A 72,089-nucleotide genomic window follows, 5' to 3' on the forward strand; every position below is an offset into this window, starting at 1 on the left:
AGATTCGGAGTCCAATGAGCTGTGCATTTCAGCCATGAGTTTTTTGTATTCTTTTTTATCTTGGCTTGAGCTAGCATTGCACTAGTTGTCGACTTTGCTTGGAGAAATTTTGCTGTGGTTTGATCCGGAGCTGCGGACTTACATAATCTTGGATTCTTGTTGAAAAATTATCCAAATATTTTGAATCATATTTTTCATCATTAAATTTGTCCCACCGTTTAGTCCTGTAATTGCGAACTAATAATGGAATTCTAGTATGTTGGTCTTGCTCATAAGAATAACTCCATGAGACAATCCAGGAAATGCATAGTTTTGAGAAAAAATGGATTGTCCTGTAAATGTGTTTTTGATCTGGTTCAGGATGAAATTTGTCAAAGAATTTGGGCCATAAGTTTTGAATTTTTTCTGGTAGTATCTCAAAGGATGATGGTCCATACCAATTCCATCACTCTTGGAACCAGTTTGGAAATTTGAATTGGGTGCCATATTTGAAATAGCCACGAATGTCTCATGTGTTCGTTGTTCATTAAAAAGGCATTGTACCATGCCATTTGGTAATCCCAATATGTAAAATATGGGTAATGGTCTATTTTGGTGGTAAATTTGGCTGGGAATTTCTTTGGAGAATTTGGGTTTTCACTCCAATCTCTTGGTCGAAGAATTTTTAATATTTGGGTGTTGAATGGGTAATAAAATTTGGATCTTTTGGATCTGTGTAATGTTTGAACAATACAGATCCAGTTTGGACCAGTATATTTTCATAATATTGTTGGGGTTTTTGAGAATCCAATGGTTTGAAATGTCATCCATTGAAAAGTTCTTTTGCCAGTATATGTGGAGGTTTTTCTGAAAATTCTTCCTCCATAACAAGAATTTTTTCAAAATATTTGTTTGGAAAATATTGTGAAGATTTTTGTGTAGCAGTTTGTGAAGACACCGCTATCGCTTTTGGAAAAACATCTTGGAGAGAAGTCTCTTTTAAAACATTTTTAAGAGATTTTGGTTTGTGTAAAACAATCTCTTTATTTTTTGAAACCTTTGCTGCTTTAGCAGCAATTTCTTTGAGAGGAGTTTCATCTTTCATTTGCGAAAAGGCCAATGCTACTTCTAGAGATTGAGATAGGGACTCAATCCATTTTTTGATTTGAGGACCAATCTCATTTGGATCTTGTGCATCTTGAATTATTGTATTTTTGGAGGATTTTGACAATGATGATGATTTCTCATCTTCTTCATGGCAAATTTCATACCATGTCTTAATTGGTTTTGAGGTGATTTGGGTTTTGGATGATTTTTCTATTTTCCCTTTTCCTTTGTCTCGGAGTTTGGGGGCATTTTTGAAGAAACTCTCTGGTGAGAAAATCAGGCAAAGAATTAGTTTCTCCTTTGATGTATTCAATATCAAAATTAAATATGCTCAAAATTGTCTGCCATCTTGCAAAAATCTGTTTTGAGGCAATGTTTTGAACATCTTTTTGTAAAACTTCTTTTGCTGATTTGCAATCGATTCGAAAAAGGAATTTTTGATTTAATAAATCACTTTGGAATTTTGTAATGCATAAAACAATTGATAAAATTTCTTTTTTAATAGTACTATAATTTTGCTGAGTAAGATTCCAGTGTCTGGAAGTAAACTGGACTACTTGCTCTCTTCCTCCTTTAACTTGTTTTAGAATCCCACCATACCCTATTTCAGAAGCATCTGTTTCAACTATCTTGGGGGCATTTGGATCAGCAAAATATAAATAAGGAAGCTTAGTGATTTGTTTTTTGATTTGGGTGATAATATTGGTATGGTTTTTTGTCCAAGGTTGTGGATTCTTTTTGAATCTATCATTCGTATCGTACCATTTAGGATATGGAGGTTGCATGGGTTTTAGATAAGAGGGAGATACCAAATGTGCATCATATAAGTTCTGGTACAGCTCTTTATATGTCATTGGGATTGGTGTAAATTGGGGTCTTTCTTCATTTGACCTTGGATTGGATTCCTGCCTTGAAGAACCTTGATGGTTAGTGGTTACTGCTCTTGCTTGTCCCACCGTGATTGGTTTAGAATAGCTCTTGTTAAACACGCTTGCATTGTTTATCTCATGCTTTTTCTTCATTGGGGTTGACCTCTTGGCACTTTCTCCCGCTTCTATCTTACCGCATCTTATGGCATTCTCTCTCATTTCTCCAGACACCACTATGTCTGAAAAGCTTTTAGTGGCACTGCCCAACATGTGATTGAGAAATGGAGCTTTCAAAGTATTGATAAAAAGCATAGTTATCTCTTTCTCTAAAAGTGGTGGTTGAACTTGCGCAGCCACTTCCCTCCATCTCTGAGCATATTGTCGGAAGCTCTCATTAGGCTTCTTTTCCATGTTTTGCAATACAATTCGATCGGGTGCTATATCCATCACATGTCTATACTGCTTCATAAAGGCCTGCGCCAAATCTTTCCATGAATGAATGTTGGCCCGACTTAATTGGTTGTACCATCTAGCCGCTGACCCGATCAAACTGTCCTGGAAGCAATGAATCAGCAATGCGTCATTGTTGATGTATCCCGTCATCCTCCTACAAAACATAGTAATATGGGCTTCGGGGCAACTGGTCCCATTGTACTTCTCAAAATCTGGCATTTTAAATTTGGGAGGGAACACCAAATCAGGTACCAGACTCAAATCTTTAGCGTCTATTCCTCGATGGTAATCGGCATTTTCCATGGCTTGAAACTTCTCCTCTAACCATTTGCATCGGTCTTCTAATTGTTTTGGCAGATCTACTCTATTCTTCTCTATTTCTGCTGCGTCGTCGAGGTCCGGAACCACGGGATTAATAGGATTATCCCCGGGATTAGAACCCGAACCTGTTGGGAAGTTCATCGATGCTGGGGTACCAACTTGGTATTGGGATCTAATGGTGACAGGTACCCTCTGTGGGTACACCCCTGGTTGCGTCTAGACATTAGTTGGGGTGAAACCTGGAGGGTAGGCAGGGTCTTCGTGATCATCCCCAGAATTTACCGCGGGGCTCTTCCCTTTATCGTGCCCTCCAGCCGTTAACTGTTTTAATTGATTCAATAATTCTCTTTGGGATGCTTCCATATCTTGCTGCAGTTTGGCTAGTTTTTCTTGCATCTGAGCTTGCATCTGTTCTTGCAATTGCTCTAATTTCTCTAGTCTTTGATCCATTTCTTTGGTTCTCCGGCAAGTACCGTAATGATATCTAATTGGCAGATTTTTGTTGATTTCCAGGGTAACTGAAATAATTTTACCTAATTAGGGTCACTTTGTGAAAATTTAATGCATATAATGCAATGCAATGAAAATGCATGAAATGAATGCAAAAAAAGAAACGCTGATTCTTGGTTCAATTCTTATTAGAAAATCTTTACTAGAAAACAAATCTCTTTTCATAAAGCGGATATATATACGACCTTGCCCTTATATTCCAAGATAACAATCCTTTTCTTCATTCGCGTGTTTGAGATAAATCTCACGAACTCTTCAAAAGGACGTCTTTTCTATCTCTATTTTGCTTGATCCGGGCCATGACTCATCGCTCGCTTATCCTTGTGATGCTCATGGCTTCTCTTTAAGAAAGTTCAACGGCTCTCGAATAATCTTCGTCATCTTGAATCCTCGGGCAATGGAGCAATGGTTGTGTTGTCCTCTATTGAACTATCATCTTTCTCTTGTTGTATTTTCTCGAAACATATTCGGACAACCGTATTATTATCCACTTTATCAAAAGACCCATTTTCTTATGACAAGCTCTCTATTTAGCAACTGAACATGAATCAACACCTCTTTTTAATGATGAAAATGCAATGTAGACAAAAATGCCATGCAGTCAAAACAAAATAATAAGTCAGTACCAAAATTAAAATCTGATACAAGCAAGGAATAATAGAGCACCTATTTGGATATCTACCAGGGGTTCGAAGTAGTTCTATTTAGGGTGGGTTCCTAGGGTTCACTACATGTGGCTTGGTTTTAAAGTAAGGGTACCCGAACCAGCAGATTCCTCGATCTTCACCCATTATAGGCTCATATAGATCGAGTTCAGTTCAGGGGAATACATTTCCCTATGGCTGCACGGAGATGAAAATCTCACGAATACATAGGTACGGATGTATCCCGAAAGCGATCCACTATCCTGCACGGAGGTGAAAACCTCACGAAGAAGTAGCTTCTCACTCCCACTTAAGAGGGTGTGACCAAAGGTCATGCAATGCAATGCAAAAGATACTAAAATTTAAACAAACAGAGCAGTTATAAACCACAATGATGAAAATTATACTGAAGAATGAAATGCCATGAAAGGATCGTAAATTTAAACTAAATTTTCAATTTTCGACAAAAAGACAAAAAGTAATCAACTCGTGGCTCGACTCACTTATTTTGAAAAAGTCCCCAGTGGAGTCGCCAAGCTGTTGACACCTTTTTTTTTAGTGAAAAAAAAGAGGTCGACTTGGGTTTTGAAAAATAAAAAACGGGAGTCGTCACCAATCCTTTTTTTGATAAGGTGTGATCGGATCACCTTGAAAAGTGGTTGTTTAATAAACAATTTAATTTTATTAAAACAACGATTTTTGGTCCACGAAATTCAAAAAAATGGGTTCGGGAGTCGGTTACGCACAAGGAAGGATTAGCACCCTCGATACGCCCAAAATTGGTACCTAGTTGATTACTTAATGACTTAGTGTTTAAAAACTGAAAACTTTAAAGAAATTTAAAGTACGATCCTTAAAAAAAACTCGAATAGCATAGATTAAAATTCAAGAGGATATTTGACAATTTGGTTAAACGAGAAATCGAAACCCAGCACCTTAGGGCACGTTCCTCGAATTTCCAAATGCAAAACATTGCCTTATTTTGAAATTTTTAGAAGGATATTAAGCCATTTGGTTTAACGAGGAAAATCAACACCCAGCACCTTAGGGCATGTTTTCTCGAATTTCCCAAACGCAAAACATTGCCTTATTCTTAAAAGTTTTAAAAGGATATTAAGCCATTTGTTTGGACGAGAAAAATCAACACCCAGCACCTTAGGGCATGTTTTCTCGAATTTCCCAAACGCGAAATATTGCCTTATTTTAAAACATTTTCCTTTTTTGAAATATGGCATTTATATGCATAATGGAATAATAAATGTGATACTGAGCATAAAATAATATGTGTAAAGAATGAAATAAATAAATAAATGAACATTAAGTAAAACAAAAATAACAAAGAAAGAAAATTGATCCAAATTATAAAATATATATATAAAAATATTTATGCACATATAAGGAAAACATTTATATATAATTATAAAAAAATGAAAACACATATATATATACATATGTTTTAAAGCTATCTAATATAAAAGCTTGTATAGGTATATACATATATGTATGTATACGTGTATAAAAAGGATAAAAGAAGATATATTAGTATATATGTATTCGTAAGAGACATATATATAGACCTATATGTATATATATATAAATTATAAAGTATAAAATATATATAAATGGGTACAAGTGTAAAAAAAAAGTGTATATATATAACAAAAGCTAAAAATTTTAAAAGATATGGACGAGTAAACAATAATAAAAATAGTAATAGCAAAGATAACAAATATAATAATAATAGTTAGTTTAATAATAATAAGAGTCTTAAAAAATTTAGATTAAACAATAAACAAAACATAGGACGAAATCGAGAGCAAAATGAAATTACAGGGTAAAAACTACAATAAAACAAACAAGAAAGACCAAAATGGAAATGCGCGTAAATGTCAGGGACCAAACGAGTAATAAAACCCTTATCAGGACACGTGTACGTTGCTCAGTGCGCCAGGGGGTCGGGGACGAAATCGAAAAACACACGAAAGTTCAGGGCTGAATTAAAAGACAATAATATTGAACAAAAGGAGTTAATCTAAAAGAAAATAAACGCAGAAGGACCAAAATCGCAAATAGACCCTCAGGTATGGAAACACGCGGACCTTCATCGGGTCGAGTCGGGTCGGCTTGATCCATGTCAAAACGACGCCGTTTTGGGACTATTGAAGCCAGTCCTAAACGACGCCGTTTAAGGTGACTATTTAAGTTTATTTTTTTTATTTCATCATTCTTTTCTGTTTAAAACAAAAAAAAACTTCAAAACCTCTCCCTAGCCCTCTCCTTTCCGGCCAAGGGGCCCGACCGCAAGCCACCGCGCCATTCGGCGCCAGCGCCACCGTAGGCGATGGTCAGAAGGCGAAAGGTTAGTTTTTTTTAACCCCGTCGCAAAGGCCTTTCGTAGATCGGGCCCTCCTATCCCCAAAGCCAAGAGAAAAACCCCCCAAAAGCCGCCATCCCCGTCCATTTTCGGTTACCCGAAGGACTCCGGCGACAACTCAAACGCGGCGTTCAGGTAAGTTTCGTTTTATTACTTTAAACCTATTAACTGTGAATGAAAAGAAAGAGCAAAAAACCGGATCTAATTGAAGAAAAAAGACTAAAAATATCACCTTTAAACTGATTTTTTTTCTTTTCTATTTCTTCAATATTGTTTCAAAAAATCGGAACCCTTTACATGTTTTTAGTTTCGGCTTTTATAGCCGATTTACATGAAATCCCTAGTCTATGCCTATGCCTATCTCGCTTGTCTTGATTTGTTTGCAGGGATCAATGCACGTGGATGGAGGTGACGATGGCAGTTGGCGGTGGTTGCTGGCAGAGCAGGTGAGCAGAAGACCAAAGGTCAGAAGACCTTAGGAGCGGCGCCTAGGGCTCCTCTGTTTTCTGCTAGGGTTTTTTTGTTTTGGGTTTTTGGGCTAAGGCTAGGGTATTGGGCCTATTCGGGTTTGGCATGTGGGCCGATTCTGCTGGGTTAAGTCTGTTTTAGGTAAGTGGTTGGGTATCTTGGTAATGGGTTATTGGGCTAGTGGTACTGGGTTTGTTGTTTGGGTACTAGGCCCAGGGTCAAAAATTGGTCTGTACACTTATGACTTTTATAAAGATCGATATATGTTTAAAGTGTTTTTCTAAATTTTCTGAAAATACTAATACATTATCGATGTATACTATTGTGAATTGAGAATATTGGTAAAAAATATCATTCATTATTCTTTGGAACTCAGATGGAGTATTTTTTAACCCAAAAGGCATTACATTCCATTCGTATTGTCTAAATGGTACAGTAAATGCTATTTTATATCTTTCTTCTTCTTTTATTTGGATTTGCCAAAATCCAAATTTCATATCAAATTTTGAGAAAATATTTGCATTACAAAGTTTTTGTAGCAAATCTTTCTTATTTGGTATTGGGTATCTAATCCATTTTAAGGCTTGATTGAGAGGTTTGTAATTAATTACTAATCTTGGCGTTCCTCTTTCAAGTTCTGCATTTTTTATTACATAGAATGCTGAACAACTCCAAGGGTAATTAATGCTCTTTCTAATTAATTTTTTATTAAGAATGTCTTGTATTTCTTTTCTACAAAATTTTTCCATTTCTTTGTCCATTTGTATAGGTCTTGCTTTTGTGGGTATTTGTCTTTCATCAAAATCGTTTTCGTATGGTAATGTTACTTCATGTTTCTTTCTATTCCAAAAGGCATTAGGAATGTCAGAACAAATTGTTGATTCTATTTCTTTCTTGATTTGATCTATTCTTTTTTGTATTTCTCTTTTCTTAATTGTTCAGTTAATTTTTTAAAACATATTTCTTCTTTTAGGAAAGAGATTTGCTTCTGTTTGTAATTAATTAAATTATTAATTTGTCCATTATGAATGGATAAAGATTTTAACAGGTTGAGATTTCTTATTTTCGGTTTTTCTACAAAAGGAAATTCTACCTTAGTGTTTAAAACTTTAGTGGAGATAGAATTATTTGTTACTTTATAAGGTTTGAGTAAGGATATGAATGGGGTTTCTAATATGACATCTTGGGTAATATCTTTTACCATTAAAAAACATGTTTGATATTTTATACCTTTGTTGGATATTTCTGCATTGGGAATTTTGTAAGTAATTTTTAGTTTTTTACCATTTGCAGCCTTAAGAGATTCTGATGTTTTATTATAATATTTTGTTGGAATTATTCCTTCTCTAATGCAGTTTTGGTCCGCTCCTTATCAAAAAGGGCTATTGTTTCTAATTGAAATTCATTAATTATGACAATATTTATTTTTATTAAATATCTTTGAATAGATACTTCAGTTAGAACCATCATATATTCTTGTGTATTTTCTTCATGTTCAGGTTCAGTTTCTGATGAACTTTTTTCTGAGGTTTCGTGTTTTAAGGACCTCATTTGTTCTTTCATTTCTTGTTGTTTTATTTTAAGCTGAGAAAGTTCTGATTTAATCTGTTTTATTTCCAACTGTAATTCAGAGTTTGTAATTTGTCTTGGTTTTATTTTTCCATATTTATTAAATATTATGTCTTGTATATTATACATTTGTGATTGACTAGAAATGATTTCTTTTTCTTTTTCTGGTTTATCTTTTAATGAGGATTTTAATTTCAAAATGTATTCTCTTTTAAGCTCTAGGTCTTGAATTTTATCAATAACTTCTATCATAAATTCTTGATCTTTAGTTAGCATATTAATTGAAGGTTCATTTTCATCTCCAAAAGACTGAGATGTTGTATGTAATTCGTCTATTTGTAATTCATCCGTTTCAGTAGATGTATCATTTTCAGAAGAAGTTGTTTCTAATAGGATTCAATTTAATTTTTGTTCTATCTCTTCTTCTAAATTTAAGTTATTGATTTTTCTTTTGATTTCACAATATTTTGAGATATGTCCTGGTTTTCCACATCTATAACATTTTATTGTTTTATCAATTTTGTTTTATGTTTTTTGTTGTTTCTTCCCTTTTCTGTATTTTTTATATTTAGGTTTTTTATAATATTCTGAAATATTCTTTTTCCTATTTTTTGGCTTTTCAGGGCAACATGTTTTTGAAGAAGAATGTTCATTCTTGATGTCAAATTGGTGGCAGAATGATCCTAATTCTTTTCTACATTGATATCTTTCTTTCTTGAGTTGTTTTTGTAATTTTAAATCTTGACAAATTTTTAATCCTTCTTTTTGGGTGAAACTAATTAGTTCACCATATGTAATCTTTTCATATGGAATAATACCTTTCTAATTTTCTCTTATTTGATTCCTAACTTTTTCTCCTAATAAAGTGGGAAGTCCTGCTAGAAATTTTTCTTTCCAAAATGGTTGTTGGTTATCAAATCTTTGCGTAACTCTAGTCATAAAGACATCTTTATACCATTTAAAATCGGTTAATTTTTTACATTTTAAATTTGATTATAATTCTGAATTTCTATCTTTAAGATGAGAAGGATCTCCAATAAAGTGTTTAGAGATTGAGAAAATTAAAGTTGCTACTGCATCTTGGATTTATGTTCCTTGTTCGTCTAAAATAATTCTATCTTGGTCATCTTTTTTTATTGCTTTTAAAATTTCTTCTTGTTGGGTTTTAGTGAGTGCATGATCCCACCATCCTTTTAATTGACCAGTAAATCCAACAACTAAAAGATTGGCTATAGCATGATCATTGATTAATCCATTTTGATTTTGGGTTTTATAAATATTTGAAACCATTGTCATTTGTTGCAATAAACTAAGAATATTGTATTCAGACATTCCATCTATATTCCATTCATAGATTGTATTAGCATTATATTTATTTTGGAAAACAGGTTTTTCTTCTATGTTAAGATCAGGTGCAGTGATTTTTGGATAATATAATCTTTTTGGTTCTTTCTAAGCCATCTTGTTAATTTGTTGTTGATCTGACTGATCCGAGTCAGATTGGGAGGATTTGTGTAATGTATTTACTGAATATTGGGTTTATATTGGGGTATCAGGGGCAATTAATTCAGACTTGTAGTTTTCTAAAACATTGAGTCTATTTTGGATTTCTGTTAGGAAATCATTTTGGGATTTTTGGAAAGCTTTTGGAATCTTATAAGGTGTGAATATTGGTTCTTTGGAACTTTTTTCGATTATCTCTTTTACTGGTTCTTTCTTGATTGGTTGACTTTCTACTAGATTCTCAATATAATCTAATTGTTTTCCTATTGTATGAAGATTAATATTTGTATAATTGTTTTATTCTACTATCATTTTGATATCTTTCAATGAGATTTGTTCTTCTGCATCAGGAGCTATCATTCTTAAAGGGTTTGCTTTTATTCCAGTATTCTTATGAAGATATTGAACCTCCATTAAAGGGGGATGTCGAGATTCAACTTCTCCTTTATTAGTCTGCCATATAGTATAATGTCTTATTGTATTAATAGATCCTAAATAATATTCTTCAAACCATTCAAAGAATTTTATATGGACTTTATGAGTATTCATAAATCCATAATATTCTTAAAGAATGCTTTCTTTTTTATCATTATAATTTTTAAAGTAATCTTCTCTTTTTTGCTTATTTTTGTTGGAATAGAAGTGCTTTCTACACCATTCTTTATTTATCTCAAACAATTTTTCTAAAACAAATATTTCTGAATTTTCTCTTTGTCTTGCATTATTAGTCATTGATGAATAAGTTGGTGACATGTTAGGTGAATTTTGGGGACTCTCTTCCTGTCTGGCATAGATAGGTTGAGCTAATTTGAGGAATTATTTATTCCTTGTAAATTAGTCCTAAATGTTGTTGGAATAGAAGAGACAGAGGCTCTGGCTGTCCTAAAATCTACTGTTTGTGTTTCTGGATTTGACTCTTCTTCTATATTTAACCTCCTAAAAGCTGTGCTGGTACTTCCTATTTCGAAATAGTGTCTTGGAGGCATTCTTTGTGGCCTATTAAATTTTAATTCAACTGTGCCATCCTGGTGCTGAGAAATTTCACTTAATGAAGTGTTTCTTATGGGGGTTGGTGCCACAGGGTCTGTAGCACCTTCAAGTTTCCATTTATCAGGAAGGTTTATCTCATGCCATTGTATTGTTCTGGGGATTGTGGTATGAGATCTTGTGGTGTCTGTCTCTATAAAGAGGATTTCTCCTTTTGGGCTTTGGAGTAAAGCCTTGGTATTAACTACAGAATACATAGCTTTGAAATGGAGTCTATAAACCAAAGTTAATACTTCTGTACTAGGAAGCATTTTGTAGTTATGTGTATGTATTTGGAGTGTCAAAGATTGTAAAATCAAAAGAAAAATCAATAACTTAAATTTAGAAGAAGAGAAATTCTTGTAATTCATCTATTTCACTCCAATCTCTTGGTCGAAGAATTTTTAATATTTGGGCTTTTGAATGGGTAATAAAATTTGGATCTTTTGGATCTGTGTAATGTTTGAACAATACAGATCCAGTTTGGACTAGTATATTTTCATAATACTGTTGGGGTTTTTGAGAATCCAATGGTTTGAAATGCCATCCATTGAAAAGTTCTTTTACCAGTATATGTGGAGGTTTTTCTGAAATAAATGATTAAATAAAGAAAACATCATCATTTATCATCATCTTTCCTAATTTTTTTTTGGAAACCCTAGCTAAGAAAAAAGAGTTCAAATAAGCTTTCTTGGTTTAATTAGGTATGAATTATTGTCCCATTTTTAGTAATTTTTTGTTTCCAAAATTGTAATAGCATAATTAAGCTATTTTGGGGATTAATTTGTAAAGTTATCAAAGTTTTAGGATTTTTTTCATGGATGAATATAGTTGAATTATGAAGTTTTATGGTAGAAAATGAAAGGTTGTTGATAGATAAACAACTTTTATTAAAGGAATTTTGATAAAAATGTGATTTAGGAACTAAATTGTAAAAATGTAAAATTCATGGAAAAATTTTGAATTTTCTAAAATACATGGGCTGCTATTGATACATGTAAAATTCAGCTGGGCTTGGAATAAGGATTAAATTGCATGAATATCAGTTTTTGAGCCTAGGGATAAAATTGGAATTAATCAAACGTATAGGGGCAAAATGGTACTTTTGCCTAAGATGTAAATTGGATTGAAATGAGTATGAAATTGTATTAAATTGAGTTAATTTACTCGTATAGATCCAGAAAGACAAAATACAGAGCTAGATCGAGGTAAAGAAAAAGTAACAATTTAGTAGATTACAACTTACGAACATTGTCAAGGTAAGTTTGTGTAACTTAATTGTGTAATTATATGTTTGAATTGATTTGAATGATTTGTATGTGAATTGTGTATTGGCCATGTATATGAAATCTGATCATATATCCGGAAAAATACCCGATAAATGTTAAATCTCGTTTGAATGAATGAAATTCGATTGGGTACAGGATTCTATTTCTCGAAAAGTAGTGGTCCTGCATATGTTGTGGACATACCGTAGCTCTAAAGAGCGTCCCGTTATAAGCCCTCTCAAGCTTCTCGTTATAGTGTTCTTGTGAGCTTCCCGTTAAATGCTCTTCAGAGCATCCTGATTAGTTGTGACCCTACATGTATTTTGGGCACACCACAGCTCTTATTAGCGTCCCATTATGGGGCTCTTCGTGAGCTTCCCGATTAAAAGGCTCTTCTTGAGCTTCCCATTAGTGCTCACTTGAACTTCCTATTATATGGCTATCCGGTGCTTCCCGTTAAGTGCTCTTCGAAGCTACCCGTTAAGTGCTCTTTGAAGCTACCCATTAATTGCTCTTCAAAGCTACCCATTAATTGCTCTTCGGAGCTACCCGTTATAGGCTCTTTGTGAGCTTCTCGTTATAAAGCCCAAATAAGCTTCCTATACAAGGCTTAATGAGCTTCTTGTTATAGTGCTTGAGAGAGAGCTTTCTGTTTAAGTACTCAAAAAAGCACTCCCGAATATGAATTGACGGATTTATAGTATTGTACACTTCAGGTGTACTACCCAAGTATCCATCGAGATTTCAAATGATTCAACGGGTGAAATTTTAACATAAGAACATTTGAAATCAAAATGAAACCATTATCTGTATATGCATGAAATACTTGGAAACTTGATATCTGATGAGCTTATCCTTGTTCTTGTTATTCACATGAAATACATGACTAACATGTTTGTTGGGGTTATATGTGTTAGGCTAATTGTCAAATTACTTTGGATGTATTATGCATGTTTATTATATAAGTAAATGAATGGTAAGTTAATTTCCCGTTATATGAACTTACTAAGCATTAAGTGCTTACTCTGTCTTATTTCCTCTATTTTATAGTACTTGGAGGCTCGTAGAGGTTAGAAGCTAGCCGGAGCTACATCACACAATCTCTCAGACTTTTCGGTATATATATAAATAGTAAACTAATTTTGGTAATAATGGCATGTATAGGTTAAATGTTACCATTGATAGCAATGTAATGTTGATTGAAATTAGCTATTGGAATGGCTATTAAAATGGTACGTTTTGATGTGTAAATAGTCGTAATATACTTGATGTATGATTGAAATGGTCAAATGATAGTAAGCACATGGATGAATAAATTAAGATAGCATATTTGGTAAAATATGCATATCTGTAAATTTGATCAATTTGGTAAGATTGAGTATATGAATACATGTGATGAAATAGGGCTTAGAAATGATCTCATTTTGTCTACACGGGCAGAGACATAGGCGTGTGGCTCAGCTATGTGTGACACACAACCTAGCACATGGGCGTGTGTCCTGGCTGCGTGTCCCCTGCATCTTAAAAATTCAAAATAAAATGCTCATGAATTTTCACACTACCTGGCACACGGGCGTGTGGCTTGGCCTTGTGACCCCTGCACTTAAATGTATTGCAAGTCAGAAAGTTACACGGGTTGAGGACACGGCTGTGTGCTCTACTTCAAACGCCACACGACCTGAGGCACGGGTGTGTCAATTGGCTGTGTGAGCCACACGGCTTGGCCACACAGGCGTGTGTCCCCTGTACCTTAGAAAAATTTTAAGATTTTGCGAAAAATTCTCTGAGTTATCGATTTAGTCCCGACTTGTTTCTAATGTATGTTTTGGGTCTCGATGGCTCATATAAGGGACAATATAATTATTTTATAATTAATTTCTGATATGAATGTTAAGTAATATAAAATATTTTAGTTTGATCTGAAAACTCTGGTAATGCTCTTAAACCTTGTTTCGGTGACGGATACGAGATAGGGGTGTTATAGGCCGACTTGTTTCTCCAACTGACAACAAACACGACTCCAGCCCAACGTGTACTTTTTGACTTGAAATCGAGTTAACCTTAAGGGATGAGTTGTTAATGTCAATACTTAGGGAAAATGTGAATACCGATTGGAATGATTTTTAGCACAGATACATATCTCACGATTCCCAACCGGAAAGAACACCGGCCTAAAGCTAAGATGAAATTTAGTTAAACATGAAATTAATCATACTTTGTAGGTTTTGAAAGGTGATCTGATGATAATGGAGAAGAATGAGAAAGAAAGATACTTGGAAAGCAATTAGACAAATTTGGCAAAGAACAAAGAAATTAAAATAAAACAGCAGTAGCTATTGACGCATCAACTTTGGAAGAAAAAAAATGAATAATTCTATTTAATTCCAAATGGAAATCAAATGTAAAATGTAATGTCTTTCCAAGGTACCTTAAAGCCTTATTTATATACATGATATTTACTAAATTTCGCTTTAACCACTTCAACATATAATTAAAATTAAATAAAAAATAAAATTATATTTTTTTCTAATTTTGGCTTTTACAAAGTCAAAAGAATCTTATGAGTCATTGGCTTTTTCCACATTTTTTATTCGGCCTCACTTTATTGACCGTGTTTCAATTTGGTCCTTTTCTGCTTGTTTTTGACTCATAGCGTCTTAATTGCATCCCTAACAAGATTAAAATATAAAAGCACTAATTCAACAGGATCAGTTCAAAAATTAACCGAATTAAATACAAAAAAGTCATGCAAATTAACATATTATCACACACAATGGACAAAATACTCTTATAATAAATTTTAAGATATTGATATATCTTCTCTCTACTCTACATAGGTTATAGAAGAAAATAAGTTGTTAACCATCATACGTCGTAATCTAATCTTGAGAGTTGGCTACTATAAAATGCTAATTATATGTAGACAATTAATTTTGTCCAAGACTTGAAATTTCAATTAAGATTTTAAAATTTTCGAAGGGTTTACGAATTTCCGTTTTTAGGTATAATTATTTCGATTCTAAAGTTAAATTGGAATGAAAATAGGAGCTAAATTGAATTCTTTTGCCTTAAATTTTAAAATTTTAAAGTTGAATTAAGTTAGATTTAGTTAAAGTTTGATTTTGAATTTGAAATTATATCTAATTTAATTTATTTTAATTTTTAAAAATTTTGCGTAGATATTTAAATATTCAGTTATGTAGATTTTAGAATAAGTGGGCATCTTTCTAATTTAATTTCTATCACCGCCATTATTATAGGTAATTTCTAGATTTAGAGCCTTAAATTCCATGGACGCTTGTGGGGAGGTGGCCATAATCGAAGGTGTTGCATCAAATTTTTCTTGATTGGCACCCCTTCTCAATATAGTATTCAAATCTTCAATTATTTCCTTTATTAGGGATAAGCATATTTCCAATAAATCTTCATATTTTGAAATTTCTAGATACATTTCTTCATCAAGGATAAGACTATTTTTAATTAATTGTAGATACGTTGGAAGTTTTTGTCTTCAAAGATTTTATGGGCAAATCCACCATTCATTAAAAAATGAACTGTCATCATCAAAAATATTTTCCGATTGATAAGTTCTTCTTTTTTCTGGCTCACAGACTGAAATAAGTTAATACGATAGCATCACCCGTTGTTGATTTTTTACATAATAATTACTTGTACTATACATACAGTATTCGTTTTTCTTCATTTGTTTTTTTTTTCTTTTCTTTTTTGGAGGAATATATACAGTATTCCTAGCTGTCTTTGATTTTAGCCCATTTTCTGATCTCCATTTCTCACTGTTATATGTGTTACTTATATATATGATTCTCTTCTTCTCCACTTTGTTATATATTTCTAAGAAAAAATGAGTTCTCAAGAAAGTGGGAGAGAAAAGGAAACAATAGAGTTAGATGAAGCACGGCTACAAGGGCAAGCGGAGATATGGCGATACATGTTCAGCTTTGCAGATTCTATGGCGCTTAAGTCTGCCGTGGAGCTCCGCATAGCTGACATAATACACTCTCATGGTGTCGCCATCACTCTATCGAAAATAGCTTCATGCATTAATGGCAGCCTTACTTCGCCGGACACCACCACCCTTGCTCGCATAATGAGATTGCTCGTCCGTAGAAAGATTTTCACTGTCCACCACCCTTCAGACGGTGGAGATCCCTTGTACGATCTGACTCACTCATCGAGATGGCTACTACATGACTCGGAGCAAACATTGGCGCCCATGGTATTGATGGAGAACCATCCATGGCTAATTGCTCCTTGGCACTGCTTTAGCCAATGCGTTAAAGAACGTGGCATTGCCTTCAAGAAAGCTCATGGGCGTGAGATATGGGATTTGGCATCAGGAAATCCTGAATTCAACAAGCTTTTTAATGATGGCTTGGCTTGTACATCCAAGGTCGTCACCAGTGCGATCCTATCGGGTTACAAACAAGGGTTAAGCTCCATTGAATCATTGGTTGATGTCGGAGGTGGGATTGGAGGTTTAATATCAGAGATCGTCAAAGCATATCCACACATCAAAGGTGTTAACTTCGATTTACCGCATGTTGTCTTGGCGGCACCAGCATACAATGGGATCTTTCATGTTGGCGGTGACATGTTCCATGCCATTCCAAATGCTAATGCGGTGATTATGAAGGTACTTACGTTATTCTAGATTTAAATTCGCTTTCATTCATTTTAAAAAGGTCTCTGAAGTGTTTAAAATGATGGTTAGATGTTTAAATTATAAGATAATAGTTTGAGAGAGAGTTTTTGTGTTTTAATTTGCAGTGGGTATTGCATGATTGGGGTGATGAAGATTGCATAAAAATATTAAGGAACTGCAGGAAAGCAATTCCAAGAGAAAATGGGAAAGTGATAATTGTTGAAGTTGTTGTGAAAGCAGAGGGGAGTGGAGTGTTCGATGACATGGGATTCATATTCGACCTCCTAATGATTGCACACTCCAGCGGTGGAAAGGAGAGAACCGAGGTGGAATGGAAGAAAATCTTGGAAGAAGGAGGCTTCTCTCGCTACAAAATCATTGACATTCCTGCATTGCCTTCCATCATCGAGGCATATCCAGATGATCAGTAGCAGTAGCAGCACTACATGATTCTTCTTCTTGTTTAGGATAATGCCTGCAATGGGAACTTAATTTTCTATTTTATGAATCTACTTTTGCTTCATGTTATGTTCAGATGAAGTATTATTTTTTATATATATTTTAGTATATGATTTAATAATAAACTAATTTAATTGGCAAATGACTTATTTTGAAATTTTTGCCTACTTTGAAGAGATCACATATTTTAAAGAAGATTTTACCCATTTTTTTAGCTTCAAATTTAAATATATACTAACTACTTTTTATTTTATATGTAACTATTGTAACTATATGTAATAAATAATTTTTTTCATTAAATTTTATGCAATTTAACTAAAAGAAATTAAAAGGTATAAGTTTCCAAATAGTTGAATTGACTATAATTTATTCAGATATGTTATTTAATGTAAATATAAAGTGTTGTATTTTTCCTTTTTCCTATTTCAATTTTACACATTTTATAATATATTATTAAAAAAATGTAAAGTTAAATGCATTTTCATCTGCATAAAACTAAATCTAATTTAAAATAAAAGATAGATTAAAATATGTGATAAGTTTTTTTAATTTTTCTATATTTTAAATTTTAAAATTTTATTTTCTAACTGTTAACATTAAGCAATTTTTTGTAGTTAAATTTATTTTTATGATATTTTGAAATAAAAAATACTCACATGATCATATAATTAAAGAAAACGATCGTAATTAACTTGATTAATAAATAAATCTAAATCTTAAAAATAAAATGAATGAAAATATAAAAATAAAATTTTGTAAATATTTTAATGCATTTTATAAGAATCAAAATTAATAATAAACAAATCAGGTCATCCGAGAGATTGATGATATGAACAAACCTTATTATTATATTCCTCTTATTTTGTAATGATAACAAAATAGATAAACATCCAAAACCCTTTCATCGGCAAAATGAATGATATTTTGAATATGAAGCAAAAATAAAATAAAAAAGGAAGCAAGATTAGGTAAAATGAGAGAAATGATAATTAGGTAAGATAGGAGCATTTCTTGTAGAATCATGGTTGTATTAGATGTCTCACCAAACATGTCACTGTTGTAGGATGATTTTAGATAATAAATTGCATTTCTTTTACTTTAACTTGGGACAAAGGACGCCGAAATGTAAATAATAAAAACAAAAATTAATAACGTCATGTCAAATGACACATGACGTTATTTATTACATTAATAAATTAATTTGAATTGTTTCCTTTTTTAGTTTAAAAAAATCAATAGCCAAGAATTTCAACAACTCCACCAAAAATGACAATAATTGTCTTCACTTACCTAACGCTAGTTGCTTACTATTATTTTCACACAGCGGTAGTCAATGTAAGGTAAATTATATGAATCTAAACATTAAATTTTGTATTTCTTTTTGTTTTAATTATCCACGGTAAAATTGATAACAAAAATAATAGTATGGTCTTTTTCTTAATTGGTATAATAATAACATATTTAATTCTCAATACTTATTTATTCTATCAATTTGATACTCAAATTTCCTAAGCAAAACTTTCAACTTTTAAAATAGAGGTATTCCGCGTCTATAAATTTCTAAAACCCAAAAAAAAAGAAAAACTTCTCTAACTTATCATCACATATATGAATAGTGAAAGTTTAATTTTTTAAGTGAGGTTTAAAAAATATTGCATGTTTAGTTTACTTTTATTATTTTATTAAATATATTTATATAATTATCTTTTTTTTCTTTTGTGAAAATACTAAACTCAATAATAATATTTAATTTAATATTTGTACTTAGTTTGTTTTTATCTCAAATCTAATATTCAAAAACCATAAATGGAAATAAATTGTATAAGAAGTTCACATTTACACAAAATTCAAATCAAGATTAATTGCATTGAAATAGAAAACTTGATTATCTTAATTTTATGTTGTGTAGTGGAAACATTATAACTTACCTTTTAGGATTTATTAATTTATGCCTATTATTATAATTTGCTCTTGGATAGTTTAGATTAGAAAATCTTAATGGAAAAAAATATGCACATGCATGTGTTCCCATTGAGCAGCTGAGTGATGGAGAAATAGACATGATATCATTTGATGCTAAATATTTATATTACAAGTATGTTATATTTGCATAAATGGAGTAGTCTTTTTTTTGTTCACAAATTTATAGATGTGGAATGTTTCTGTTTTAAAAGTTGAAAGTTTTTATTTAGAAATTTGAGAATCAAATTGATAGAATTTGTAGGTGTGAAGTGTTAAATTTATTGAGTTATTTAGAATTAGGATTAAATTGATAGAATATATAAGTATTGAGGACTAAATGTATTATTATACCGGTTAGAAAAAGACTTTCCATATTAATTTAACGACGGGTGACCAAAATAGGAACAAATACAAAGTTTAGTGCCTAAATTTGAAAATTTCTAAAGTTGGGTAACCAAAACGGGAACGGGAGCATAGTTAAGTGACCATTTGTATAATTTACCTTAAATATTAGATAACGTATTTGATTAAAATATTCAATTTTTCAACCAGACAAATGTTTGAAATTGAAAGTTATAGCAACATTTATGTAAAACATCTTCTCTAGTTTTTCTTAATTTCGATATTAAATAAATTGATCTCTTTAAAAAAATTAAGTAATTTAATCTCTGTTAGTTTTGAAATTAAACAACTACGAGCAATTAATCATGGCTTTAATATTTTCTATAATTAGGAGTCAATTTTCATTTGTTGGACACACAAAAATTATAGAAACAAAAGTTTCTTTTGATTCTCCTCCATTGATATTCTTGTATGTTCCACTCAATACTCAGTTGACTGTTTCCATTAGTACAAAATGTAAACAATCATTGTGTTTCATTATATCCTCGAAGTTCATTTTTTGGTAACTCTTTTTAGCACCAAAATATAGGTGGGAGCGAAAAGAATCTTAAAGAAAGTGGCATTGATACACGCCTTGAAGCCTTCATTAATTTCTCATAAGTTTATTTTTATCCCCATACACCAACAATTTTAAGGTTCTATTTTCTCAAATTCTAATAAATTAATGAACGTGTGTTTGTTTATCACATATTCACATGACACTACAAGCATGGTACTATGAGGATGATTGTTGACAAATTTGGTTGCATCGAGATCAATTATCATGTCAAATTATGATTTAGAAGAAATCTTTATCGCAAGGAAAGGTATGCCAATTTATTATTTTACTCATGTTGCATGAATTAGATTTCAACGGTTAAGTTATATTGATAGTAGTCATATTATGCAAAAAGTATGATTGTCTCATGGATTATTTAATTAATAGAAATTGAATGTTAGTTTGTCATATGCATGATTTTTAACATGCATAATTAAGATTGATATAAAATTATATAATATATGATATGCCTATATAACAATAATGAAATAAAGAAAGAATATGGATGGAATGAAAATGCATGGTTAGGAAATGATCAATTAATGAATCGAATCAATACTTTTGTTTTGAATGGTGATGACATTTGTTAAAACTTTATTTGAATAGGATTCTATCCAATAGAAACATTATGATCATTCAAGAAAGCCTTCTTGACCAAAAAATTGTGTTATTGAATCCAAAAATTACTTGATAATCACTAAACTAACTATAATTACGACAAAGGCAAGCGTACCTATCGAACAATAGTATAGTTATGGTGAGTAGGGAATATTGTATCCACGAGGATTAAAAGTACTAGTAATTATCGTTTTTCTATTATTTAGCTGACAATTTGGAGTGATTATTTTTAATCTAAAATTACTAAACTAATCTAACTAAGAACGCAACAGAGAACGAAATAGGAAAATAATCAAAGATAACTAATGAGATAGACAATACCTAGGAAAGAATCCACCTAGACTACACCTATTATTATGAACCTGAATCAAATGATTTATTCACTTGTGTCTTGATTCGTAGAGATCCCTAAATTATGTTAATATCTCTTTCAAGAGTAAGAACAACTGACTTTAGGTTGATTAATTGAAATCTTTTTCTAATTAAAACCCCTATCGTCGCTTTAACTCGATCTATAGATTCTCTCCTACTAGATTTGACTCTAATCTGGTAGATTTATGTCGTCCTATTTTTAGGGTTGCATGCAACTCCACTCAATTATGTTAGATCTACTCTTAAACAGGGATTTTTGCTCCACTGAAATAAGCACATTAAACATGAATTAATATCCCAAAAATATTAAAACATGAAATAAGTATACATAATTGAGAACAAGAATCAAGTATTTATCATGTAAATCAGAAATCAAATAATAAGATTCATCATAGGTTTCATCTTTCCTAGGTATCTAGGGAATTTAGTTCATAATCTGTAATGAAAACATCTCAAAGTTAGGATAACAACAAGACAGAAAGAAACTCAATAAAAATTCGAAGGAAATTAAATGGAGATCTTCAATCTTGAAGAAAATCTACTTCTAAGTTGATTCCGCGTGTTCTTCGAGTGATTTCTTCAATCTTCTTTGAGTGCCCCCTTCGGTCTTCTTCTAATATGTATTTATAGACTTTAGAATGCTCAGAAAGCTTAAAAATTGGGTTTTTCCACGTATTTGGGAAGTAGAGTGCTATATCGACATGGGCTAGCACATGGGCATGTGTCCAGCCCGTGTGGAAATGCCCAGCCCTTGTGGATCCTGAAAATAGCTTTTTTTTTTGTCCGAGTTTAACTTGTTTTTCACTTCTTTCACTCCCCTATGCTCACCTAAGTATAGAAACATGAATTTAAAGAATTAGAAGCATCAAATTCACTATTTTACATAATAAATCATCCAAAAATGAATCAACAATAAGATTAAAAATATGTTACTTTTATGGCTTATCATTACTTTCAAAAGGTTATCTTAAAATGGTTTCTTAAAACCAAAATGTGTAACTTGAAAACCGATGTTGTTTTAAAGAGTCACATAGACACCTATTAGTATAATATAAGTAGACAATCCCCTTGCCTAACCCGACCATTGGGAACGAGCTACAAGATGCTACATTCATTACCAAAGTAACTACAGTCAAATTCACACCATACAACCATTTTCACATGCATTTAAGTATATTTTGCATTCACACTATGCTACATAATCGTTTCTAGGTCCTATACAAGCTAACAAGATTTCTTTTGCTAACTCGAGGCTGAATTAGGATCAAATACAATGCTCTTGTACCTTTTTCTTCTTGTGGTTGTGATCAGTTAAGGCAGAGTGTTGAACTTGTGTTGCAACAGCGCCTATTTCAGTTTCTGATGGGGTTGAGTGAGTCGTATAATGTGGTGTGCAGTCAAATATTGTTGATGAACCCATTACCAACTGTAAATCAAGCTTAATCTATGCTTGTACGAGAGGAACCTTAGAGGCAACATAGTTCGAATGTTGTAGGTTCAGATCCAGTTTCTTTACACTTAGCAAATATGGTTCAAAAGAAGCAGTTTAATGGAACGTGTGATCATTGCAAGATTAAATGGCATAAAAGTGAAAATTGTTATAGGATAATTGGCAATCGAGATGACTTTAAGTTCACTAAGAAGAAGAAAAGTAATGTTTCAGGGCCTGCGGTGAACAATGCTTCAGTCAATGATTCTGTTAGTAGTGGTGAAATGGCTCGTAATGTTGGTATTGTGCCTGGTCCATAAGCACCTGTGTTTACTCAAACACAGTATCAATAAATCTTAAGCTTGTTGAACAAGGAGCCTACTGTTGAAGTTACTGCAAGCTTAGCAAGTGTGGTTGGTGTGTCTAACAGTTGGATTATAGATAGTGGAGCTACTGACCACATGCTATCTGATTTCCAATTCTTGGAATTTCCTGTTTCATGTATATCGAATTCTCCTTGTGTTTGACTTCCAAATGGTTTCTCTATTTCGGTTACCCATATTGGCACTTGCACTATTCAACCTGACCTTCAGCTTACCAAAGTTCTCTATGATCCGAATTTCAATTATAACCTTTTCTCCATTTCTAAACTTACTAATGATCTCCAATGTTTTGTTTCATTTTATCCTAAATTTTATCTTATTTAGGACCTCTCAAGTGGAAAGATAAGAGGGATTGGTATGGAGAAAGGTGGTATTTATATCTTGTAACCCTTTTGACAGAGTAACATGGCTGCAACTCCGTCTATTATATCTCTTAAGCAAATGTTGAACCATCTTTCCTTTGGCATGCTAGACTTGGCCATACTTCTGTTTCAAGATTGAATAAGGTGCTTAATCTTCCCTGCACAGTTTCAAATAATGATATTATCCAACAATGTCTAGTGTGTCCCATTGCTAAACAAACTAGATTGTCATTTCCCATAAGTACAACTTGTGTTGGTGCTATTTTTTCTTTTATTCACATAGACTTGTGGGGGCCCTATTGAATTTCTACTCATATTAGTCATAGGTATTTTTTAACTATTGTTGATGATTACTCGAGAATAACATGGGTGTATTTGTTGTGATCCAAAAGTGATGCTCTTATATCCCTTAAACAATTATTTGCCTTGATTAAGAATCAATTTTCAATCAGCATCAAATATGTTCATAGTGATAATGGATATGAATTTTTTTTAAAAATGCCATGAATATTTTAGTATGCTGGGAATTGTGCATCAAAGCTCGTGTGCTTATACTCCTCAACAGAATGGGGTTGCCGAGCATAAGCATCGACATTTGCTTAACGTTGCTAGGTCTCTCAAATTTCATTCTAATATGCCTAGTAAATTTTAAGGTAAATGTGTCTTAACTGCTTATTTTTTATCAATCGTCTACCTAATCTTCTCTTGCATTGGAAGAGTCTTTTTGAAGTCTTATATCGTAAACCTCTTGATCTTTCTCATCTGCGTGTGTTTGGATGTATTTGTTATGCTACCACACCTTGTGAAATCATCAAGATAAATTCTCTCTAAAGGTTATTCCTTCTGTTTATGGGATATTCCAATGTTCAAAAGGGCTACCTGTTATTCAAACTTGAAACTAAAAGTTTTTTTATTAATCAAGATGTTATATTTCATGAAACTGTGTTTACTTTTACATTTCCCAACAAAATTATTTTGTTTTTCCCTACATCTGATAGCTCTTATTTCTTTGATCTTATGCACATGCCTTCCATTCTGATACTTCCCACATCACTAGTTTTACCAGCATATTCTACCTCTCCAATCCTACCACCTGATGATATTTCACCAAGTCAGTCTTGTGCTTTTCCTGAGCCATTATTTTCCCCGTTTGTTCAACCAACGTCTTCTACTTCAATCCCCTTACGACACACCACATAGTCTGTCAAGCAACCCACATGGATGAGGGATTCTGTTTGCTCCAACCAATCTTCCACTTCCCTTGCTACAGGTAAATACCCCATTTCTCGTGTGTATTCTGCTTTACATTTACCTATTCATTCTTATTCATTTGTGACCCATATTTCTTCCATGTATAAACCCCAAACATATATTGAGGCTATCTCAGATCCAAAATGGGTCGATGCCATGCAACAAGAAATTTGTGCTTTGGAAGACAATGGTACGTGGGAGGTTGTTTCTTTACCCTCTGGTGTGGTTCCTATCGGGTACAAATTGGTTTATAAGATCAAGTACAATTCTGATGGTTTTGTTGAATGATTTAAAGCTCGAGTGGTAGGGAAATGATACAACCAGCAGGCTGGTATTGATTTTCAGAAAACCTTTTCTCCTATGGTCAAGCATGTTACTGTTCGGACGATCATTAATGTGGCTGCCATGAATGACTGGCCTCTTTTCTAAATGGATGTCTACAATTCTTTCTTACAGTGTGATCTGCATGAGGAGGTTTATATGGATATCCCGGAAGGTTTTCGCAAACAGGTGGAGCACAAGGTGTGTCATTTGCTCAAATCATTATACGGGTTAAAGCAAGCTTCTCAACAATGGAATTTGAAGCTTACTGAGGCATTGTTGCAAAGAGGTTACACACAAAGCAGATATGACTATTCTTTATTTTCAAAAAGGCAGGGAGGTAACATAGTCATACTACTTGTATATGTTGATGATCTATTAATCACAGGAAGTGACATTGGTATGATCAATGAGTTTAAAACGGTTCTACACCGGAACTTTAAGATGAAGGACTTGGCTAGACTAAAATTTTTCCTTGGTATAGAGGTTATGAGGTCAAGTAAAGGTATTGCGTTAAGCTAAAAGAAGTATGTGTTGGATTCGATAGCCGATGTTGGGTTAGGAGAAGCAAAACCAGCAAGTACACCCCTTGAACAAAATCAAAAACTTACCTCAGTTGAATATGACGAAACTATACAATCAACAATCAATGGTGATGAATTGGTTTCAGATGTTGCAATATATCAGCGACTTATCGGAAGATTGCTATATTTGACCAACACACGACTAGACATATCTTTTGCGGTTCAACACTTAAGCCAATTCATGTACAGACCAAAAAAATCTCATTTGGAAGTTGCTTTTCGGGTAGTTCGATATATAAAGAAAAATCCTGGCCAAGGTATGTTGTTGCTTGCATCTAGTAAACCACAATTTGTTGCATTTTGTGATTCAAATTAGGCTTCATGTCCCATGTCCAGACGATCAATCACTAGTTTTTGTGTTAAGCTTGGGGACTCTCTCATTTCATGAAAGTCAAAGACGCAAAGTATTGTCTCGTTCATAAGCAGAAGCCGAATATAGGAGTATGGCAGCAGTAGTAGCAAAGGTTGTTTGGTTGGATGGCTTGTTGAAAGAAATTTGCCTTGATCAGTGTCGCACTTCTTTGCTGTTTTCAGATAATCGAGCAACATTACAAATTGTAGCCAATCCTGTATTTCATGAACACACCAAACATATAGAGATCGATTGTCATTTTATACTAGATAAAATTCGAGAAGGTTTGATTCAAATGCAACACATAGGGACAACTGAACAGCTTGCGGATTTGATGACTAAAGCACTCAGAATCAAACAACATGAATATTTGGTGTCCAAGTTGGGGGTCAAAGATCTATTTCACCCCTCAACTTAAAGGGGAGTGTTGAGAAGTCAGTTGATAACTAGTTTGAGTAGTTAGCTTTATTGTTAATATAGTTAGTTTGTTAGCAGATAATCTACAAAAAAGTCAATGAGTTTGTAATTATGCATTAAGATACTTATTAATATCACAGAGCATTTTTTTAATTCATGGTTAGTTTTTCAACATACTCTTAGGTAAATTATCTTGCCAAAATTTGGTACACCCAAATTTCAAACATTTTTTCTTAAAATTTTTGGTGTTTCATAAGTATTTTAGTATACCCAAATATGTAAAGATACAATTTTAGAAATTTTGATAATTTATTACAAATTTTGATATACCAAAATATCTAAGGTCACATTCTTAAAATTTGCTATTTCACTATAAATTTTGATATATAAAAGGTTATGTTCTTAAAATTTTTTATATATTCAAATTTCTAACTATTTTTCTTAGAATTTTAGGTTTTTCGTAGAAATTTAACGTTTGGCCTAAATTTAGAGACGCGTCCATGTCATTGATTCTAAATTAGGGTTAATTTGATATAAATTATTAATTATCATTAATTGAAGGTGATCCTTAACTACAACATTAGTGAATTGAAGTTGAATAGTAATCAAAGCATTTTCTTATTTTGCATAATAATTATTACTTGACAATAATATTTTATTTTCCAACTATTGAATGAATAGCAAACATTGTACCCAATCCTTGGTAGTTTACTCATTGTATAGGTTTACAATATATCACTACTAGCTTGAGAATGCTTAATACAAAATTTTAGAGCTCTCCCTTATGCGACATAATTGATGTCTTTTTTTTTCTAGCTTTTTTTTCATTAATACTAACGAAATATTTTAATTTTGACTTCATATTAAATTTTGATATTTTTAGGTGTATATCTTTTTTTTTATTTGTATATTTTTGTTTGAGTAATTTCAAATTCGAATCAAAGTTAGAGTGATCTTTCTTGAGTTAAGATCTTCTTGATATCAATCTCAAGCTTAACTCGTTTCAATTTATGTTATTTAAAAATTTAAATCATATCGAGTTCAAATTTTTCTAAATTTCGATTAGATTGTTTTCATATTAATAAATTGTTTTACATAGATATTGGTGGTATATGTGCATTTTATTTTTCATGACATGTTTAAATTATTATCAATATTTTTGTGTCATATTTCAATCATTTCAGAATTTATATAATTTTTATCATAATAATTGTATGACAAAATTACGAACCAAAAGACATATTATGGTAAGAATGAGAGAAACATCTCAATTTCATATTTCATTCAACAAAACTATATCACTACAAATAACAAAATTACAAACCACCGTTAAGATGTTTATTAGAATCCTAAATGGAGCATTTAAGCAATAAAAATTGTGACCAAATATGTTTTAAAATATTTCGATTGAGTCTTAACTCGATTGGCATAGATATTGTTGTCAATGCAAGAGGTCATGGGTTCGAGTGCGTTGAAGCGCATTATCTTCCTATCTAAGAGTTGAGAGGGAGGCTGTAAATAATTCTAGACATTATATCAAAAAAAACAAATACGATAAGAAATTATAATAAAATTAATATTAAAAAAATCTTCAAAATATAAACTAATATTTTGGACTTTCATATATACAATTGTATAGAGCAATAAGGCAGGCCCAACTTCAATATTGGGTTAAATTCAAATCCAAACACTAACCTATATTATGGAGTGAAGCTGTATACGTTTTGATCCATCAGCTTCTCTCTATTATGGGATATAACTTTCAATTCAAAAGCCCATGGATGAGTAAATAATTTCAACTAGAGGGCCGGACTAAAATTTTGTCTCAATTTAATCATAATTACACTAATATATTAATTAAAAATTATGCAACGCCTTTTCTAACTTTACTTAGAATTTCTTTTTTTTTTAAATCTATTCTATTACTAATATATCAAATAATTACTTGGTAAAATAATGAAGAAAATTGCAAAAATGGAAATTATCCAATTACAAATTATGCTTTCATCATTAGAAACTGGAAACTCATAGCGAATTTCTGAAAATTCTGGTTTTTTTAAATAATTGGGTTTTTTAAAATGATTTTGATTTTTTTTAGAGTTAGGAATTTTTTTAAATAGGGTTAGGGTAGTGTGGATTTTAGGACTTAGGATCAGGGTTGTGAAGGGTTTTGAGTTTTTTTTATATATTTTTTAAGCTTTTTTATATATTTTTTAGATTTTTTTATAATTTTTTGAGATGTAAAGTTAATAATTATTTAATTCGATATTTAAAAGCATTGTATTTACACCAATTGTATATTCGAATTATTTAAATTTTAAAATTCAATTCGATTCATAATCGAAACTCAAACTACTTGATTTGATTAAATCTTAGTTTGTACTTTTTCAGTTTTCTTAAATGCAACTAAGTTTTGATCATTTTTTTTTCATGGGAGGTTGAGATCGATCAAATTTTTCAATGCATTATTTTCGAGCTTTCAGATTTCTTCAAAAAATATATCATGATCTGATGGTTGAGTGGGAAAAAGTGTAGAGTTGAAAGTGATAAAGGGAAAATGCTTCACTTAGGACGCATTTTCAGTGCGCTATAAAAAAAGCACTGAAAGCCCGTCTAGCTGGACGGATTTTCATGCCATGTCAGCTGAAAACGTGTCCAGCTACGCGCTTTCAATGTTTTTTTTGACAGTGTACTAAAAACGCGTCCTACATGGAGCGTTTTCCCAGTACTTTCAACTCCCCACTCACCCGAGAAATTTTTTTGAATCAATTGCCACTCACCCCCGGGTCTAAAAAAGCATGGCTTTCAGCATTGAGTGGCATAAGACATTTACGAACAAAAAAACTTGTAAAAAGAACCAAAAGAAAATGAAGTTCCCACATAAGGCATAATTTGGAGCTACCACGTAATTTACATCAAGTAAAGATTGATTTTGTTGTTCATATTTAATTACAACACTATTTTTTTGCATAATGTTTGTGCTTCGAACATGTGGAATAGGTTATTTCTTTGAAAATGAATAGACGAATTAATGTTATTGTTTATTATGACGATAAAGTGCATGACACCGAGAATGAGATCATCCTTTTATTAGAGAACACAACGCGGTTGGTTTTTAACCCGAACATACAATTGTCGGAGCTGCGTGGAAAAATTAGGCGAAAAATCATCAGATCCAACCAGATGAGAGCATCATCACTTAAATATCAATTTTGTGCTTCGGTCGACCTTGTCAAATATGATGTTTTTGATATCAGGGGCACAAGGAGGTTGGAAGCGATGGTGCAAACGCATCTTGTCAGTGGATCACCAATTCTTAAGTTATATGCGAAGTTTGTAAGGATAGATGAAGGCCCTCAGAGGTTAACATATGTTCCAGTCCGAGCGACCGAAATTGAAGAACAAGTCGAGAATCTAATGACACAGTTGTGCAGTGGGTTCACTGCTTTGTTAGAAGCTTTTCATTATGATATCCTAGAATCATCAATGGGAAGACACTCATTTATTTTGACACTAAATTTTAACCGCGACAGGCAAAATGCCCAACAGTCAAGGTTTGGTGGTAACACAAAATACTAAACCTCTGCACGACACTCAGTTAGTGGTTTTAATTTGAACTTCGGTCAGCCGATGTTCAATGCTAGGAACACTTACAGGGGAATGGCATCAAGTTTCAGCGATTGGCAATCAGTAGGTGATTTTGATTGTTTCAACAACTATGCAAAAAAAGATAATGTACTCCCTACGACGTCCACCGATGAAAGTACATCCAACCCTGGACATACTGGTGGGGTTAAGAATGAAGAGAGAACTAAACCCGATGTCGATCCAATCCGAAAGCCCAGAGGCGATGATTTGGAAATTGCATTATTTTTTGAACTAAAGCTGATCTAACTGAACCAGAATATAGAGGTTGAGACACTAAAAGTCCGGAAGAAGGTGCCGAAGAAGATCCACGATTATGCATAATGTGGACCTATCAACAGAAGATGGGTTAGAGTTTCTAGAACTACCATACAAAAGATTGGGACATACGAGTTCTTCATTGGATTCGAGTAATTTATACGTGGGGAAGAAGTTTTCCTTTAAAGATGGTTTTTTCGCTTCAGTGAAGCGATACAATATCAAGAACGGCGTAAACTTCCACATTATTAAATCTCAATCTGAGAAGTTCGACGCGAAATGCACAATGCGAGACACCATATATGCATGGAAAATCATGGCTTCTGTTAAAAAGAAGACAAGATTATGGACCATAAAAAAATATATCGCTCCACATACTTATGTTATCGCGAGTACTGCATCAAGATTGTCTTATATTTGGGGTGTTCAATTGTTAATTTTTATATGGGCATATGACGACAAACCTAGCGGAATGCATTAATTTCGCATTGAAGGGAATATGTCATTTGTCGATAACCTTAGTTGTTAAAGAAATATATTTCCGTTTGATTGAACTTTTTCCCAAAATGAGCGAAAAAATATGTTAGACAGATGAAAGGCGGCCACATTTGGACAGATGAAATAAATCATTCATATCTTTGGGTAGAATGTATGTCACATCATGGTATTCAATGTGATGATAAAACATATTTTTCATTGTGTGCCCTATGTACAAAAAAAAATCATTTATATCCTCAGTCAGAATGTGTACCACATCAAGGTGGTCAATGGTTGTGAGCCGAATTTCTTGTTGGTTCAAGCTATATATTGGTCTCCTTATCTTGATCGTTATGCCTTCGTCGGGTACAGGTTGTGGTATCGGCCTCTCATCTTCTTCACCTCTGTATGTAGTTAATTGTGATTGGTTGGTTACTCCTAGATTGGCATTGTGTATCCTCTATTCTAGGAACAAGTTGTTGCGAAGATGTTCTACCAATGATCCTGGAGGTGTTTGCGACACCACTGGCATAGGGGTATAATTATATTGTGTCCCATACACCAATGGCAGAACGATCGGACTTCCAGTCAGTGCCCCAAACATAGGCGGCCTATACATCGTCATCGGATCCGTCATTGTCTGAAACATCAATGGCATCGGCGTGTAATATTCCAGGGACAGAGGTCCAAAAATAAAATCTAGCATCGATGTAGAAACAGAAAAATGTGGTACAATATGTTGTGCTTGTGTAAAAATGATGAGGTTAGTATAAGCACCAGAATAAGTCGAGTCATACTGACCGAGGGGTGGTGTGACCATCAGTGTTGGTTCTTGTGTAGATGTAGACAATAGACCTACCTCAGCAGCTGCTCCAGACCTTGGATGCCTAAGTGCCTATCATGGCCTCCTCATATGCAGGTGTTTATCCCTCGTCTCTTTCGCTAGCAGCTATAGCTTGTCATGGACCCTAAACCATGTCATGTACTCTGGATTATAGGCTAACTCAGAAGTGATAATGGCCTCGTGAGTAGGTAAAAACTTGCATTTATTGATCCAGATGTTGATATATTACACATGGAGTGTTGGCCAATGCTCATCTGTTCTCCCCCGCAAGTCAATATGATGCAGATCTTCAATGTCTTGGGGTGCCGGCTGAATCGATTGCCTAAAGCCGAACTTCCGCAACACTCTATCTGACTCATGTATCTCCACTATAGCATACACTACCAATGGCACCTTCACGTGCCAGATATTGGGATTCACCAATAATTCGAACGATATGCATTCTTGAATTGTAGGATTAAAGCATTCAAACTATATTAAAATAAAAAAAGTTTTAGTTATATATATTATTAATTTTTAAATCGACTACTTTAATATTATATAATTCAAATTTAAAAAATACATATCTCCACTTCCAATCGTTGGTCTAACAGAAGTCGTATATCTCGAAGCTCATCTGATAGTCTCATGTAACTCGGCCCACGGTTCCACCTATTGAAATAATATGTTAACACAATAATTTAAATTTTAAATAATTTTATTGTGGTAAATATATTGTCTAATGAATTTTACCTTATTACGAGTGGGAAAGTATAAAGGTAGTCCGCTTGAGGACGTAAAAATGACAGTCGGTACCACACCTATAATTGTTATAGTAGCATGCAACGATCGACTTTATTTTTTTGTGATTCCGTCGCCTGACACATCTTTTGGTACAACGTCACCAATACGACGACTCCCAACTGAGTTCACCCACTTCTTTAAAATCGACGAGTTTTAGTAGCCACCTTAACTAGACAAGATTTCGTGACTAATCGAGCATTAGGAAACCCCCGATGATCATAAAGATATACGTCCGAGCGTGTTGTTCTTTTTGGGCTTCACTCGAATTCGTACAAGCCCACCAAAATTTCTTCTTAACCAATTCATATCTATTTGGGCTCCATAAATTGTTTCCGGAACCCTCCCCAAAAGTTGCTCGCATACATCTCTCCAACCGGCTCAACAACTAATCCAGTCACTACCGGCCCATCCATTGGTAACTTGAACTATAATTGTACGTCTTCGACAGTGATATCACACTCGTCGCATGGAAGATGGAATGTGCGCGTCTCTAGTCTCCATCTTTCCACCAGCGCGCTTACAAGTGTAGGGTTCAATTTACACTCTTACCCATCAGGGTCATGTGCAAAAATCTCACATCTCTCAAGTAGGGTTCGATTAAAGGTGATGTAAGAGCAGGTAAATTACAAATATACGTCTCCAAAATTCAATCTTTCGGCTATATATAAAAAATAAAAAATATTAAATTCCAATGTAACAATAAAATATTCAAATTAAATTAGATTAAATATAATAAAAAAATTCTTACCATTTGCAATTGATTGATCGAAATGTGCTTGTCATCCAAACGGATTAGAGATTTTGCCATTGCTAATTTTGAAAAACACGAAATAAATTGTAATAGAAAAAATTTTAAGAAAATCTTAATACAATTTTAATAATTAAAAAAAAGATAGAGTTGAGAGAGAAATAAAATTTGAGTAAGAAATTAAAAGGGAATTGAGAGAGATTTGAGGATGTGAGAGAGATAGTTGACATTGAATTGAAAAAAAAATGAAATGGGTGGTTTATATAGAAAAAGAATTATAGTCATTAGGAGGGGTAGGTTGGTTTCAATGACTAATTAAATAGCCGTCGGAGAAAATAACTAATGTGGCAAAAAGTGTTTTTAGTTAGAAGCGTTTTTCTGTTAATACACGCTTTTCTATAAATCAACAAAAGACACTTTCAACTCTATTGGGAAGTGTTTTCGTTATTTCGACTTAATCTCATAATTTTATAATAAAAAAATCAACCTTATCTAATAATTATTTTTAAAAAATCAGAATTTTTATGTAATTCACTCGGAAACTCAATCAAGAAGATACACCAAGATTCCTAAATTCACACATGGCTGCCTTGTTTTTCCACCCTCAGTGGGTTTTATGTTCATATTTGACTATAGTTAAAACGCCCAAAAATTTGAAATTGAAATTAAATAAAAAATTTAGGAAACTTAAAATATACTTTTATCATTTTATTACATTATAATTTTATAAGTTTTTTTTTATTTTTGGAGGTAAAAACGCTTGTTTGCACTTTTGGGATGATGTTTATGAATTAAAATTAAAATCTAGAAAAAAATTCTAAGCAAATAACTTAAAAAGAAAAAAAATCAAGAACTGACGTAGGTTAGATTTAAAATATTTAAGCCCGATCTAAAATTAATCGGGTCAGTTCTTGACCCAATAACATATCTACTTATAAAACAAGTGTATGTTATTTATAGATAAAAATATAACGGGGACTCATGTATTAAGAGTTAAATTATATTTTATTCTCTTTACTAAAAAATAGATAAATTAGTCTTTATACATTAAATTAAAGAGCAAACCGATCTTTTTGTTAAAAATTTCATCAATTTCTGTTGTTAAAAATCGGTCCCTATATGTCAGGATTAGGTATACATGGCATGTCACATGTAACTGTCTGATTATTCCATCAACCATACTAATTTTTAACAATACAAAAAGATAAAAGAAAATTAACATAACAGACTAATTTGCTCGTTAGTCTAATGTACATAAACTAATTTACCCATTTTTTAAGTAGATAACAAAATGTAATCTAATTTTGATAATTTTACCTATATTACACGTGAGACCCACATTGACTTAAAAGATAAAAGAGCCAAAAGGCCTATGTGTGAAGCAAGTGATGTTGCATTCTCAAGTTCTTTGTTTTTTTCCTTCCTCTAGTCATTTATAACACTTGGTTACTGGTTGGGACCTTTTGAGATCAAGTGTGATTTGTTGTAGTTGTGTGTGGATAAGGTGTTGAAATTGGGGGTTTCCATTTTTCTCTTCTCATTTCAATTGTCCAACTGGGAAACCACTTCATTGCACCCACCAACACACCCATTTGCATCTTTAACCTGTCTTCTTCATCTATGTTTCAACCAACAATTTTATGTTCACATTCATCTCTCTATTTTTAAATCCCTTGAGTTGGGTTCATTTAAGTTTGAATGTGAACCTAATTTAAAAGTTAATATTATTAGCTAGTATATCATATTCTCATAATAAATCATCTTTAAGGGATCACTTAAACAATCTCATAAATGAACCATTAATCAACTTCAACTGAGACCAATTTGATTAATCAATGAATCATATCCATAATTATTTGTTTGGTTTGATAAAACCACAAAAAAAATCTAATCAGAACTGTAAGTCAAATACTGTAATCATTTCTAGATAAACATATGTTGTATTGTTGTTTATTTAGTGATGGGATTAAAGTAATGTTAGATATTAGTTTAGGGTTGTGTGAGGATTAGTATCAAATTCCTAATGGAACCGCCACTACCATATATTTATAAGGCATAGATCAGAATGCATAGTGTTGGGGCTTTTTCGTGGCAATCAAATGGAGGTGACGGTACACCACCATTGCTTATTTATAAATATTACAAAAATGAAAATTTATTCCACAAAATACCAAGGCTACCTACTTAACAACCCAACTATGTTGCAATTTTGCTTAATATGCATCATTATGAACTTGAATGGACTATATACTAAAAGTTCTAGTTACTTCAATTTAAAACACCATAAACAGTATCAAATGGTGGTCCGCTCGGTAGTTTCATCCGTCCTAACCGCTTCTCTGCCCTGGCCTCTGGGTGCTAACCGGAGATCCCGATTGCCTGCGTTGTGTTGCTTAATCTTTAGGGTTGAGGTGCTGTAATGGTGGTCGACTCTTTCGTTGTTCCTGAACTCCCAAGGGCGCAGGTAGGGGGCCTAACTCCCCAAAATTGAAAATTTCTGGTTGACCCTCTAAATTTTATAAATCTATTTAATACTAAAATTATAGTTAGACTTCAAAATAATAAAATTTTGATTATATAATGGCGAGATTGTATTCTAACTCCTATAAAAATATATAACATAATCCCAATCTCCCCAAAGAAACTTTGCTGTTGCCAAACTCCAACCAATATTTCCGGCAAGATGGGGTCCGGTTGGAAAAATAAGCTTCGTGGCCTATGGACTGCACTGTGCTTTCGCGTCGCGATTAGGCTACGGAACTCGAGTCCCATGAGGCTCGTTTGATCTATTGGTTCAAGTCAAGAGTAGTATCCACTACCGAAGGCAAGGTTTGCTTAAAGACTCGCTATATCAATGTCCATTACCTTGAGAGTTGAGTAACGCATCTTACTATTGGGCGACGTTTGTGCCGAGATCTCTTTTTGCCTCCATTAGGCAAGGAGGCTTAATTCAAGCAATGACGACCTGTCTCTGACATAAATTGTAGGGTTTACTCATCTTCTAGGGTGTTGTCTTTTACGAGACTTGGGTTTTCGAGTGCTTCCTTCGTTTCGTTTATTTGGGTTGGAGGCTTCGTTGTCCTTTGTTCGCATAGGACATTGTTCCCATTTGTTGCATTCCCATGAAATGAAATTTGAACTTTGACCAAAAATAAAACACAAATCAAAATATCAATATATTGCCCATCATCCAGCCGGAGGGTTTACTGGGCTTGAAGAGTTGGGCATGTTCAGTGACTTGGCTTCAAGTCAAGTCATTCAAAATGCTAAGGTAAAGACAATAATTAATAGTTTTAAGAAGAGAGAATGTTTAACTTTTGTCCTCCATGATTCTGCGTCAAAACCGATTTCGTCTAGAGAAGACCCCAGGTAATGTTTGTATCCATGAATCAAATAGGTGTTGTTCTGTTGTTAACCAGTTGCACCATGTGCTCGATAAAATGTTGGAATGACAAAAAGAAAACCAGCAGGGCAATGACATAGTGACAGGGAAATTAGAGCAAGATAGCTGAACCAATAAATATGTAAATTGAATACCAATACAAGTGGTGGCATTAATATCAAAGACCTCAGGTCCCACCATTGCTAGATTTCTACTTTTCTTCATGTTCTGTGTCTGCCCAACCCAACCTAGCATGCAATGTTAAGCATGAAATTCGTACCAAAGTTCTAATGTCTCTCAAGTCAACATTTTTCTCTCACTTGCTTTTGCTTTGCATATATATTTTATTTTCGGTGAAAATTTATTGGTGAAAAGGACGTACTGTTCATTGGTTTTGCTTTATTTGCTACAGGTACCCAATATGAATAATGATGAGTGAGGGAAATTTTTTATGAAACTGTGGGGGGCCATCTTTTTCCACATCTCTATTAACTCTATAATTAAGGTCAAGAGAAACATATATCATACAAACCCCAAAGAGTTTCTAACGTTTCAGAGCCCCACTTTTGTACTCTTTTAGACCCTCACCCATTTCTTTACAATAAAAGCCCACAAACATAAAGAGGGTAAACTCACATAGCCTCTGCTGAAAGTTCCTGTCAAGGCTGGCCTCAGAGTGAACCGTCAAAAGGGTTTTGATAACAAGTGCCAATCACAATCCTCACTATTACTCCCAAGCACAAAACCAAAAATTCTTAAAACCCAAAAAGAGGCTTTTTTTTTAACTTTTTTTCTTTTTCTTTTTTGTTTTTGTTAATTAGTGGTCAGTCACTTCCATGGGGTTCTCAACAGAAAACTACAGCAAGCAATTATGTGTTTAGCCACGTCGAATCCCCGTGAAGTAATTGAAGTCATGGTGCTGGACTCTAAGTTGCTTTAGCCACGAATCTGCCACGCTTAAAAGCGACACCAGCCTCTCTTGGTCCCGCCCAGAATTACCCGAGACCCACACGTTTCCTTGCATCTTGTAAGTGGCCAAGCCAAATGGTGGAAGAGAGATGCCTTCTCCTTCCTTTCGCTTCCTTTCAGGATTCTCAATGTCATCTTCCAGGTCCATATCTGCAAAACAACCATTACATGTATAAGTATCTTGGAACCAAGCAACTTAACATAACGTAAAAGCTGAAAGAAAGAGAACCTTGGAAAGAAGAAGATAGAGTGTGGTATGTGAGGAAGCATGTGGACAAGTCTTTTATGGTCCTTCCCATGGGAATATGATAAATTGGGTACCTGATATCATCAACATCAAAAAATAATCCTTTGTCAATAATTTGAAACTATATAATATGCAAAATCATATTATCTAAAGAGGTCTAAGAGGGAGATTCTATCAGAAAAGAGAGAGGAAGAGACGGAAAAAGACCAGTAAACAGCCATCCAACTAGCTGGGGAAAGATCTACGCTCCTCAATGACATCAACCCGGGGCATCTTCTCGATAATCCATTAATCTGTTAAAAGCGAGTACCGCAACGCGTCACAATCGCGTCGAAACTTAAAGTCACAAAGACCGAAAGGGTATTAACTTATTCTTCTTTGTGACAACAGTAAAAGTTTAAAAAACAATATCACGACAAAAGCAAGAATTTATGCTCATGAAGGATTAGATATATATTGATAATATCCTTAAAGAGATGATTGTAGACAAAATAACAAGAGACATGAAAAAACCACAATATGCAGAGAAAGGGAAATAAAAGCAAAGGAATTTTGCTATTCAAAGGTCAAAAGTTTTATTTCAGTCTTTATAAGATGCTTATATTCTGAAAAATCCGTAGCTGTTCTTTCTAAGTCTAATCAATTGCCATTACATTGTCAATCTTACAATTGGGAAAAAGCCATATAAAGCATAGAAAATGCGAATCAAAGAAAGAAGACAATGCAATCAGTAAAAAAAGATGGGTGTAAGTAAGGGCTAAAACCAACAAAAGCAAGGAATCAGGCACAAAAAGAAGTACCTTATCCATGAGTGGAACTCTTCCATAAGGAGTTGATCTCTCGAAATACTGAAAGTAAAGGTAACCCAATCTATTATTCACATGCCAAAGGCTATCGTGCTCGGAACCGCCATCCTCCGACGAGCATCCGTCCCATCTCCATAACTTGTCACTCTCGCTCTCATCACTCAATGAGTCACTAAAAGAATCCCTCTCGCCATCACCTGATTCAGTCTCCTCCCTGTAAAGATTCCAACCAGATTTTATTTTTTATCACATCTACAAAACCCCCAGAATTGTACAATTGCCCTTTGCCTAATCTAATAATATCGATTGAAGGTGTTAAACAACACAATTGCATACTCAATGTTTGCCACGAATATCATGTCAACAGCCAAAAGATTGATTTACCTAAAGGTGTTGACTGAAGAATTGCTGGTAAAGATTTGGATGGCAGAGAGATAAGGAACATAGTATTGGACTAAGGTTTCGGCGTTGTTCAAGACAATGGGAACGCCAGCCCCGTACGCACTCCATTCGTCATAACAATTCCAAAGATCACCCAACGTGAAATATTCAACCTTTTCTCTCTCCCAAGGGTGCCATAATCGATTAAGGTTCCTAATCTCACTCTGCAACATAAACAAATCAACCATGAAACCATAATCAAATAAACAACAAGAATGACGGAGAGAGAGAGAGAGAGATGGGAAAGAGGAGTGACCTTGGGAAGAAAATGGGACTTGACAGTCGGGGTAGTGCAATGGAGGAAGCAGGCAAGGTTTGATTGCGTCGACCCTGTTTCAAAAATCATGATTCCAAAACAAAGAGACGGAGATGAGAGAGATTGGGGGTTTTTTTTTTGTTTTTTTGGTCTCTCAACCTCAACCCTGAAAACAGAGGAACCACAAGAAAAACACAAGAGAAAGAGAGAGTAGAATGGGAAAGACTAGGGAGGGAGGGAAACAAGGAGAGAAGAAGAGAGAGATTGTCGCGATTTGGTTATATGATGGAAATTTGTGACTCGAGAGATATTCTATAGTCTCACGTTTGGACAGCTAAATTTAAGGGAACAGAAATGGAAGAGAATTTTAACATCAAATATCTCTCTCCCTATCTCTCTATTCAACTGAGTCTTTCTTGGTGGTTGACAATGTTGTCTAATTCAACTCTTTTCCGGTCACCGGTTGATTTGGACGACCCTTTCTCACCACCCCCCACAAGAAAAGCTTAAGAATTAAACAACAAGTAGTGAAAATAAAAGGGAATTCCACTCTCTCCCTGCAAACTTAAAGAAAACTCAAGCCTGCTCTGCTTTGATCAACAATGAAGAAACAAGTTTCTTCTCTACGACCGTTCAACGCTTAATTCTTAAACAAAAACCCACAAGGCAAAGTTGAAAACACTCGTATCCCACACCAAGAAACAAAAACAATACAAAATAAGGGAAAACCAGAAAAAAGCTTATTTTAATGACAGAAGCCAGAATTTTTTTTCAAGGTTTTTTCTTTTTAGTTGTTTCAACAGAACCCCATGATTTCTGCTAAAAGATTTGTTGGTTTGGATCCTTTCACTAGGATCAAGAGGACTTCTTTAACAGAAATTAAAAAGAAAAATTGAACTTTTTCCCGGGAAACAAAAGCAGAACACAACCAAAATACACTTGATAAGGGAAACAGAGGGGTAAAAAGAGAGAAAATATCATATTTATGAACACAACTATCTGTTTCTCTACACTTTCTAGAAAGAACCAGCAAATACAGAACAATATTAATTTAAGGCATCTAATTTTTATATATGCATTAGATTTCATGACTCTGTGAAAAAAATAAGAAAATTTAATCTTTTTAATAGTAAAAAGAGAAAAATCTTTACATCTAATGGATTGTGCCGTTTTGGGTAAGCAAATATTTTATTACTGTGGAGTGTAATCCAATCACCATGAAAATTGAAATTTGAGAAGAAAGAATCTGACTTTTTGCGTTTAGTCAAAATACGATTTTTATTTACCATTCACACCAATAATGAACAATGCAGCCCATAAGATCCTTTTATTTTCCCAACCTTTTTGAAAATATTAGCATTAATACATCATATTAAAATCATATTTGTAATTTTATTTTTTAGATAAATATTTTTGAAAATAATTGAACTATTGAAAACACACGAGTTAAAAAATAATTATAAAATATGTAATATGAATATTATTATATTTAAAAAAAAGAGTAAATATACAAAAATAAGATAAATGATAATGTTGAAGTTTGATTAATTCCTAACATTAGTAATATTTTTAAAGAGATAAAATGTACTTTACAAATTAATAGCTATAAGTTTATTTTCAATAAATTCTAGATTTTTCTCTTTTTTTTTCTATCACTTTATGCTTTTATTAATCAATTTATTTACCGATAAAACCTTTTAATTAATTTATTTAAATAAAAGTGTTTAATGAGTTGATTTTAAAGTTAACACATAACTTAACTACATATACATGTAAGATATTGAAGTTTTACTTGAATTAAAATATGATTTAATTTTTGTTAAACAACCACTCGATTTAGACGTGTAATACTTTTAGAAGGCATCAAGTGGATGCTTGAAGATGGTTTTTCATTTCCTACTTATTGGGTTATTTTCAATTGCTCAGCTTTCTAGACTAGCCACTCACTGTGAAACTACCCGTTAATATAGGAAACGTCCCTTTTCATTAGGCTTCCCGCTTACTATAGTCTCGCCACTTGTTTTTCAGTGTGAACACTCTGTTTAGAGACTTTTAGGGCCCACCTAAGTATAACAACTTCATATTGTCTAAAAAAATGATTAACAGAATGAGCCTCACTATGCACGTCTTTCACGTGCTCTATGATGATAACCTCCTTCTAACAAACTTCCACGTCACCACCACCAAGCAAAAGGGTCTCCCCTTATAAATACCATTCAGAATGATGAAAAAGAGATATTATTTCCTATTAGCAACCTTAAGCAATTATTTCCTACAATTAGCCTTCCTAACCCTCACGACAATCTATCTCTCCCTCGTCTTTCTCCATCTTTTAAAGTGAGTCGGCCTTCTTTTCATCACCATAATTTTAAAGAAATTAATTTTTTTCATATTTAATTAAAAATTGAAAACATTAAATAGGAATAAAATAAAAATTTATAATTATTTTTAACTTAAAATTTACTTAATAAATAAATCTTAACCGTTTATGTTTTTTTTATCAAACTTTAAGAATAAATAGATATTTTTCAAATTAGAAAAAAAATATATTTTTTAAAAAAGTTGGAAAATTTGTAACTTTTTCTCAACCTAAAAAAGTTGTTTTTCTAATATGATTCACTAATAGTAATTGCATTATATCGTCTAATTAACCTTTTGATGCAAAACTTAATTTGATAAAGTTATAATTCCCATGCCTCGTTAATGTCTTCTTTAAAGGCTTCCATGAGTAACAGCATTGATTATGAATAAATAATTAAGTAGATGTTCTAAATTATTTCTACTTGGAGGTGTCTATAAATTGGGCTGTGTTCGGGTCTGACCCAATTAAAATTTTAGGCTCATTTATTAGGCCCGGGTTCGGCCAAAAAATGGGTTTAAAATTTTGTCCAAGTCCAACATGAATAAAAATACTAAAACTTGACTCGACCAGCCTATACTTTTTTTTTGTATAATTTCTTTTTAAAAAGATAATACATCAAAAATACTAAAAACATTAAAATAAATGGTTCCCAATATATTTAAAAATAATATCGATACTTAAATAACACTAAAATAGATAGGTGCAACTTAACAAGCAAATATCTCTAAAATAGTAACAAAATTAACAATAAAATAAGAGTTATACGTTATTCAACCGGTAACAACAAAATAATGAAATGGTAACAAAATATAAAAAAATAACAAGAAAATAGCAACAAAACAATAAAAAAAAAACAACAACAAAGCAGTAATTTTTTTCACATTCAAGTGAAGTAGTAAATAAGTGGATAGGCTTTTTTTTTTGGAAGATAGGTTTTAATTTTTAACATATATAAATCTTTTATTTGAAATGGAAATTTATTTTTAACCTATCTGTTATAAGTTTGATTGTTTGTAACTTTATCGTATATTAAAGACATATTAAAAGCTTTAAAGAAAGTAGTTTGGTTGTCTTTAATCTTTTATTAAGGTCTAAAATCTGGTTCTAGTCTAGATTTTTTTTTTAAGAGCAAAATTTTGAATATAATAAAATAAGTAAAACTTTCCTTGTTTTCTAATTTTGATTTTTTTAATAAAACATTTAGTATCTAATGATATTTATTCTTATTCACATGATTAAATCCCATTTATTTTATAAGTGATATCAAATATAATTACTAGTTAGTAAGATGGCACTTGAAAGCCATAAAGTATTTTAGTCCTTTTCATATCATTTTTTTATAAAAAAAAAAAAAGAATTCTTGGTTTTGATGAGAGTACCCAAATAGAACTTGTCAAAGGAAACATTTTATTCTTGGTTTGCTTTAATGAATCTATTTATATAGATATATTAAAAAATCATTTGAATAATCTATTAATTAATTTTATTTTAAATCCAACACAATACAAATTTTTAGGGTGTATTTAGGCAGAACATGAAAATTAGATAAAAATATAATTACATTTTCTTGTAATTATAAATAATTGTAATTTCTTAAATATGTTTGGCTTACAGAGTGTAATTACATCATAATTTCTCATGTCATGTTTTGTAGTACAAATTGTAATTACACAGTTATATCATTTATATTTTAAAAAATGTTAATTACTATAAAAATAAATACAATAAAACATTTCTAGACAAGTGACAAAAATCAAAATTAGATTATCATATGTAATATGTTAGTCTAACAAAGTAGTCAATAATACAAGTACTATTAAAAATAATAAATTGTATGCAATTTTATCCAATTGATCTAGAGTCCATATTTGTTGAGATTTTCTCTATCATTTGTTGGTTCTTAACTGAGTTCATTATTGTAATCTAAACTTGAATCTATACCATTAAGATTATCAATATTTCCTTCTTCCAAGTACTCTTCAAAGTATGAATAATCTCAATTCTACCTATGAATGAAGCTATGAAGTACGAAACATGTTAGTACAAACCAATTTTGTTTTTTTATACTAAAGTGATGTTAAAGAGATTAGATAAATCTTTTCTTTTTTTCATTTTAAGAGATAAAATATCATTTTATAATATATTAATTTATAATTTAAACACTCATAAGAGGCTGAGTCACAAATTTTTCATTCGTTAGATGACATAGCTCTTGTTTACTCCCTTAGATTCACGCCTATATCACAAGATGATTACTCGTAAGATCTAGTGCTATGGCTATACCTTCCACTTATAGTTTGTTTCTCAAATAAATTTCTTTAAATTTAAAATTTAATTGAGTTGATGTTACGAGTCAATCAGGTACTAATTAAGTCATTAAAACTCATACGATTTAAGTCATTAAAACCTTAGCTTTACCACTCAACCAAATTAAGCTTTATCTTAAAATATGTTATATATTTTAATTTTATTAAGTATACTATATTACCTGACTCAATTGTATAATTAATTAATTATTATATATTTAAAACATACTCATATCTTTTAAATACATAATTTTCAAAGTAAAATAAAATTTCTAATATGCATAAAAAAAGAAAAGGAATTGTGTATTTTCACAAAATACATGCCGCCGTTGTATAAAACAATAAAACATTCTCGATTTCAATTCCCGTCAACATAAGGAGCAGATCATATCCACTCCCAGACTTCTTTCTAACAAGTAGATATCTTCATGCTTGGTTGTTTCACTATTTTTTATATTATATGTTTCAATTTTTAATAATTTAATTATACTTTCTAATAGTTATTTAAACTCAAAAATATTTTATTTCAAATTCAACTTAGATGAATATTCAAATCATTGGATGGATTAATCGTCACTATTTTTATTTTTTACAAAAAATTAAAACGTATATTAGTATTAACTGATCAATAAATGATAAAATAATAATTTGATTCGTGTAAAACGACGATTCAAATTTTTTTTGGTTTTAAATCTCATTTGTACTCTTAATATTGTAAAATAGAATTAAGTCAACATTTAAAAAATACACAGTTCTTTTTAATAAATTAAACACACACTTAATTTATTATTATTACACCATTAATTTGTTTCTTTGTTAAGATATCTATAATATTAACGTACGAGGAAAAGTAGTGTTAAATGTTAGGGGACATGATACGAAAACGGATCAATATTAAATAAAATAAAAAAATCGATTAAACGACTTAGCAAATAAGCCACGTACTAAAAAAGAGATTATTAAATTAAAGATGGAAGATATTTACAGAAAAATATACATATAGACACGTGGGTAGCCAAAAGAGGAACAAAGTTTCATTTGTGTTCGCTGTCTGAAGTGGTATTTTTGGTCCCACTTTGTTCTAACTGAGAAAAGAATAAATAAAAAGATTTAAATGAGACGGGTTTCGTGGTGGCATGGAGGGATGCAATGTGTCATGTGATCTGAGGGGTTTGGTATCCATCACAAACTTATATTTGTTTTGTTTGTAAAAGGAGATAAGGTGAAAGTGAATGATATTTTGGTCTGTCCAATGTCCATAAATATTCATATCCCAGCAGCCCAGAGTCCAGTAAGTTCAGTTCAGTGAATGATATACACAGAGAGAGAGAGAGAGCATAACTGAATAAAATACAAAGTGTGAAACACATGGCGTAGCATGACATGGCACAACATGAATAGGGATGCTCATCTCGCCATCCTATTACCTCAAATTAAAATATTATCATAAATTAATAAAGCTTCAAATTTTATGTAACAAAATGTATATTATTTTGATATTGTGAAATTTAAACTTATAAATATCTGTTGCTTGTAAATGAGTGACACCAAAGCCTAGGGGACCACCGCCTCTTACTCTTATATTAAATAAACCGTAATTGCTTTTCTCACGTTTCCTCGACGTTCTCGCTTGCTGGTCATTGCCGACTAGAAGAGGGTTCATGACTGATCTCTAATAAACCATTCGATTTTGAAAAAATTATTAATTTTTCTCCGTCTTTTTCGTAAGGTAAGGTTATATATTTATATGATATGATTATTATTTATTATCTATTGATGTGATTTTTAGAGTAAATTTTATGTATCTCAATCCATACTTTATTTTAGACTTAACACGTATTTATACGATCTCCTGTGTAATCTCACCTGTGACATCACAAGGAAGTATAAGTACCCCTCCTGTGAGCACTTAACATCTTGCGAGCTCGATCTACGAACTTAGTATGCGGGCTTAACATGCGAACCGTGTAGAATCCGACCTAGACCCATTCGGGTTGCATGTCGTAATAGTAAGTATCATAACAATTTGTCTCTCATTTGGTTTGAAGAAAAGTTATAAGGTGGCACTTTTTGGTACCTAGTTCGATGAAGCCAAAAGTGACATAAACAAAACTTACTGAGTATGTTTTATGCTTTAACATGCAACATACACTTCGCAATGTGTATAGAAAGAATACAATTGATTGTTCCCTCATTCTTGGTCATTTGAATCGTTCAAGTGCGAAGAAAAACCCTTTTAAATAGGTTAACAAAGCCCTAAAAATCACATTTTTCAAATTTGAAATTTTGAAGAAAAATCAATGCTGAGAAGAATAATTTCAGAGGTAATTCCCTAAAATTCCCATTGTATTCTCAATTTTTCTTTCTAGTTTTTGCTAGTAAACTACGCCTAGAACCTGAAGAAGTGTCCTTAGGGAAAGCTTTATTAAGGTTGGTGAAATCAATACACATTCTCCATTTTCCATTAGCCTTTTTTACCATAGCAATATTCGAAACCCAATCAAGGTAAGCCACCTCTTTGATAAATCCTGCTGACAACAGTTTTCCCACTTCTTGCCTTACTGCCTCAATGACCTGCGAAGTAAATTTTCTTTTTCTTTTTTTTTTCTGTTTAACCGGTTTAACTTTAAGGGGCACATTTAACCTAGGAACAATTACTCAAGGATCCACTCTAGGCATGTTTACACCCGACCACGCAAAAATATTAGAGTTTGCCCTCAAACACTGAACCAAATCCTTTTTTTCCTCCACTGCAAATGCACATCTGTCCCTTGAATTCGATCTCCTTGTGTTATGTCTCATATGTGGAGCACTTGGCAAGATGCCTAGACTTTTTACGTAGCTAAAAATATAGGCACGCGTAGTATTTAAAAGGGTATAAGCCCCAAATTTGCCATGATGAACATACCTTATCGCGTGCTCAGGTTCAGATATCTAAAATGCTCTGAATGACTCATTTTGTGATTCGCCCTTCTGCTATCCTCCACCCTGTACACATAGAGCCTGAGAAGACAGACCTTGATGACCGCGAACTCCCTCTTGGTTCCTATTTTCCTATCATCTCTCTAGAACGTACTACGAGCTGCTCTCTTGATTTCTTCTACTTCAGCAAACTTGGGGGCCCTCTCATGCAAATCTGTTAAACTCTGTGTCCTATTATCAATGAATGAATATTGTATGTGTTCATTTTGAACACCTACGATAAAAGCATCAATGGCTCACTGATCCTCCAAATTTTTTGTATTTAGCATCGCTGCATGAAAACGCTTAACGTAATCCTGCAAGGTTTCTCCCTCTCTTTGCTTTACAGACATTAAACCCATAGGAGTGCTCATTATTATTCTATGTGCTCGAAATCTTCCTAAGAGCATTTGATCCAATTGAATGAAAGATAGAACCCAGCGGGAGAAAAAAATATCAATCCTTCACCCTTCCCTTAAGGGTTGTTGAGAAGGCCTTACACTTCGCAGCATCAAAAACTCCCAACATATTCATATAATCATTGAACTGCATGAGATGTGCTCGAGGGTCCCTCCAACCTTCAAACATTTCCATTCTGATGGTAAACTTACAGTTGCCACTTCAGGAGCCAGTAGATTGTTAGAACAAAATAACCAATCCATATCCTGAGCATCAGGATGCAAAGCTCACACATCCCTATGTAAATCGTCTATCTTATTCTACCATGGCTTTGCATGTTATCTTGGTTAAGCACGATGCTATCTTGAGAATTGGCATTACCAAACTGTATTTTCCTTGTCAACTCTTTATTTTACCTTAATAGTCCTTACTGAAATGTTTGTTGTTGCTAGAACCTAGCATTTTGTAAAGTCATATGCTCCTTCATCAATCTCATTTGTTCTTGAAAACTGAAAAACTATTGTGGGGATGCCTTCTGATTAGAAGGAAATGACGAGCCTTAACCGAAAGAAATATTTAAATCAAAAGAATTTGAAACCCCTACATGGGCCGAGTTACCCAAATTTTCTGACCGATCTACAAACCAACCAGAAAATAGGTCCCATTCACTGGGTTGATTGTTGGTGTCAGAACCCACAAGTTGTCCTGTCAAAAAGTTTATGGGGAAATTTTTATTAGGGTGAGCCATTTTGATTTTTTCACAATCGAAAAATCTTTCAATCCAAAATTTGCCCACGCTTATCGTACTAAATTGTTGAGTATTTTTTTCTGTCCTTTTCATATGGTAATGTCGTATATTTATATGATATGGTTATTGTTCACTGTTCATTGATGTGATATTTTAGAATAGGTTCCATATATATATATCAACACGTACTCTATTCTAGACTTAACATGTGTTTATACGGTCCCATGCACGATTCCATGTGTGACCTTGCAAGGGAGTATAAGTACCTGTAATGGCCCAAATTTGAGGTTATCGGAACAGTGGTTTCGGAACCACAAATCCGATGAGAAAAATTTTATTTTTCTTTTATTTTTATGGTCTACAATTTCACAAAATGATTTTTTGAAAATTTAGTTCGAAAATTTCGACGTTTGGGCACTCAATTTAGTCAAAAGGACTAAATTGTAAAAAGTGTAAAAGTTGAGTTCTACATGTTAGAGGTGTCCAATTGTTATGAAACTTTAAATTGGAGGTCCTTATATGGTAATTATACCATTGGTAACTTGGTAGACAAAAATGGACATGAGATAAGTGAAATAGAAAATTTTTAAGTTAGGGGCAATTTGGTAATCTAGTAATTAAAATGAATTAAAAGGAAAAAAGATGGCAAAAATCATCATCTTCTTCATATGAACGAAATCAGCAAGGGGGGAAGCCATAGTTAGGGTTTTCAAGCTTCCAAGCTCCACAGTAAGTGATCCCAAGCCCCGTTTTTAATGTTCTTTACGTTTTTGAGATCCCGGTAGCTTAATTTAGCTTATTCTAGCAATAATTTAACCTAGGGTTTATATTTGGAAAAATACCCATAGGTGAAAAGTGTTTATTTTGATGTTTTATGATAGAATATGAAGCTAGAAATTATGTTAAACAACTTTTGCTAAGCGATTTTAAGTGAAAACGAGTAAAACGACATAATCGGTAAAAATACCTAATGTTCATAAGTACATGTTAGAGTGGGAATTTGATGTTGACATAGAAGGGAAAAATGTTCAGAATGTTATAAAACATAAGAATAAGAGATGAGGTTTAATTTCCGAGCCTTGGGGCAAAAATGTAATTATGTAAAAGTTTAGGGGCAAAATTGTAATTTTGAAAAAGTTAGAGTCGAGGGCTGTTTTGATGAATGTGATTATTAAATAAGTTAAATTTACTATTTTAGATCAAGAAGTACGAAACTCGAGGTTAGACAAAGGGAAGAATAAAGTTGAAGACTAAGTTGGTGAATTTGGCTATAATTTGTACCGAGGTAAGTTTACGGTAAATAAATGCAATATTTCAATATTTATTATTAATACTGTTAATTTCCAGCAATTATGAATTTATTTTATGAATTTATTTGATGATGATCCAAGCATGAAATGATAGAGAATTAAAATTTAAAAGTCCCGTTGATACATAAGGATGGTACTGGATACGAATGTCATGACATTTGGGTAAAGAGATCCCATGTAAGACCATGTCTGAGACATGGCATTGGCATCCTTAAGATCATGAGAGGTCCCCTGTAAGACCATGTCTGGGACATGGCATGGGCACCGAGACGAGAGGTCCCATGTAAGACCATGTCTGGGACATGGCGTTGGCACCGAGTTGAGAGGTCCCCTATAAGACCATGTCTGGGACATGGCATGGGCACCATCACGAGAACATCCCATGTAAGACCATGTCTGGGACATGGCTTTGGCATGTTATTATCAGAAGAGACCCGAGTATCCTTATTATTCCAATGTAGCTCAACGGGCTTGTAAACGAATCATGTTCATGAAAGTTCAGTTTAAAGCATAAATGGCAAGCTCAGGTAAGTTGTAAGACTTAAGAACTTATTATACTATCAATTGATGTTCAACGATGCAGCAAGGATTGAGTAAGTTATGCACACAAGTATTCTAAGTAAACAAGTAAGAGAACTAGTATGAGATTAACTAAAGAGTAAACTAGAGATATAGACATTGAGTTTAATTATTTAAGTTAAATATTGTTATTTATTTGCTAGTAAACTTACTAAGCTTTATGCTTACTTCTTTTATTTCTCTTTCTCTTATAGTATTGCAAAGCTACTTCAAGGATCCTAAAGAAGTCGGAGATCGTCCACACTATCAACTACAACTGCTCGGTATTTTATATCGAAACACGTTTGAGTTATGGCATGTATAGGGATTTAGTTATTTTGTATGTTTGTAATGATGATTTTGCTAATGAGTGATGTGTAAGTATTTGATGATGTATGGTTATTAAAATGATTAAGGATGAAGGTGTTTGTTGTTATGAAAGATTAGGTGATAAATTATGCATGGAAATCATGAAAGGATAAAATTTTGCAAAGAAACAGAATTCAGGCAGCACAGTGACGTGAATTTGAAAAATCACCCAAGATAGTATAAAATGAATTATAGGGTGAATGATATATGGAATTAAATCTTGTTGAGTCTATTTTCATGGAAAAATAACGGTGTAGAAAAAGGAAATTTATATTTTAAGATATGTGAATTTTAGTAAGATAGGGTCAGAACTATTTTTGGAGTCCCCTGTTCTGAGTTTAGAAAATAATTACAAATTGTAAAAAAATGGTTATGAGTTGAAATTTACATGCTTAGATTTCTTAATGAGTCTATTTTCTGTAGAAACAAGTAAGAACTTCATATGAAAATCCTACAGTGAGAAAACTTATTTTTAGTGACTAGAGGTCAGGGCAGTCAGGTGGTGAAACAGGGGAGACTTTAACTAATAAACTGTACTAATTTGCTGAACCAAAAATTATAAAAATTTTATGGTGAATAGATATATGAGTCTAGTTTCAGGGAAAATTTACGGAATTAAATTTCGAGTTCTGTAGCTCAAGTTATAATTAATTTAGTAACTGCTGCGCGATTGGACAGATTTGCTGCGAATAATGAAATAAATTTTCAAACCTAGTTTTTATGCTCCGAATTGGTAAGATAAGCTAAGTAATGCCTCGTGCTCGACTCCGGAAACGGTTCGGGTAAGGGGTGTTACAGTACCCCTCCTGCGAGCACTTAACATCATGTGAGCTCGATACACGAGTTCGATCTGCAAACTTGGTATGCGAGCTTAACATGCAAACCATGTAGAGTCCAGCCCAGATCCATTCAAATTGCGAGTTGGTAATAATAAGTATCATAACAAATCTCAGCTTGTCTCCTTAAATAAGACTAATTTTATATTAAAATGTAATGACCCAATAGTTAGGGGTCTCGAAAAGTACATTCTCGAGACTCTGTTCCCGTAAAACGGACTCGTAAATATTTATTAAAAATACTTACGAAGCTAGTTGTGTAGTTGATTAGGTTTTGGTTAAGTGAATTTGCATGAATTAAGAGTAATTAGGTATAATGGCTAAATTACATATAGGGTGAAAGTTGAATTATACATTAAAGAGTAATTAAAGGGCCAATGTAATAATTATACCTATGGTATAAAAAATGTGTTAAAATATGTTATCTTAATAATTAAGTAAATGTATATATAAATTATATTATATAATAATAATTTAATGTATAATAAAACCAAAAGTATTAAAAGAATGAATAAAAAAAAGGAAAGAAAGCCATACAAATTGGAAAAAAAAGAAAGAAAGAAAAAGAAAGAAGAAAGGAGAAAGTCCCGCACGACCTTTAAGGGTTTCAAAATTTTAAAATTCAATTGGTTAGTCAATTTAGTCCATTTTTTGTAGTTTTTATGTTTTTGGAATCCTGGTACCTAGGGTTACCCAACCCATGTTAAAATTTTAGTATTGATTGAGTTTTTAAATGTTGTTAATGTTGAATGATTTTAGTATTAGGGATTAAATGATATATTTTTAAACTAGAAATGAAAAAGGATTAAATTGTACAATAAATTGTAAATTTTGAGTAATAGAGACTAAATTGTGAAAAATTTAAAATTTAGCCGTTTAATTGAAAATAGGGAGTTAAATTTAGTTTAAAGTGAAATTTGTACAAAAATATAGAATTAATTGTAAAGAATAAAAATTAGTCTCGATTTAGGGCTAAATTGAAATTTAGGCAAATATTGAGTAAAAATTGAAATATTCAATATGAAATTAAATTGTGTTGTATTGATGAATTTTAATTATTTTAATTCCGTAGCTAACGTCGTATCGGAATGTAACACCCCTAACCCTTATCCGTCACTGGAATAGGGTTACGGAGCATTACTGAAATTTACAGATCAAATACAGATAAATTCATATTATTATGCATTAATATTATAAACCAGTAAAAATCAATCATATCGTCCCTTAAATGAGCTCTCGAGGCCCAAAATACATATTAGAAACAAGTCGGGACTAAACCAAATACTCAAAGAATTTTTCGCAAAATGTCAAAATTTTTCTAAGGTGCAGGGGACACACGCCCGTATGGCCAGGCCGTGTGGGCATTCGAATTTAGGGTGCTCTTTGATCTGGGTCACACGACCAAGCCACACACCCGTGTGCTAGGCCGTGTGAGCATAGTGACTTGTATTAATTAGGTGCATGGGCCACACGGCCAAGCCATACACCCGTGTGCTAGGCCGTGTGGATAATTTTAAACATTATTTTTCTCAATTTTTAAGATGCAGGGGACACACGGCCAAATCATACACCCATGCGTGAGGGAGGCCGTGTGTCATACATGGCCGAGACACACGCCTGTATCTCTGCCCGTGTGGACGAAAATAGATCATTTCCAACGCATTTATGGTTTCTATTTCTATAATCTGAAATAAGTTGTAAAATTTTTGCATTTTGATTTCTCGTATATGGTAAGCATTGGAGGTGAGAACTATTGTGTTTTACAATTGAAATGGATTGATTCGGCATGTGATGAATTTATTGAATTTATATAAGTTGAATTGAATTCATGTGTATATATGTGATTATATGATAAATTAGTATTGGATATTGGTTATATCTGAAAGGTGAAGTTAAACCCTATTAATTGTATCAGGTTGAGTCGAATATAGATGACATGCCATGGGATAGGAAGAGTTCAGGGATTTCTTCGACTTCGAGTCGATGAGGCACTGGGTGCCAATTTGCTTCAGTTTAACCGATGAGACACTGGATGTCAATGTATTTAGCGTTGGGTGCATTTATTACTTCGAATTTATCCAATGAGGCATTGGGTGCCAAACTGGTGTGTTGGTTCGATCCGTGTATCCGTCCGAGTCTGAGTCTGAGTCGTGTTAATAGGGATAATTAAATAAAACGGTACTATGATTGATATTAGATGATATTGTATGTAAATTGAAAATAAGATACATGAGTTTTTTTCTCATGAATTGGATATGGAATGAATAATGATATTATTTAAATAATATGCGAATCAAATGGTGAAAAGCTATTATATAGCAAGTGATGAGAATTGAGTATGGTATGAAATTATGTATTCATGAATTGAGTATTGAATGGCTACTGTCATTGTATGAATAAATGTGGTATGATATGTGAATAATTATTTATATAGCAATTATGTAAATTGGGATATTGTTTAACAAATGAAATATGATAGTTATCATACTAGACATTAATATGTGCTTATAATTTAATTGTGCATATGATATTATTTTGTTTTTAAATATTCAGGTTATAGAAATACCATTGAGTTTTAATCAGCGTACGGTTTTATTTTTCTGTGTGTAGATTAGGTACTTCATTTTTGATCGTCGATTCAGCATCCAACAACGATCTTGAACTCAAACGTGGTTATGTTTACCTTTTGTGTCAGCATGTACCTACGGTGTCTAAATAATAGTTATATTGTGGATTGATTGTAAATGAGGTTATAAGTTTAATATTAGTTTGGTATATATATAAACATGTGTTTGTTTTTGAAGCCATATTATGGTATGGTAAATTGAACTAAATCTAAATATGCATGTAATTGGTCCAATTTGCCAGCGCCTGATTGAAATAATAAATTAGAAACCAAATAAAAACAACATAAAATAGGTCCAAAGTCCAGCAGGCCCGTATGGCCCAAAACCAATAAACAGCCCAAATAGCAAACCCAATAGCCCAACAAAAAACCTAAGCCTAAACCCAATGTTTTCAGCAGCAAATAAAAACCCTAGTCAGCAACCAAGCCTCAGCTACCGCACGCCCCAACGGCAACCAAGCGCGCCGCGCCGCCACGTCTACCGCCACGTCACTGTACCTGCAAAATAGCCTAGAAGAATCTAAAAGCAAAAAAATATGAGGAAAAACAGTTCGTAAAATATGATTTTTGGGTTTATAAAAACTCTGTTTCTATATTCTATATTCGGACGAATGAATAAAAACAGAGAAATCAAATTTAAAAAATTAACAGATTCAAGAAAATGTGATATTTCTTTTTTTACTCTTTTTTATCTTTTCGAAAAGAAAAGAAAAATAATAAAAACTTACCTTTTATTTGCGTTTTGCGCCGTCTTGAGGCCGAGGTTCGTCGTTTCCGATGAAAAATGACGTTTTTAGGCCAAGGAGGTTGAAAGGCCCAAAAAATGGGTTCCTTTTGATTTTCCGGCCACCGTGGACAGCGGCGCCGTCGCCGACGACCGGCGGCTGACACGGTGGCTGACGGTCGGAGTTCGACCGGCTAAAGGGGGGTTTAGAGGATTTTTTTAGGGGTTTTAGTTTTTTTGTTTGTGAAATAAGGAAGAATGCAGTTTTTTTTAAAAAAAATTACTTTTATAAGCCCATGAAACGATGTTTGTTTAGGGCTGACCTCCATAGCCCCAAAACGGCGTCGTTTTGAGCCTTAACCAGCGTGTTGACCCAACTCGGGGAGGATCCGCGTGTTTTTTATCAATGGGCAATTTGCGCATTTAGTCCTTCCGCATATTTTAATTATTTTAATTCAGTTTTCTTTATTTTTTAATTGATATTTCAAATTTTATTTTATTTTCGATTTAGTCCTTGCAAAACGACGTGTTTTAAGAGTGTGGGAAAATTTCTCATATGGCCCTCTGTCCCTTACGCGCGTTTTTATTTTAGTCCTATTTCAATTTTATCATTAAATTTATTACGAATTTTGCCTCCAATTTCTTTCTGATTTCAATGTAGTCATTTGATTAATTTACTTTATTATTTGCCTATTAATTTGTCTATTGTTCTTCATTTTTCTTTAAGTTAATATTGTTTTTATTTTTATATCCATTATTTTTTTATATATCTAAAATTTAATATTTCTTTTAATAATTTATTTTTATTTCTTTTATAATCCTTAAATACAGTGTTATGTATGTTATATTTACGTATTTATTATCTTATTTTTATCATATTATTACTATTGTTATTATTATCATTATCATTTTCATCATTTTTTACTGTTTTATTTAATATTTTATTTATTTATTTATTTACTTACTCTCAATTTTAAATCTATCTTATACTAGTTTTTTATTTTATCACTATTTTTTTATATTGGTTTGTTTATTTTATTTTTCTTGCCAATATTAGTGTTATTTTATTCCATTATTAGTTTATTTGTTTTTTTTAAATACTTTCAAGTTTTAGACTTATCATTATGGTTATTGTGGTTGTTATTCATTTGTTATTATTTATTTTATTCATTTTGATTGTTAATGTAATCATTAAAATGATATATGTTATATTATTATTGTTATTGTATGTGCAATGATTTGCTTATTAATACGCTTATTAATACAATTATTGTAATCATTCCATAATTTGATATTTTATTCGCATATCATTTTAAACATTACATTAATTTTTGTCTAAATTCAAAAAAAGAAGATTTTTAAAAACGAAGACAATATTTCGTATTTTTGGAATTCGAGAAGTCGTTCCCTAATTTGCGGGGTTTCGATTTTCTGATAAATTCGAATATACGAACCACTTTTTAAAAAATAGATTTTTAAAATAATCTCGGGATTAATAAAAGACCGTATTCTAACTTACGGAATATGGTCTTTTCTAAAACCGAGATTATCGAATATCTTTCAAATAAGTAAATTTTTCGGCATGTATCCTCGTATCGGGAATTTAAGACATTGTGTCTTAACTTATGGGATGTAACTCGATTAACGTAAAATGTGCCCCTTTCTTGAAAATTTTTAATATTTTAACAAAGGATAATTTTTTTAAAATTCTTTTTGAGTTTTCAATTTTCGACATTAAGACACTAAGTAATCAACTAGGTATCAATTTTTGGGCATGACGAGGGTGCTAATCCTTCCTCGTACGTAACCAACTCCCGAATCCATTTTTCTCAAGCTTCGTAGACCAAAATTATTGTTGTTTTATTAAAATGATCAAATTGCAAGATGATCCGATCACACCTCAAAAAATGTCGATGGCGACTCCCATTTTTTTCCGTTTTTCAAAATCCAAGTCAACCCGTTTTTTTCAAAAAAAATGGTTTTGACAATGTGCATATGAATTTAAGTTAGTGTTTAAGTGCTTCTGAACTAGGCAACATGAATTGAATTTGGTATGTTTATAACTTGGATTTGAATGATGCTTTGATGATATAAATGTGGTACCAATGAGGGTACATTGGTTAGGCACCTAAGATGATTGTTTTAGCATGTTTTGAATGTATTTGATCGTGTTTTAAAACAGGTTAAACAAATGGTTTTTGAGTTGTTTAATGCTCGAGCATGTAGGAAATGGTAGAGCATGTAGGAAATGGTAATTTGTTGTTCAATGCACATTTTAGGTCCACACGACTAGACACAGGAGCATGTGACTTGGCCGTGTGAGACACATGACTAGCACACAGGCGTGTGGCTTTGCCGTGTGACCCAAGTCAAAGAGCTACATGAACACAAACACGGGCTGGACACGGCCGTGTGTCCCTCCTTCGAATGCCCACACGGCTAGATACACAGGCGTGTGACTTGGCCGTGTGAGTCACACGGCCTGACCACACCGCTGTGTGAACCTTGTAGCTTTGAAAATTTTTAATGTATTTTGAAAAATTCTCTGAGTTTCCGAATTAGTCCCGACTTGTTTCTAACGCGTATTTTGGACCTCGATGGCTCAAATAAAGGACAGTATGTATGAGTTTGATTGATTTCTTACCTGAATATTATATGATTTGAAATGTTTGAAATTTTTATCTGTTTAATCTGTAAACTCCTGTAACACTCTGTAACCCGATTCTAATGATGGATACGGGTTAAAGATGTAAAAAAAAATATGTTTTTTGAGTTGAATGTTTTTTTATTCAAGCATTTCAAAATTGAGATAAGCTGAATTCATGGGCAACTCTATGAATGGTTAATAGAACATCATTTTTTTTCTTTTTGCGGGGACTACAAGCAAAAATATAAATATTTGAAGCTTACAATTATCCACGCTACTTTTTGTCCTCTTCGTTTTACCATGTTTATTTCGACTAGCCACGTCCCAGAATTGGTCCCCATCCTGTTTATGTTTATTTTCAGGTTCTAATAATTAAGACAGATTATTATTATTTTTTATACATGCTCCGTAATTCAACTTTGACTTGCGGTTGTAGTTTGAAGCAGAACCTATTTATATTTCCCTCCTATATTTACTTTTTCGTTTTAGTTTGGTTGTTTAAGCCCATAAAAAAAATTAAAGGTTGGGAAGAGATTCTCCTTTTTCTTAAAAAAACTTTAGAGGGTTTATAATTTTTGAACTTTTTACGTTTTTTTTTATCAAAAATACTTTTTACTAATTTTATATTTTTAAAATTTTTATTATTTATTTATCTATTTTATATCTTTTAGAATTAAGATTAAATTGATAATTTTTTAAATTTTTTAAAATTTGAACTAAATTAATAAAATCTGTACATATTAAAGAATTAAATTTTTATTATGCCAATAAAAAAAACCACATTTACATTCCATTGATGATTCCGACTAAATCGAAAAATTATAAAATTGAATGAGGTTACCCTTCATGTTCTACCAATTAGTACTCACAACCTCTTGAAAAGAAAATGATGCCGCCGATTACGATGTCCATTACTTAAACTGTACCTTAATCCATAAATTATGCAGTAAAACCAGGTATATTGAAGACAAAGTCATCACAAATTAAAAATCAAAATTATGATCAAAACACTAAGATGGAAATTTGGGACATAACCTATAATTAGAACCACTTAAATTCCCTCCCCATCTCTGGTCAACAACCTTACAATTAATGTCGTTGAGAACCAATCAAGTTTAGCACTTAGTTTGACTAATTTAATTTTCTGATAATTAAGTCTGGATCTATTATTCCACAGCAATATTAAGTTTGAAGGAGAGATAACAGTAAATTTCCCATTCCACCAGTTTTGCAACCTATATATTTAACGTTGGTATAGGACTTTGAAGACCTCAAACTTCATGCCATCAACTTATGGAAGACAATTTCCCAACTCTTTCTATTTTTCCAAACTTCAACTTCACATATAACGAAACTTTTATCAATATATTATTCTCGTGTTGGTTTAAATCTACACATGAAATTGATTAATTATATATATTTCTAATATTTAGGTTTTGACCTATACAATGCACAAGGTTTTTCTATTGCTACAATAATTTTTATTAAATTGTTTTGTTTTAGATTTAAAAAATGTGTTATTTAACTAAATGTTTGAGAAAAAAAAAACTATGAAATTTAATACTTGGATTTGAAAAATATTAGAAAAAAAATCAACTATTATGTATATAGGAACTTTATTAAAATAAAATATCCCAATTAGTTTAATATTTAATTATAAAAAAATAAAAGAAAAAAGGAAAATCTCACAGACGACATTAATATTCAATAAATCAAATATATATTACTGTCTTTTTAATTTCTCGATCTTAATATTTCTAAGACATAATTAATTGATATATACAATCAAATTCATACAAAGTACAAAATAAAAATTAATTTAAACTATGCTAAAGAAATAAAAATTTAAGAATTAAAAAATAGAAAATACGGTCATATTTGAACATATTTGTGGAATTAAAATATAGAAAAAAAAATTCCCACAAGCAGAAGTTAGTTGAATCATATTTAAAAATATAAAAAAAAATTGAATAAACAGATACATGTAATGATTCCAGGGGAAATTATATTTTGGCGATTGATATTTGAATTTGACATTTTTTTTTAATTCGGTATTTAAACTTGACACTTTTTCTTAAGTTGGTATTTAATTTTTTTCGGCCTAATTTAGTATTTGAACTTGACTCTTTTTCCTAATTTGGTACCTTTTTTTGTTCAATTTAGTACTTGTCAAACGTTTTACAAATTACTCTAATATACTAAAAAGGCTATTTTTTATGAGGTAGCAAAAATAATCAATTTATGACCGACATGTAACAAATGATATGATATTATTTTGTATTTTATATGTTCAATTACTTTTAGTTTTATTTATTTATTTAATTATTTTATTAATTTAAAATAATGAATTTCTTTTAATTTGAGGTTTTAAATTTTATTTTCTTATTTAATATCAATTCGTTAAGCATAGCTCAGTACCTATTTTTTTAACATGAATATCCTCTAATATTGGCAATATTTTTGTAGCATAACAAGAAAAAAAAATTGACACCGTTAGTATTTTGCGTAATTTTTCTAATGTTTAATAAATTAGGTACCAATTGAACTTAAAAAAAACTTAGGTATCAAATTAGGAAAAAAATGTCAAGTTCAAGTACCAAATTAGACCCAAAAAAATTTAAATACCAAATTAAGAAAAATATCAATTTCAGAAACCAAATGTTATATCTAAAAATATTCCATGGAATAATTAATAATCTATATGTAAATTTGGTAACATGTGAACTCATTCCTTAGTTTAACAACCTTTGATTTGGACAATATTGAACATACATACATTTTAGTTACTAACTACTTAACAACCCGAGATGAAGACAAGACATTTAGATTTAGGATTAAATGAATAATCCTGCAATCTATATTCATGTCAGTTAAATTGACAGTACGCATGCTGTTCATATCCAGGGTCAGTCTATTAATCTTATGTATATACTGGAATAATTGATTGGACGAATAACCCAATTATAGTGTTTAAAAGACTGACATTATGTCAGCAAGGTGTTTATTAGTAATTTATTCCTAAAAAGAGAGATGGAGAGATTCACCCTATGATATTTTTATAAGTTATTTATAATATGCAATAACTTAGTGGCAGTCAGATTAGTTCATTTTGTAGTGGCAGTACCACTAGCTAGCTCCAGTGGCAATGGATAGAATTTGCAACTACAGAAATCTGCATTTGTAATCAGTTTATTAATTCATAGAATTCAAACATAAATTATTACCAATCTTAATATTGCTATGGAACGAGGATAAAGACGCAACGAGAGAGAATATTGTTTTCTACTGAAAATAATTTTCCTGGAAAATAATTCAATATTTTCGGCAAAAATTTAACTTTAAGCAACGGACAAATGAATGACTGATTTCTAAACTATAATTTTTGAGACGAAAACACAAAATAGCCCCAAAAGGTTTCTCCTATAGTGGTTTAAATTTGAAGCAATAGACCTAGGATTGAGGGAGTAATACCAAGTCCTACTAGAGCCCTAGACGATGGTACTCCTTATGATGTCAAAAACTCTTTGTAGGTTAAGGAAATATTTGAAGTGGTTGAGGTGACCAATAACAATCAATTGTTCCTTCACATGCGCCTTGGGTGTTCAAGTTTGGTGGTACCTCTCCTTGACGAATGACCAAGGACTAGGGTTTATACCTTTTCAAGATAATAAAAAAAGGGATTATCTCATCATCATCATGGAGCTAGTCAATGTCATCCTTATGGGGCTGTTTAAGCTCTTGATCAAAGTTTGCGATGGATGCATTGAGAAGCATTGGATGTGATATGTAGAGTGGAGGGATCTACGCACAAGACTTTGACAATGTTAGGCAGTAGATGCGGCGTTTTGGCCGGGTGGCACCAGTATTTGTGACTAGGGGGAGTTTGAAGTGTGGTTAGTTAGAAGTTGGTGCATGGAAGGAGAATTGGATTGGCAATGTTGATGCAGCCAAGTGCTAAAAGTAGATTTGTAAATGGTGTTGAGGTGCATGTTGGTGTGTTAGGAATGAAGTTTTCAAACTTGGTGCAGAGCCAATAGAGGCGAAGGTTAAAGATACGAGGGGGGAGGGGGATTAATGAGATGGTTGCACACGCATTCATGCTTGTGGGACAGATGGACTGGCAGTGGCAGGACGGTGTTTTCAACTGGTGGTTGCAAAATAGCTATCATTGTCCAAGGGGGACACTATGTTAGGACCCCAAATCACACTTTACTATTACTTGATAGATGACATGAGAGGAGAATTAAAGGCAGAGGAAATATGTGGTTTTTGGTTATCAGATTTACTTAATGCCCCATGGCTATATCAATCCAACATTGGTACTTGCCAGCTATGATTAATTTGATGTTCTTGACGGTCAATGGATCCACCTTAGCTCATACACGTGTCAATCAAATTTTAGAATCATATGTTGTCTTTACCCCTCTACACTAAATTTTATACTCATATCCCAGATATTTAGGTTATAACAAATGAAGGTTTATTTGTGGATGACTGTGGAGAGATTCCTATGTCACATATATTTTCTAACATTAAATCTAAGATTTTCAAAATTAGATACATAATTAAATCAATCAAATCATTAATTTTTATTTTAATCAATTCATTTAATTTAACTAGATAAATTATTTAAAATAAAAAAAAATCAATTGAATTGTTATTTCAATTGATATTTAACATGATTCAACTAATTTTAAACGTTTTGCGAGTCAATCGATCTAACTCCTCTCTTCTAATCAAAACCCGACTGATCCAGTCCAGTTTAAAAATTAAATAGATAATCTAATTTGGTTTAAGAAAAACTTAAGTTTGGGAAAATGCTTTTAGGAATTAAAATATTGGAAAAATATTTGTTTAAAATAAATATATATATATAAACACGAGAATGATAAAAATCAAATGTTAATCACAAAATATTGTACCTATGTAAAAGATAATGTTTGACCTCAAAATTTGTATTAACGTGAATGCTAAACCAACCGGCCTTGATAAAACAATGAGATCAAATCGTTCACGTTTTACTGAAAATGAACAAGGCCTGTAATAAACAATAAAAATCTCCATGGTGCATTATATCAAAGCAAACCACATCCATAACAGAGATAAAAATAATAAAAAAAAAGTGGGTGAGTGGGTGATGCTAATATATGGAGTGAGTGTCGGTTTGTCATCTCCCATTAATTGCACATTCATATTCTCATCCATTTAATAAACGTTAAACGCCTAAATATCCGACTACATCGAACATGATCAAATTATTTTTAAGTAGGGAAAATTTTTTTATTGATTTAATTAAGGAAATTACAATTTATACATTGAATTATTCAAAGGTTTTCATTTAAGTCACTAAATTGTTATGTTTTTTCATTTTTAAAAAGTTCTATCAATGAACTCCAATTGATGATTCGACAATCGGTATGGTGTGTTAGTACTCATCGACGAATAGAATAACATATCTTAGATCCAAGACGATCAATATTGGAGATTAGAAAGAAAAAAAAGCTGTTTGAATTTTGGTTTACAGATTTATGACGTCTATAGCTATTTCATGAAAAAAACTTGAACCGTAAAAAAGAAAAGAAAAGAGAGCTTTTGATTGGTAGAGGCAGTGCGAATAAAGAAAATCATATAGCATTAGTTTTAACAGTCCATATATAGTTCAGTAACTAAATTGTAAATTATTTTAATTAAATAATTAAAATAAAAATTTATTCATAATTTAGTGACTAATAGTGTAATTTATTTTTTTATACAAGGATTATGAACATAAAGTCTCCCTGATAAAAATGTTTAGGATGTCGTAATTGGTAGTAGTTGAGAAAATAGGAAAGCAAATGTTCTATTTTTTATTCAAAATCTCAAGTGTAGTTGCAATTGTTTACTGTTACAGATCCAACCACAAACTTGAGAAAATATTCTTTATCTTTTGATTCAATTTTAATAAATTATTACTTTTTCTTTGTTTTGTAACTTTTACCCATTCATATAATGATATCATATTTTCTTCTCTTTCGATTCTTTTAAAAGTTTCACTAATATGTAATTACAAGAAAAAAATAAGTATAAAGATATATTCAACTAATTATAATCTATATAATAATATAATGATATAATATATTATTTATAATATATGCAACAATCATATATATAATAGAAAAGAAAGAAAAAATGTAATATAAATTTGAAAAGAGGTGTATTCATAAATCTTTCCAAAGAGATGCATAAATATCTTTTAGTACTTGTTTGAATATGTAAATAACATCAAAAGAGAAAAAGAGTCTACTTATTTTATATCTTTAACTCCAATGAATAAGTTAATGAACTGGTCAACTTAATAGAATCTTGACTAACTCACCCACACAAATATGAACAGAATACAGCTGACTTAATTGACTTTAACCATTACCATCTAACTATTAACTGAACTATCGGTCTTGAACTTTGAAGCACTTGAAGTAGCAATACCGGACTGCCTTCATACCTTAATAGTACTTTAGATGTAGACACCAAACATGGGAATCCAAATAATGAGATTGACTAATAAGAGAAGGATACCATTAAAATTATATATATATATATTTGTGTTTGTGTAAAAGCATTCTATCTTCATAAGAGTATTTCTTGATCATTTTACATAGAGAGAGCAATTATTTTTAAAATAGTTTCCTGAAAACGCTTTTCCTTCACCAAATATTAATTTCAAATCCAATCAATTTTTTTTATACAACAATCAACCGATAAAATGTATAATCAAAAATAAAATAATAGAACTCATATAAAACATATGCACATAATGAAAGAGAGACACACGTTGCAATTTGCAAAAGGCTTTAAAATCTAAGGTGTCCACGTTTATCAATAATATGGTGTTTATTTTTTTAAAAGATAGTGAGATATAGTTTTTTTTTTTTAAATCAAGATAATTTCCACACTAATTCTGTAGTGAATGGCCAGGGCTGAACCGACATTTTACATAACTTCTCGAATGACCTTTACCTGCACCATTGTCGAGACTTCAAAAGCTAAATATGAAAGCAGTGATATAAAGATGAACCACAAATATGTGAAAGAAGATAAAGTTGAAAAGAACTTGTTAGGCTAATTCTTATTTTCCAAATAAAAAACCTTGGACTTTCCTCTCCGTGAGGAAGCGGAAAAGACAACTTTTACCCGTAATTATGCAAGGTATGGGTGGTGGAAATTGTTTTTATTATTTAATGGTGACTTAAATAAATAAAGGATAGAGAAGATGAGCATGGAACAGTCTGGAAAATTCAATTTTCTAGTCAAAGGCATTGGCGGCATTGACAGATTCAATTAATGTCCTTGTCACTCCGGAATCAAAGGAGTGTGTTTGTGTTCCTTTGCTTCAACTTCACGACGTACGTGGAGGGCAAATGAAATAAACAGTAAAAATTTGGTCGTGCATGGTATGATTGAAAACCTCATGCACTTCAATAAATTTGGGTTGTGATCATTTTGTTTTTACACCATAAATTGTTTCTAATCTCTGACGTCACACCACTCTTTCCTTCAACCTTATGTTTTGTCCTTTCATTTTCGGTAATCCTGCGGATTGAAGGGATAGCGACATTTTCGGTAATCCTGTTTTAGCGCCCAACTCCGCGATACTTATCATAACGATAATGGTCGACCATAGGGAGTAAAGTCAACATGAAGATAAAAGATTACAAGTCATTCCTTGCCCCATATTAACCAAAATGTCAGCAAAATTGTGCTTATAATACTTTTTGTTCACACTCATCGAATGGGCCTAATTCCCAAGGTTGTTCCGAACATTATCACGACAAGGATTTTGGACTCAGACTTATTATTGACATCACAAACATAGCTGAGACCCATAAAATCAACTCACAAGTGCTGAGTCCCCCTTATTTTTATCCCAATTACAAATGGGTTCTCCAAAACAGATGATTTATTAGATTATGAAGGAAAAGAAATGGGTAATATCCATAACAATCTCATTGAAGCCAATAAACACAATAAGAAGCTGATAATGGTAAAGTTAGTTAAAATGATCAGATTATTCGCTTATTAATTAATGAAATTTATAACTAAATCCATCAACTTAATGATTTTAATATTTATTATTTTATTTATAATATGTGATTTATGTTATGGGCAAATTTTGCCCGGGCAAAAATAAATAAAAACAAAAACCTAATACAAACCCAACAAGCCCAAAACTTTTACAAGCCCAAACCAAACTAAAACCCTAAGCCTAAAATACCAACAGCCCACAACATTAACATTTTAGACAGAAAGAGCAGAAACCCTAAGGCGCGCCGCATGCCGCTCCACCTCCTCGCGCACGCCGCTGCCGTCATTCGCCTATCACCGCTCCTCCACGCTTCTGACACCTGTAAAAAATTGAATGCAACAATAGAAGGGGCACGCCAAGCAGAGGAAAAAAATTAAAAATAGAAATCAAAAGTGTAACTTGGCTATAAAAGAAAAAGCTTTCTCTTTGTAGTTTTTTTTACACACATTAGGCATCAAAAGCCGAATAGAAATTTTAAAGGGTTGAACCTTTACTATTTCCTCTTTGTTTTCTTGTTTTCCTTTTATTTATTTAATTATATTTTATTTATTTTTCCTTTTTTACAAATCCATTTTAAATAATTATAATAAAAATCAAATAAATAAAAGGAAAGGAATACCTTACCTGGAACCACCGCATGGCCCCGTCAACGGAGGTCCCTTCGCCGTCGCCGGAGTCGAGCTAAAAGGGGTGGTTAGATTTCTCCTTTTTCTTTCGGCCTCTCATCAATGGTACCGTCCACCGGACTTAAAAATGGGTTAAAAGGCCAGTCTTTCGCCACTGCCCATCGACCATGGCGGTGGCGCGGTCCGTTGATCGGAGAAAGTGAGGGGAGAGGAGAGAAAAGGAGAGTTTTAGGGTTCTTTTTAGGTTTTTTGACAGAAATGGTGTTTTAAAAAAAATGATTTTATAAGCTAATAAAACGGCGTCGTTTCAGCAGGCCTCCCCAAGAGCCAAAACGGTGTCGTTTTGGGAAGGCCAACCCGTGACCTGACCCGCAGCCCACAGGGACCGCATGTTTTTAATGGGAAAATTGCACGCGGGGTCCCTCCATTTTGCGCCGCAGTGCAGTCTGACTCTTTTTGTTTTTTTTTTATTTGGGTCGCGATTTTTCTTTATGCTTCAATCGGGTCCCTTGACCATGTGCGGTCCTTCGCACTGAAACGCTGCGCTCTAGGACTGGGTAATATTGCCCGATTAGTCCTCCAACCTTTAAGTGCATTCAATTTCAGCCCCCTAGCAACCTGTTTTATTTATTTACACTTTAAACCTTGATTTTTTGGCCTTATTTCAATTCGGTCCACAACCTATTTTTATTTTTTTGTTTATTCATTGTTTTTTTTACTATTTCTATTTATATATATATAAAAGAGGTTTCAATAAAGATTTCAATTAATGTTTATTTACTCATTCTTTTTAATTTTGATTAATTTCACACTATTATTTGTTTGATTTATTATTCCTTTTTTTTATATTTATGGGTTCTATTTGCTTTGTTTTTGCCATTATTATTGTCATCTCGCTGATTATATATTTGTTATTTTTAAAATGTTTCTAAAATATAGATACATTAGTATCATTTTTTTTGTTATTGTTATTATTGTTATTGTTAGATTGTTATTTGCATTATTATTCATGCATAATAGCATCAAGGTTTATTAATGTCAATAATGTATATGTGTTTTATGATGCATATTGTGTCATAATTATTGTGAATGTATGTCGTATTATTTGTTGTTGGTCACGTACGACCTTTGTAAGAAATTTCAAAATGAGGTTATATTTTGCATTTTGGCAATTAGAGAAAATCGTACTCTAACTTACGGGGTTTCGTTTTTCTCAACAAATCCAAATAAACGAACGTTTTAAAACAAAATTTTTTAATAGTCTCTGGAATTAAGAAAAGATCGTGTTCTAACTTATGAAATATGATTTTCTTCTAAAACCGAGATAGTCAAACATCTTTTGAAATAAATTTTTTCGGCATGTATTCTCGTATTGGGAATTCGATACGTTGTGTCCTAACGCATTGGATATGACATGTTTTCTCGAGATGAGGATTTTTTCTAAAAATAATAAAGGCAATATTCAATGTTTGGAATATTGAGAAATTGTGCTCTAACGTGTTGGGCTATGATTTCTTCAGCTAACTTCAACAATTGAATATCCTTTTAAATTTTATTGCATGAGTTTTTTTAAGGACAATGTCATTTTTGAGGATATGAAATATCATACCCTAACTCATTGGGTGTGACATTTTCTCTCTCCGAAATGAGAGGGTCTTAACATGTAATTTGATTTATACAAGTTTTTAATACAAGGATCGTATTTTGAATCTCTTCAAAGTTTCTAATTTTCGACACTAAGATACTAATTAATCAACTAGGTACCAATTTTGGGCGTTACGAGGGTGCTAATCCTTCCTTGTACGTAACCGACTCCCGAACCTATTTTTCTGAATTTCGTGGATCAAAATCGTTGTTTTAATAAAATCAAATCGTTTATTAAAAACAACCACTTTTCGAGGTGACCCGATCACACCTTATCAAAAAAGGATTGGTGGCGACTCCACTTTTTTTTCGATTTCAAAATTAAAGTCGATTCCGTTTTATCAAAAAAAATAGTGTCAACAATTTAAATTAACCCAACTCCCCAAAAATTTAAAATTGAAAACCTTAAAACTAATTTTACTTAGGCAAAAATATATTTTTGTAATAAGGAACCATCTTCTTTCTTATTTAATACAATTTAATTTTATTACTAATAATTCTAATTTTTTTTAGAATTAATTTCATTAATGAAGCACAACAAATAAAAATTGATTAATTATTTGTTTCTAAATTTCAATAAAATTACATTCTTGTTATTATTATTATTTTGTTCTTTAGCTAGATTTAATCTAGCCTTAGAGGAATAATTAATTCAATGTTTGAACCGTGAGACCCGAAATTGCACTTACAGTCTTCACGTCAATATTCATTATTCTTTCGGTTTAGGATATAGACTCAGTCGTCTCACAAAGTCATAATAGCATCAAGTTAAAAAGCGCTCGTTGATTCGGTGTAGTACGATATACAATTGGAAGAACTGATACGACCTGTAATTATCGTAATTGGTTTACTGAAGAACACATTGATGTGACCAATTGAGTAAGTGGTTGGATCAATCAAGGGAAATAACGATTGAGTTTAAACGACTCGCGCAATTGAGGCCGTTGATTCGAGTTGAGTCTTCTAGTTCGCAAGGCTATTGATGAACTAAATTGTAGAAGTTGATTTCAGGGTTGTTTATCCGGTAAAGGTTAACTATCAGGTAGTCCCCTCAGTGAATTTATGTTGGGATATGTGCCCATATTGTAGTAAACATGTAAATGTTTTCTATGTATTTGAACGATGAATAAAAGAATATAGTTAATTTCACATTTCACTATTATATCTTTTTTGTTTTTGTCTTTCATGTTTTGCATACATAGCGAAATTGTGTCAAACAAATGTTAGCTCATTGATTGTCTAAGTTCAAGCTTATGATAAGTGGCATTGTAAGAACATTGACATTGTGAAAAAAATAACTTGCTTCGATAGATAGTCTAAATAAGTCCATAATCTCGTAAAAGAATCAAAGTGGGCATTTGATTCAAATATATAGAAGGATTATTATGTCGTCTACAATTCCAATTAAGGAGATGACTAGTTTTTGCTATTGGAGCAGTGAGCTTCACGGGTAGAGACATAAATGTACTCATTGGAAGAATGATACATTGGACTAGACCCAAGTTAAATTAGTTTTGAATCTATTTGTAAATTAATTACTTGTGACGTTCATGGTGTGACTTACCTAAATCTTGAGTTAGTCACTAACCATGCGTATATAACTCATGTGCTTTGATATAAGTGGAGGTTTATGCTTTAAAGATGATTGAGCCGATAGTCGATATGTTAGGTTTGGCTTATATAAGCACATCAAAACGACGTCGTTTTGGGTTTGGCTTTTGACACCCAAAACGGCGTCATTTCAGCCCTTTGACCCGCGCGGTGACCCGACTTAGGGGGAGGATCCCCGTGTTTCACTTTGATGGTCTATTTGCGCATTAGGCCCTTCCGTATTTTTCAATCGTTTCAATTCAGTCCTTTTTATTTTTTTATTTTTTTAATTTATACTCATAATTTTACTTCAGTTTCAATTTGAACCTAATAAATGGCTCATTTCAGAGGATGTGGGATATTGTCCCGATGGGTCCCTCTAAGTTTTTTATGCCTTTCAATTGGGCCCTCCCCCTTATTTTTTATTCCCGATTTTTACCCCGTTTTTTATTAAATTTTAATTTAGTCCTTTTTCTTTTTTATATAATTTCAGCCCTATTTTATTTTAAGTTTTTTTATATTTTGAGGGGAATTTAGCTTTTTTTTCTCTGTCTTGTTTCTAATTTTGTTCTATGTTTTATTTGTTTTTTATTTACTCCTTTAATTTGTTTTTCATCGTTTTTTTATGTTTTTATTTTGTTTTATCTTATTATCACTCTAATCTTCATTGCTGCTATTACTATTATTATTATTATTATTATTAATATTATTATTATTATATTTTTATTACGATTTATCTAACCTTTTTGCATGCATAATTTTATTCTATTTATATCAGTATCATATATTATTATTTTATATTACATTATATTATTTTATTTTTCCTTTAAATCCAGTATAATGCATATATTTTGATGTGATTATTTTGCGGTGTATGTTTTTTAAAATTCATGTTATATATATTTTTATGTCTTAAGGATTTATATGAAAGTTTTTATATAATATTGTTCTATATATACATGTACAATTTATATTAAAATACATTAATTCTTTAGATATATTACTGATTTGTTTGAATTACTGAAATTTTTTTACGAGAGTTTTCAAAATATTTGGCGCTCGAAATTCTCGAGGAGATTGCGCCCTAACTTACTTGGCTTTAATTTTCTCCGTTGGATTTAAATAGCCGAGTATCATTTTTTTATAAAATTATAAATTTTTCAAGACTTAAATTGACTCTCGAGAGTTAAAAGGGTTGTGTCCTAACTTACTGGATGTGACATTTTGTTATCTTGAGACGAGTTTTTTAACAAAAGCAAATTATTCATTCGACCTTAAGACATTAAATAATTATTTTGGTACCAATTTTGGGCGTAACGAGGGTGCTAATCCTTCCTCGTACGTAACTGACTTCCGAACTCGTTTCTTCTAAAACTCGTAGACCAAAATCGTTTTCAAGTGATCCAATCACACCTCAATAAAAGATTGGTGGCGACTCCAATTTTTATTTTTAAGTCGAAACTAAATTTATTTTTTTTAAAAGCAATTTTGACAGCTTGGTGACTCCGCTGGGGACATCTCGAGAGTCGAGCCACAAATTAATTATTTTTGTCTTATGGTCAAAAAATTAAAATTTGTTTTAAAATTCATAATTTATCATTTGCATTCAATTTCATTTTTCATTATAGTATACTTTGCATTTTGCATTACATAAGTTTGGTGATTTTATCCCTTTAAGTGGGAGTGAGAAGCTAGTCCTTCGTGAGGTTTTCACCTCCGTGCAGAATAGTGAACCACTTTCGGAATACATCCGTACCTATGTCTTCGTGAGATTTTCATCTCCGTGCAGCCATAGGGAAATGTATTCCCCTAAACCGAACTCGGTCCATATGAGCCTGTAATGGGTGAGGATCGAGGAATCTGCTGGTTTGGGTACCTTTGCTCTAGAAGCTAAAACCTCATGCAGTGAACCTTAGGAACTTGCCCTAGGTAGAACTATACCAAACCTTAGTAGATTCCTGAATAGGTACTTTATTATTTCCTGTTTGTGCTGAATTTTGTTTTTATACATGATACTAACTTTTGTATGTTTTGCTTTGATTGCATGGCATTTTGACTGCATAGCATTTCATCCTAAAAGGCGTCGATTCATATTCAATTACTAAACAGAGAGCTTATCATGGAAAATGAATTTCTTGATAAAGTGGAGGATAATGCGGCTGTCTGAACTTGGTCTGAGGCAATACAGCAAGAAAGAGGTGATAGTTTGGCCAAAGGATATGTATCAGAGTTGTGGGACTTCACTCGCATTAGTGTAACCCAGAATAGTCTGCAAGAATTAAAAGAGATCTGGGATTAGTGGAATGATGAGGTCAAGCAGCTTTTTTATGCTAGCTATGGAGATTTGCCTTATCTGCTTGACATAAAGGTGGACAAACACTTGGTTCGTGCCCTCACCCAGTTTTGGAATCCTACTTACAGTTGTTTCACTTTTGGGGGAGGTGATATGGTACCTACAGTGGAGAAATATATGGCTTTACTTCGTTGCTCGAAGATTCAAGCAGATAGAGTTTACTCGAGAGCTGTCAATATCCCAAACTTTTTGAAGAAGTTGATAAATATTACTGGGATGAGCGAGCAATGGGTTGTAGCACGAATCAAGCAGAAAGGGGATAGCAAATGTATTCCTTAGAAGAATTTGAGGGATCTAATTCTATCACACCCAGATACGAAGAAGAAGGTGGATATCTTTGCCTTGAGTATCTACGGCTTAGTTGTATTTCCCAAGGCCCTGGGACATGTTGATGAGGCAGCCACTGATCTCTTTGACCGACTTGATAAGGGGGTTGCACTAGTCCCAGCAATTTTGGCAGAAACCTTCAGATCGTTGAACGGATGTCAGAGAACTAGTGAAGGTAGATTCATCGGATGTGCGCAGCTCCTTTTAGCATGGTTTCATAGTCACTTTTGGAAAGTTAAGAAGGTTTTTTTATCAGGTTTTCTCTGAAAATTATTCACCTCTGAAGGAGATAATGGCTATACCGAGGTGAGATGACATTTCTGAGGAAAAATGGATGGAAGTTCTTCGGAATCTTCGAGAGGAGGATATCGAATAGAGAGCTCCTTGGATGCTTCCAGATGAGATCTTATATAGATGCGGTAATTTTGATTGGGTTCCACTACTTGGGATTTGGGGAGCTTTGGCTATGCACCATTGCTAGTATTAAGACAGTATAGGTCAAGACAGTTCATACCTGCAACTCAAGGACTAGCTCAGTGTGAATTTTTATATAAAGATGATGGTTACAAAAAGAAGATTCG

General features: G+C 32.5%; 2 protein-coding genes and 1 long non-coding RNA gene across 3 annotated transcripts; 1 reads left to right on the forward strand and 2 right to left on the reverse strand.

The window, feature by feature from the left end:
• The first annotated feature begins 15,401 nt into the window (after nucleotides 1–15,401).
• On the forward strand, nucleotides 15,402–17,342 carry LOC107909265 (xanthohumol 4-O-methyltransferase). Its single transcript, XM_016836733.2, has 2 exons — nucleotides 15,402–16,745; nucleotides 16,880–17,342. The coding sequence occupies exons 1-2, from the start codon at nucleotides 15,954–15,956 to the stop codon at nucleotides 17,183–17,185; spliced, it is 1,098 nt and encodes a 365-aa protein (XP_016692222.1). The 5' UTR covers nucleotides 15,402–15,953; the 3' UTR covers nucleotides 17,186–17,342.
• A 13,382-nt stretch (nucleotides 17,343–30,724) lies between these two features.
• Nucleotides 30,725–33,281, reverse strand: LOC107909264 (uncharacterized). The gene is made up of 3 exons (XR_001687190.2): nucleotides 32,960–33,281; nucleotides 32,161–32,869; nucleotides 30,725–32,079 (listed from the first exon to the last, which is right to left on the reverse strand). It is a non-coding gene; the product is annotated as an uncharacterized lncRNA (long non-coding RNA).
• Nucleotides 33,282–36,468: 3,187 nt separating this feature from the next.
• Nucleotides 36,469–40,260, reverse strand: LOC107909263 (uncharacterized). Its single transcript, XM_016836732.2, has 6 exons — nucleotides 39,061–40,260; nucleotides 38,748–38,968; nucleotides 38,358–38,577; nucleotides 37,765–37,850; nucleotides 37,540–37,631; nucleotides 36,469–37,460 (listed from the first exon to the last, which is right to left on the reverse strand). Exons 1-6 carry the CDS (start codon nucleotides 39,148–39,150, stop codon nucleotides 37,219–37,221), a joined length of 951 nt encoding a protein of 316 aa, XP_016692221.2. The 5' UTR covers nucleotides 39,151–40,260; the 3' UTR covers nucleotides 36,469–37,218.
• Between the last annotated feature and the right edge of the window lie 31,829 nt (nucleotides 40,261–72,089).

The sequence above is a fragment of the Gossypium hirsutum genome, chromosome D02 (assembly GCF_007990345.1).
Source record: "Gossypium hirsutum isolate 1008001.06 chromosome D02, Gossypium_hirsutum_v2.1, whole genome shotgun sequence".
NCBI classification, from domain to species: domain Eukaryota; kingdom Viridiplantae; phylum Streptophyta; class Magnoliopsida; order Malvales; family Malvaceae; genus Gossypium; species Gossypium hirsutum.

Coding starts and splice junctions, on each gene's coding strand:
- LOC107909263 (XM_016836732.2), bottom strand. CDS start 39,150: ATGATTTTTGAAACAGGGTCGACGCAATCAAACCTTGCCTGCTTCCTC. Junction 38,969..39,060: donor AGTCCCATTTTCTTCCCAAG/GTCACTCCTCTT, acceptor TTTATGTTGCAG/AGTGAGATTAGGAACCTTAA. Junction 37,851..38,357: donor GAGTTCCACTCATGGATAAG/GTACTTCTTTTT, acceptor CGCTTTTAACAG/ATTAATGGATTATCGAGAAG.
- LOC107909265 (XM_016836733.2), top strand. CDS start 15,954: ATGAGTTCTCAAGAAAGTGGGAGAGAAAAGGAAACAATAGAGTTAGAT. Junction 16,746..16,879: donor CTAATGCGGTGATTATGAAG/GTACTTACGTTA, acceptor TTTAATTTGCAG/TGGGTATTGCATGATTGGGG.